This window comes from Pollicipes pollicipes, unplaced genomic scaffold (assembly GCF_011947565.3).
Source record: "Pollicipes pollicipes isolate AB1234 unplaced genomic scaffold, Ppol_2.1 Scaffold_7261;HRSCAF=8764_pilon_pilon_pilon, whole genome shotgun sequence".
NCBI lineage: Eukaryota > Metazoa > Arthropoda > Thecostraca > Pollicipedomorpha > Pollicipedidae > Pollicipes > Pollicipes pollicipes.
The window spans coordinates 3,834,864-3,904,480 of NW_023597054.1; the positions used below are offsets into that span (position 1 = coordinate 3,834,864).

Below are 69,617 nucleotides of genomic sequence, written 5' to 3' on the forward strand. Positions count from 1 at the left end.
CAACTCTACATGTGGGTGATTGTGCCTTGCATTTGTTGCAGGTGTCCAATACATGGAATGCTTGTAGGCCATCAGGTTTGCTTGCCTATTGTCATGCTGAGACTGTATAAACATCTTGTTTGTTCACACTCATTGAGCCAAAGCGCATTTTTACAAACAAAAATGGTCAAAGTTCTCAGTGGCCGAGTTTCACCGTCTGTCACCGACTGGCAGTGGGTCGAGCCGCACGCCGTCACCACCGGAGCCTTAGTGGTAACCCTGCCGTCACCACCGGGCGCCTGAGTGGTGATCCTGCCGTCACCACCCGGAGCCTGAGTGGTGACCCTGCCGTCACCACCGGGCGCCTGAGTGATGACCCTGCTGTCACCAGCGGGAGCCTGAGTGGTGACCCTGCCGTCACCACCGGAGCCTGAGTGATGACCCTGCTGTCACCAGCGGGAGCCTGAGTGGTGACCCTGCCGGCAGGTCCGGTCGAGCTGTCTCGGCCGCCGCCGCCGACGGCCCTCACCATGACGGGCCACTGTCAGCTGGAGCGGCCGGCGGCCGCCTGGCCGGCCGGCGCGCTCGGCGACTTCCCTCACAACGCCTCGGCGCCGGAGACGGCCGCCTGCCTGGCGCGGCTGGGGCGCGCGCTCGGGCGCCGGCTGCACCTGGCGCTGGTGGGCGACTCGCGCAGCCGCGGCCTCTACAGCCACCTGCGCCGGCGCTGGCGGCTGCCCGCCCACACGCAACGGCACCGACTGCCTCACACACTTCGTGTACAAGAACCGCACCGACTGGTGCCACTACCGCGCCAGCTCGCCTCTCGTTGACCTGGTGCGTGCTGGTGGGAGACGTGGACTGGCCGCGCGTGCCGGATGGCTCGGCCGAGACTAAGGACTCCCGGGCGTCTCCGTGTGTCACGTGCCATCGAGGGCAACGTTTACCAGCTCTGGTCCCGTCGACGTCACCCCTGGTGTTCAGTGTGGTCGTTTGTGCCCACGATAGTCTAAAGTACTCTTGCAGGGCTCCAGAGCTCTTCATTCTAGTGATGCCGTTACCGTACTTTCGATCGGAAATCTGGTGCAAATGCCAGTGCATTTCAACAGTAAGTTCCGCTAGCGACTGACTGGCCATTGGTTGGCATATACTCGTCATCCATAGGATAGCCCATTTACCAACGTTTTTCCTTTTTAGTGCGGCGCTCGCGGAAGTGTACGAGATGTTCCATGGCTTCACCGAGACTGTTGGGGGGGGGGGGGGGGGTGAGGTCATACCGAAATACTGCCGACCCCAGTGCGGACCACGCGTCAACGTCGCAGTGGCCGCAACAGTGGTACATTATTCGAGTGAAGAACCAGGGGCAACGCGGGCCGAGGCGCGGGCAGTACCGTGGGCGCTTCACCAGCTCGATGCCGTCGTCAGCTACACTCCGTCCCAACAGCGGCGTGATGGGGTGGAGCATTGTCGCGGTGATGATTCGGCCGCCCGTCTTCCGTGGACGGTTTTTGGTGATGGCCGCCTGGAGATGCTTGCTCGGGGTGGTTACGCACGACTGGCCTGTGGCAGCGGGATCTGGGGCAGCTGGGAGAGCTAATGTCACGTCCCTCGTGTGGTTCCAAGGTATGGCGTGAGTACTGTTGTTCGCAGGGTGCCGCCACGTGACCGTTTAGTGAGGTGGTGTGGCTGCGTGCTTCCGCCGCATCGACGGCCACCTAGTCTCTGGATTTAACAGCGCAAATCAGCGCGTCTACGACAGCAATTCATTCAACAAATTGATCTCCCTCTTGTTGGTAACTTTGTAGGCCTTGCCGCGCCAAATGGAGCCTCTTCTCCTGGTGCTCATGCGCTAGCCGTTTTGGCATCCGCATTGAGGTAATTGTGGGAATGTTTGGGCGTCATGACGTATGCGATCGGCTGTTTGGTCTGTCACGCCGAGATTTTGAGCCACCGACGGGTCGAACGTCTCACCCCGCGGTCTCACATTATCAAAGCCTTTACTGGCGTGATGTGGACGAGGTCAGCCTGCGCTGTCTCCCAGAGCGTGCAAAGTTCCCCGCGCTTGGCACCTTTGACTTGGAAAAGGCGTTATCGTTTTACGCATTGGAAAGCTTTTTGTGAACCTTACATGCCTTCTGCAGCGTCATGCATGTGCTGACCGAACGCTGGTGTTTTCTGGTGTCACTCTCAATCTGCAAAGCAGCACAGAGAAGAAAGCAAAATGTCGGGCAGTGTAAAGTAGACCTCCGGGATGGTGTCGTACTTCACAAACGAAGCAAGACATGATGCTAAAATGTCCTGTGTGTGACGCAAGTGGGTTGAAAAATTAACCGTGTTACGGACTTGGTGTATGACCGCTGTCACAGCTGTGCCGCGCTATGATCCCTGCGCGTTTGACCTGTCCTGAGTGTGAGCAGCGGCGCCAGCTTCGGCCTTGGCTGATCAGCGCTGCTGTCGCCCCGCCACCGGCCTCCTGACCGCCGGCCGTGCGTGTCCGGCAGCGCTTCTTCTGGAGTCGGCTGGCGGACGATGCGCTGCTGGACGTGCTGCGGACGATGCTGACGGAGTGCCGGGCCCGACCGGCCTCCTGTCCCCACGTGCTGGTGCTCAGCCTGGGCACGCACGTGCTCACCACACCCCAGCCGTCGTTCGACGCCTGCCTGCTGGCCGAGGTGGCCGGCATCGAGCGGGTATGCGGCGGCGCTCAGCCACAGAAGGGGGCTGCTCTGGCTGGTCTTTGTAACGCAATGCCTGGCTGCTCTGTCACGCCATCTGTTGTTTTCATTACTGTTTTTCAAGGCAGGCAATGTGCTTTCGAAATCGTTATGTTCTGAACAACATCACTGGCATCCGCAGCTGTTCTTGGCGGGCTCCTGACACGCGTGGCTGTGGGTGTGCCGGAGGAGCAGGCTGGATCGCCGGCATCGGCCGCTGCCGGCCGTGTGACATCCGTGCTGTGGCCACCAGGCGGCGGCCGTGCTGCAGCAGCTGGCGGCCGTGGGCGTGCGCGTCTTCTGGAAGCTCAGCGAGCCGGAGAACTACGAGCACATGATGGACATCGCCTCTTCCGTCAACTTCGCCCACCTCATTTACAACGCGCTCATCACCGACCGGCTGTGAGTGTCGCCGGCCGGCCGGCCGAGCGGCCCAGTGGCGAACAGGGCCGGCTGGGGCCGGTCCGCCTCCGGCGTTCGTCTGACCTGGCGCAACGGTCACGACGGCGGCGGTGCACGTGATGTCGGCTCGAGCTGGAAGCGGTCGGGGCACGGGACTTAGGTGTGAAAAGCGGTCAGTGCATGCACTTGCGTGCGCTTTGTGCACAGCTGCGTGTTCCGTGTTAAGAACAGGAGTTACCTTAATGTGTCCCAGTGTGCACTTTGTCCATGGCTGGCGACGTGGGGTTCGATTTCCACCAGTCGGTCACCACCACCACTTATGTCCCTTGTGCCCTGCCGCAGGGAGCAGGTGGCGCCCTCCGTGCGCCTGTGGTCGTCGGTGCTGCCACCTGTCGCCAACTACATCGTGAGGTGTCGGCTGGACGAGGCGTGGCGCCGGCAACCAAAGGAATCGCCTCTCTGGAATTGCCGCGACCACCTCCACTACGGAGATGTGGTCCAAGACCAGTACAGGAACGTGCTGCAACGCTATTTATGCGCGCAAATGTAACCTTCGGCCAGTATCATGGGGGCCAGTAAGTATGCAGTTGTACGCGGGAGTGTGTGTTTGACGCTTTCGCGAATTGATGATCGCTTTTATCCGGTTCTACGCGAAGGCTTGCCGCGGCCACAGGTCTCGCTCGTCCCCGTACTGTGCTGGGGTGACGAATGTTGTGACGCGGCACCCGCCGCCAGAGCGTCTTGCTCCTGTGGTCTGCTACAGTGCGATACGATGTTAAGGTTATGCTGTCATGCCTGTTATGTCTCCGCGCAGTCAGATGCGCAGCCTAGCACACTGGGCCAGGCTGTTGTGCATGGGTGCGCGTTTCGTGGGACGGAAAGCAGGGAGTACGAATGAGAACAATTTGTAGGTCATTGTTCTGTTAACAGCGTTACATTCGCGAAACATACAAACAGGTCGTTTTCGAGGCTGTACGCCAGACAGAACTGACCGAACCGACCGGCGTAATATCTCTACGCGATCTTTTTTACTGGAGTGTTTCAGCTACTTAACACTGTGGTAAAAATGTTCCAATCATTATTAGTTGTTAACGCTTAAAATATTTTCTTATGAAGCGAGCTATATGTATATATGTTCTACACAGTCGTTATGTGCCATGCGATACGCATGTGCCATGTTTGTTACATCCACTGGGGCCAGCAACGTGCAGGTCGTGGGGCAGAACGCTTCATATCGGTTTCCAAGATGCGGTGGCTGAACGTTCTTCCCGATTGCAATGCGGATTGTGTTGCCGTGTGCCTGATTGCTTGAGCTACGGAAGCCGTCGGCGAACCTCTTTGTTGGCCCTGGTTTATGGGAGGCCAGCGCTGTTTTTGTGTCACGGATAGTTATCTGAGTGTTGATCTCTTCGGCAATGCGTACTTGGTAACTGCTCGTTCCGCCGCAGCGCCGTTGTACCAAACTCATAGTTTTTGTTACTGCGAGTTCCCAGACACCGCTGTTTTATTTTGTCTAGTTGAACGCTTCCATTATCATCTGATCCTATGGGATGTTGGGCGCCTAATTTGGATAGCGTGTTGATATCTGCTCGGGTGACGTCATGTGAACATTGACATGATTTCAGCACGAAGTGAACCGAGAAAAGTTGTTACGGACGTGATTTTTATACAAATTTCATACAATCATGAAAAGTCAAGTTCTCCGGCTGAAGCTGCGTTTAGCTATCCCTGCACCACGTTTTTGGGCACAGGCGTTTAGGTGGCCTTGTGAGGCTGGAGCTTGTGTGACCACCAGCAGGACAGCCGAGCGGTCACGTCCGCTACCTTCACGGTCGTCCGGTACCGGTGGCCGTCCGCCCGCTACCCCAGCTCAGGGCAGACTGGCGCCCGGCGGAGGCGCGGAGAGCCGAGCCGGCCTCCCCTCGTCCGCCGGCGCGCTTGAAGCCCGTCAGGGCGGCCGGTCTCGCGCAACAGGCCTGTCCTCATCGTCCCCGTCCTGGGTCGGCGGGCGCGCGCGATTTTTGCGCGCGCCGACCGGGCCGTCGCGTCCCCGTGGCGCTATCTGCGACGCCGCTGCCAGGCATGCGGCCGGCCCGGCGCCGTGCTGCCGGCGGGCCGGTCGCAGAGCCGGTGCGCCGCGGGCCGAGGACAAGACGCGCTCAGGTCGGCCCGGAGTTTATTGGAGCGCCGCGAGACATCACGACTGTCGCTCGGACCAGCAGAGACGCCAGCGGGCGCCGGCACAGGGATGAGAGACGCGCGCCCCCTTCGCGGCGCACGGAACTTGTGTTCGCGCCGCGCGCGGGCCAAAGGCAGGGGACGGGGCGCGGCGGCGGCAGGGCCCGCGGGCGCCCGAGCACCTGGTTCCCGCGGTTCCCGCGCCGCGGCGCCACTATTCGACCCGGTCGAGTCCCAGGCCCCGGAACAGCTGTGTTCGGGTCAGTGGGTTGCTTGGAAAGATGAAAGGTCACGGTGACGATCCTGTAACCAGTCAGCCTAGGTCAAGACCACTGTACGTGGGATGGAACGCGATTCACTTTAGTCTTCAAAGGGCCGAGGTGGTCAGCGCAACACGGCCAAGAGTCACGTGGACACGTAATACTCGGGCCAACGCATCGCGCAGCGCATAGAAGGTCATAGGCCTGCTGAGCGCGCCAGCCATAGGTCACAGGCCTGCTGAGCGCGCCAGCCATAGGTCACAGGCCTGCTGAGCGCGCCAGCCATAGGTCACAGGCCTGCTGAGCGCGCCAGCCATAGGTCACAGGCCTGCTGAGCGCGCCAGCCAGCCATTCGCGTGCCCAGTTAGGTATGCGGCTTGAATAGTCAGGTTTACGGGTCACACATGAGTAGCGGATGGGATGACTGGACGCGTGAGACAGACATACCGAAAGAGACGGACGCGTCAGGTGCAGGTCCGACGTGCCGGATGAAGGACTGACATACCGAGTAAAGGACTGACATACCGGGTGAAGGACTGACGTACCGGGTGATGGGCAGAACTACCGGATGGAGGGCCGACGTACCGGGTGAAGGACTGACATACCGGGTGAGGGACTAACACACCGGGTGAAGGACTGACGTACCAGGTGAGGGACTGGCATACCGGGTGAAAGGCTGTCGTATCGGGTGAAGGACTGACGTACCGGGTGAAGGATTGGCATACCGAGTGAAGGACTGACGCACCGGGTGAAGGACTGACGTACCGGGTGAAGGACTGACATACCGGGTGAGGGGCTAACACACCGGGTGAGGGACTGACGTACCAGGTGAGGGACTGGCATACCGGGTGAAAGACTGACGTACCGGGTGAAGGACTGACATACCGGGTGAAGGGCCTATGTATCGGGGTAAAGGACTGGCACCGGGTGAAGGATTGACGTACCGGGTGAAGGGCCGACGTACCGGGGGTAAAGGACTGACATACCGGGTGAAGGGTTGACGATTCGGGTGCCGAGTGAGGGGCCGACGTACCGGGTCTACTCGGCGGGCGCCTCGCCCTGTCCCTCGGCGTTCTCTTCCTCCGTCTTGCCGACTATCATCTCAATCAGCGGGTCCAGCTCGATGTTATTCTCCTCGTCGAACTCCATCTCCGCCATGACGTCGTCGACCTCCTTCCCTTTCATCTTGTCGCCAAAGGACATGAGCTGGCCGCGGAACTGCTCTGAATCTATCTTACCGTCGCCCCTGTCGAAGGCCTTGAAAGCCTTAATGATGACCTCGTCTTCGTCAGTGGGCCCTGACTGCCGCTCGGCAAACATGTTGACGAACATGGTGAAGCTGATGGGACCAGGAGCATCGTTAAGCATCTCGTCCAGTTCCTTTTCTGAGATGATCTTGCCGATGATGTCAAATGAGTTTCTGATGTCTGCTTTGTTGAGGATGCCGTCGCGGTCGGCATCCATGATGGCGAAACCCTCCTTGAACTCTGACACTTGCTGCTGAGTAAACGAGGAGAAGACGCTGCTTCCCGCCTTCTTCGAGGACTTCTTGGACTAGAAATGAAGACAGAAGTATTGTCACAGGTCTGGTGCACAATCGTCGCGTATATTCAAATTTGGCTTGTTTGGCACTGAGTCCTAAATTTAAGGCTGATCTTAATGAGACACCCCACATGCTCGTATACGGACATTGCCGCCGAAAGAAACGGCTTTTACGAGCTGCTCACTGCGGTTGTCCTGGATCACACCTTTCTGCGTTGAGTCAATGCAGTGAGGTAGGCACCGGCGTAGGCTACGGTGCAATATTTTGCCCCCAAAATTCATAACCATAGCGGCAATGATCAATATAGCCCTCGCCACTTGGAATCGTAGCGCACAGTGTTTGCAGCTTGCAGTAAATCCGACCACACAGGACTGGTATCCCCAGTCACATCGGGGACCTGCAACGTCATAGCATCAACGATTAAAACTGTCAAGAAAGCCATGAAGTAATTGCCTGCCTCACAAACAAAAATGTACTTTGGTTTTGAATAGGAATAATATTGCACATTCAAACCGGACAGCAAGCCAAAAAACCTCCTGCCCTAAGGAAGAGAGCATGCTTACAGCAAAAGCAGGGCTGTAGTGAGTGGCCGTGCGCGACTCTATTTGCTTTAAGGAAGAGAGCATGCGTTAAAGCAGTGGCATGGCTTCAGTGAGTGGCGCCGTGCGCGACTCTAGCTGCCCTAAGGAATAGAGCATGCCTTACAGCAGTGGCATGGCTTTAGTGAGTGGCGCCGTGCGCGACTCTAGCCCGGCTCGCCAGACAGATGTGCTGGTGGGCGTGGCGAGGCGCGTGCCAGGCGACCCTCGAGTGCCTCACATCGCTGGCGCCGGCTCCATCATAATGGCAGAGCATTGTGCAGTATCGATCACAACCCGGCCGGCCGGCCGTCAGTGTGACGCCTGTGGGCTGAAGCTCCGTCCCCGGCCGGCCTCGGGTGCCGCCCAGGCCAGAGGACGTGAGCAGGCAGCGGTGGACGCACAAAATTAGGAGCACATGTGCGTTTAACTGTCTCAAGGACAGTTTTCCCATGGCCGTCCGTCGAGCACTGGCGCCAGATACATTTCGCCAGCCGCCTCACCACTGAGAAGTGACGGCTGTTGGCGATCCAGCCACCGAGGACGTGTTGAGACTGCAGCAAGTCGCAACAGGAGCCACCGGATGCTGCTCAGACAAATGGTAAGTGACACTTTGGCCATCAGCGGGACGCCTATGTGACGGCTGGGCCGGCCCGGTGGAGACTGGGAGCATCAAGCCGGTTTGTATTTTTCGTTCCCTGTATGTCTGACTCGACACAACGCCACACGTGATCAGTCGAAGCTTATCCGAGAGGTCCAATTCAGCGTCACGAGCTGGAAAATCTTATTCTGACCAAGATCCCCCTTCCATACCAGTAGGTGCTGTCATACGACATAAGCAAGCAGGCAGGGCGCACGCACAAAACAGCCCCCCCCCCCTCCCTCCCGGGGCACGTGTTCGCCCCTTTAGCAAAGTTATGTCATGTGTAAATATCCACGTGGGTTAATATGTTGACAGTCGCAATTCCCGCAGACGCGCACAATTAAGAAGACTGAGGACACGTAATGTCGCTTTACGACACGCCCAAAATGTCGCGCAGCTGCGGCGCGCTATTATCGGTTTTCAACATGATTTTTGTAACCTCTTCTCCGCATTGGCACTGGGAGCTCATGCGCACGCTCCACATTAGGTGTATTCACAAAATTCAACGTTTCAGGCACATTGTCATGAATCATGGTAGCCATGTGCTCGGGGCAGAGTGACTGTGACCGAGCATTTGCGACCATGTACTCGCGACCGAGTACATTACCGACCACTCGTGACCATGTACTCGCGACCGAGTACATTACCGACCACTCGTGACCATGTACTCGCGACCGAGTACATTACCGACCACTCGTGACCATGTACTCGCGACCGAGTACATTACCGACCACTCGTGACCATGTACTCGCGACCGAGTACATCACCGACCACTCGTGACCATGTACTCGCGACCGAGTACATTACTGACCACTCGTGACCATGCACTCGCGACCGAGTACATTACCGACCACTCGTGACCATGTACTCGCGACCGAGTACATTACTGACCACTCATGACCGTGTACTCGCGACCGAGTACATTACCGACCACTCGTGACCATGTACTCGCGACCGAGTACATTACTTAGTACCCGTGGCCAAAACCACGTCTTGATGCGTCGAATTTTGTCAAGGTGGGTAATGCTCTATTAATAACATCGTTTAACCAGGTGTAATGATGGCAGATTATTGTCAGAATGAAACTCGCTACTGATAATTCCGAAAAACCAGAGGCACAAGGTCTGTCTAGCTTTTATCAAATTAAACTTGGTAGGCGTGATTGGTGCGCGCATTTCCCCCCCGAAATCATAAAAATAACATGGTGAAAAGTTATATACATACATATATATATATATATATATATATATATATATATATATATATACGTATAGGTATATACAAAAAAGACTGCATAGGTTCCATGCCATCAATAAATTGACAGTGCCTGTATCTGGGGTTTAGGCTGTAACCATAGCATTTGGATAAGTTCTTTTAGAGAGACTAGGTCGCCATAAAGAAGGAAACACAGCCTGACATTAGGCATGTCACTGACAAAGCTAGCCATGTGGTTTAGAAATGAGCGGGAAGGGGGAGGGGTCAAGCTGTACTGCGCAAATGTCGCATCATATACCTCAAGAGTCATGTTTTTTTCTCGAAGCTTGATGGAGATATTTAACGTGCAAATAAGGCATGCAAAATCAATTTCAGAGAAGGACGGCACTGACGATGTTGACTTAGGCCACTGCCTCTTGCGATGATCTGTGAGCATGCGTGAGCAGCACTACAGCTGATCGAACGCCACGCGTTAAAAAATATATGCGTGCTGATTGTCTATGCCAAATTGTTTTACTCTACTTTGCTGTCGGGTGGACCTCCCTACACGAGACCCTTCTTATTGCTGTAAGAACGAACGTAACGCGAAGCCGATTTCAATACTATAACTAATGTTTGATCTCCAGTGTTACTTAGATGCATGTTTCTCTCTGGCTGTCTTCTGAAAGAAGCGGCAGAAGTCGCCAGCCTTTTCCTCCTCAACGCAGACCCTCCCCGCCTGCTGGCGTCCGTTCGAAACGAACCTCCGGAGTGGTCCCTGTGAGATAATCGTATTCGGCACATACCGAAATATAACTGACCATACGGACCAAAAGCAGGTCAAGGAATATTATGGGTACCCCCCAAAAAAAGAAGAAAAGAAGAAGAAGAAATAAAACATTCGGGGTATGTCCAGAATGTTCCATCGCTGTCTCCACCAGTGAGCTGACGCGTGAAGTGTCTGTCGCAAATGAATCAATTTCATGGGAAGCATCCGAACCTAAATTATTTACGGACACAGGACGCCAGGGATGCTCCGTGGATCGCTGCCAATGGATCGACGGCCCAAGTAGCTTTGGAAAATATTTGAAGCCTCATGACTGTACAGTTCCGTCAATGCTGCTCCCAATGTGCCATGCCATGGTGCCACGTCGCTCCTGTAGGTGCTGCATGTTGGCTCCATTCCGAGAGCATTTGTGCCGAGGCAGCATGTCGGCCCCAGACACCTACAGCGAGCCTGCGTCAGCCCACACCTCCCACCGCTCAAAGCCTGTCAGCCGTCACGGTCGTCGGATGCGCTGTTATTTAGACCCTGAGTCGGTGTAATGAGCCCCAGCTTCAGCCCGGTGAGCAATAATGAGACATCAAGATCGAGCGCGCTGGACAAAAATGGCTCAATGTTCTCGGAAAGAGACAAAAATGGCTCAATGTTCCCGGAAAGAGACAAAAATGGCTCAATGTTCTCAGAAAGGGACACAAATGGCCCACTGTTCTCGGAAGGGGACAAAAATGACTTAATGTTTCAGAAGGGGACAAAAATGGCCCAATGTTCTCGGAAGGAGACACAAGTTGCTCAATGTTCTCAGAATGGGGCACCGGTGAGTGCGCATCCATTTCCACGCTTCCGAAAATCGATACCTGGACGTCGGTCACCAGCGTCACCAGCGGGGCCAAACAAATGTGAAGGATCCTTGGCAGCAGCAAGCCTCGGGGGCTACAGGATAGACAAACTGGGTAGTTTATCATATATCATATCGCATATCATATTACATGTCACACATATCATATATGATATCACAAACAAACTAGATAGACAAACTAGTCCTAAGGACCTCCGGAAACAGACAGAATTATTTGGCAGCCGAAGAGCACAGCAGACCTTTCTCAGATTGTCGCTTGATCATCGAAACAAAGAGTGTGCCACTGGATGGAATAGCCATCGGTCGTTAAATGGCCTCTCCGGATCTTTTTAAGGAGTTGTGAGGGAATGAGAGGGGAACCCGGACAAAATGACCAGCGCCAGATGTAGATCAGCTAGCAGTCACTCGCTTCCGATTTATTTCACAAATTTGTGCCACTTTGTTCCTTGCTTCGGATAAAAGGCGACAGAAAGTTTTACCATGCAACTCGGTCACATGTGGCGTGGCGAGGACGGGGCCAGAATGGGGCCAGAACGCCACTGACACAGCGGGAGTGGGGCCATGCCTGATCAGCGAGGTAAGTGTGGCCCAGTGCTTGGAGACTTCTTCCACGACCTTGCTAGGGGAAATCCCTGGAAGAGTCAATATCGGTATATGATGTAGGACGCCAGGGCGCCTTAACGTTACATCAGACAGTTCTGATGGTGAAACGAGACATCTCTACCCATCTGATCTACTCTAAGGTGGCTCGGTGGATGGATCTACCTATCGGAGGATGGATCTACTCTACCATCTAAGGTGGCTCGCACTCCCGTTGAGTTGTGCCAATCTGACGTTTCAGGCGGTCCGCCCCCGAGAGGCCCGCCCCCAAGACGAAGTCGTTCTGAAGACGGATACATATCTGATGTTTCAGGCGGTCCGCCCCCGAGAGGCCCGCCCCCAAGACGAAGTCGTTCTGAAGACGGTCAGCAAAGACGCAGCGAGCAGAATGGTCGTGATCTTTGAAGACCATGACCCACGACGCCAGGTGTGTTGTTTCTTATTCAACTGAGAGGCTCAAGCCCCCCCCCCCTCCCCTCCCTAACCGGTCCCCAGGTATTTTGGAGAATACGTGCCACAGCCGTGAAGGAGCTATCTGTTGGCGTATTTTGGAGAGTGATCGGATATTTCATTTATCAGCCTCCCCACTCATTTTGGAAAATCATGACCCAGCCAAGACCGCCAGATATATGGCGATATGCCCCACACCTACTCATGACAGTGCCATGTCAGGCCGGTCGCGGTCCGCAAGCACCGTCAGGAGGCGCGGCATGGTGCCACAGCTGGCCACGCACGCGCACTCACCCCTTTCTTGGTGGACGGCATGGCTGCTGTTTTTCTGGAATCCTGGGAACAGGTGCAATGAGGTAAGCTTCAGATGATAATGTTCATGTTTTGGCGAAGACATTTCACAGGGTGGTTTAATTTACTGTAAGACATTCTGCTATCCGCTATCTCACAGATGATATTTCATATGCGTAAAAATCCTTTGATAAAAAACCTCCCGGTACATCTCCACCATCGCAAAGAACTACACCGATGCGAAACAAGTGAGGCAAAATGAAAATAATCAGGTGTGAAAACCGCATAAGAAGACTTGAAAGTAACGTTAGGTTAACAGAACACCTGAAGCTCCGAGGAGCTGCATTGCTTCGATTATCACCGTGGTACTCCGCACTGTTGCATACAAAAGGTCATCTCTACAGTCCTTGCACTGTATCCAGTATAGTTTACATTGCAGGTGGCAGCTAACTCCTGCTCTGTCACATGTTTTGTCAAGAGGCTTGCATGGTCATACACGAATGGATGTTCGATGAACAGCCTCAGCCACACCGGCTAATGATTGATGGCTGCTGGGCGGCACGGTCCGTTCAGTCTGTTCCGATGAACAACCTCAGCCACACCGGCTAATGATTGATGGCTGCTGGGCGGCACGGTCCGTTCAGTCTGTTCCGATGAACAGCCTCAGCCACACCGGTTAATGATTGATGGCTGCTGGGCGGCGCGGTCCGTTCAGTCTGTTCCGATGAACAACCTCAGCCACACCGGCTAATGATTGATGGCTGCTGGGCGGCGCGGTCCGTTCAGTCTGTTCCGATGAACAACCTCAGCCACACCGGCTAATGATTGATGGCTGCTGGGCGGCGCAGTCCGTTCGGAAGCAGAGGCACAGGCACGCCCCGCTCACTACAGTGTCCACCGTAGACCGATATTCCTAACATGACGTGAAGTGTCCGAGTCCAATTATTATGCAAACACAAATGGTTTGATGTTGTTCGCATTTCGCCATTGTTTTGCGATTTGTTGCAAACAACGGGGGGCCTAATTGAACGTTCGGGGAATGGGTCTATGCCCCTCCAGAGGGAAACCAAACCCCATCTACGATGCCAGTCACGAGTGGAGGCTGATAGCCTGTGGCTTGAAATTAAATCACATTGCAGGCTATTGATATGCGTCGAATGAATGTGACAAACTGTTCTCCGCGCATATAGCTAATTAAGAAGCGTAAACGTGCGCTCTTTGATGAAATAGCATGTGATGTGTTTACCAGCCCGACGTCTATACGCCGGTGAGATGTCTGTGCCCAAGTGGCGTCCTTCATCCCGAGTCCGCAGTCTGTTACATTCACACGTCACGTCAAGACAAAACCGGCATGAAGGCCCCTCAAACCGATGTCGTAGCGTGCAGTCTGACACATAACACTAGCTTGGCTCCTGGAACAGCAATGTCCCTCCTCAGAGACGCATAATGTAAAACGAAAGCACCCATGGCTCGGCAGTGGTGTCCTGGACCCCTCATCGCTCCGCCAGCAAGACTCGCTCCTCACGCCGGATCCTCGTGTCCTTGCTCGCCTGCTTGTCACCTCCGCAATGGAGTCGGCCGCCCTCGGTGCTTACGTCTGCGGTGGAGGGAGCCGGACCCGCTGCTGCCCCCACTGCCCCCAGCCACAACTGACGGGCCCACCCAAAGAACAAAGCCATTACCGGTATGCGGGCCGACCCTCATTGAAAGGGCGTTCTTCACCGACCGAGGAATGCCTTATGTTCTGCGGAATACTGGCGCTCTGGCGCGGCGCCAGACGTCTCGGCGCTTCACGGTGTCGCCCGTGGCACGCCGCTTGTCACCATCAATACAGCGCGTGACCATTGGAGCGAGACTCAGGTGCGGCCCGAGCGGCGGTCGCATAGCAGAGGCCACCCGGGCAGCGTCAGCTGCCAGCCGGCGCCGCTGGCACAGCCGCCCACCGACAGCGCTGAAGGATGAACACAGGTACAGCCGCGACGGAAAACGTCCGGCGGCCGCAGCTGAAGCGACACACGCGGCTCGTGTCGGAGGATACCGGGCAGCCGCAGCTGAAGCGACACACGCGGCTCGTGTCGGAGGACACCGGGCAGCCGCAGCTGAAGCGACACACGCGGCTCGTGTCGGAGGACACCGGGCAGCCGCAGCTGAATCGAGACACGTGGTTCGTGCCGGAGGACATCTGACCAACCAAAGAGAGCCCGTTGGGGACGTTATATAGCAGTAAATAGCGAACAGATTGCAGCATAGCGCAAAGAGGCCGTGACAGAGAACCTCTGAATAGTCGCAAAGAGCCCGTGAAGACCCTTGAGTGACCATCAAGAACGCGCGGGGAAGTGCCTCTAGACGATTGCGCAAATCTCGTGAACGAGAAACCGAGAGCGGCCACTCAGAGTTTGTGAAGGAGAGCATCTGATCAGTCTCAGGGACACCATGGAGGAAACCCATGAACGGCCACACAGAGATGAATGATGAAAGCCTCCGGACAGTCACAGAATCTGTGGAGGGGACTCTGAACCATCATACAGAGCCCATGACGGGGAGGCCCTGGACTGGTGCACAGAGTCCGTGATGTAGAACCTCCGAGCAATCACACCACCTGTGGCTGAGCATCCCTGGATGATTGCACGGGGACAGCGGAGGAAGAGGCCAATTGGCCATGACATCCTATGGAAGGAAGCCTCTAAAAGACATTTCTGGGCGGCTACAAAAGGCATGTGTTTGTGGGTGATAACCGAACGGCCACAAATCATCGCATGTGGCGGTGAGAGTAGCGACAGACGATTGCACCTTTACTTTCTTGCATGCAGCCGAGATGCCATGTTACGGAGGGATATAAAAGCCGTGTATGGAGGTCAAAAAGGATCTGCATGTCACACTTCTGGCAAGCATAAACATCTAGTTGACGAGAATGCTTCAAAATGCACCCTCTATCATATTCTTTCACCTAATCTGTTGTAATCTATTGTATTCTTAAAGCAAATTTGGTAGCTTAAGGTTGGTCAGTTTATGAAGTTGATGAGTATCTATTACACAAGAAAGCATGCAGGCTGACGCTTTATAGATAAAAACTGTTCACAGTGACGTGGAGAACACGTCATCACATCAGGAGAACATAACGAGACAGTACCTCCGCATCATGCTATGACGGAACATGACTAGCTATTTGTTCCCAGATGCAAGGTTTGTTTTTTTATTGAGCCTCTATGCAGTGTGTTTCACTTGATATGCTAATTTTAAAAGCGCAAGTAAAGATACTAAAAATAACCCAAGAACGCCCTATCTCGCAATCATTGTTGAAAACTGCCTGCCGTTTAGATTGACGTCTTTCACGCATGCATTGTAGCCTGGAAGCTGGTCATACAGGACTCCGTCGGCACGCAGAGCGGCCGGACACGCCATTTGCAAGACACCAGCAGCCGTGTGGGCTAGACCTTACACCACACCAGCAGCTGTGAGGGTTAGACCTTACACCACACCAGCGGCCGTGTGGGTTAGACCTTACACCACACCAGCAGCCGTGTGGACTAGACCTTACACCACACCGTATATATACATACATATATATATATATATATATATATATATATATATATATATATATATATATATATGTATATGGTTATAAAGTCAAGTCCATGACTGCCGTATTTTCTCCCCGGCATTAATTTTGATTTGTCAGGCTCTCTCCCACCCTGCCCGCCCCCATCGCTCCTCCCTATGCTGGCCATTTTTCATCCTCCCCGTCTCTCCCCTCCCCTCTATTTCATCGCCCATTTATCTAGTCACTTGTCACGGCTCGTGCATCTCGTTCGACACGTGAAATTCTCGTTCATTTCTGCTGTCGCCAGATGCCGCCCCGTCAGCAGTGCGGTCGGAAGTGGACCGCCCCGATAAGAGCCGTCTGGCGACAGCGCGCGGATGTCAGGTGGGGGGGGGGGGGGCGCTGGTCAACGCCCAACAGCGCAGAAACCTTTCCGAAAAGCGGCCAGCACGGTGAAGGCTGGCCTTGACTAGTGTACGGTGATTGCAAGAGGCACTTCTGCTTGGAGGGGGCCTGGAGGATCAAGCTGATTGCTGGAATGCAAAAACAATATGGATTTCGATGTGCACGTCATTTTGTTGCTCCACCTGATTGTCTTTCCTCCAATGTTGCCTGTCGTCAGCAGTGCAATGTGGCGGCATTGTCAAATTAGTCCGCATAAATAGTCGCTTGGCACCATATGATTTATGGAGCCCGTTCGGATGTTATTTTCAACAACACAAAAACAAAATAAAAAAACAGTATGCCAGCAACAGTCCGTGCTGTCAATGATGGTAAATACATGGGCATCGATGTGTACCCACGCGAAAGTTAACTGATTGGTTCTAGTTGGGCTGTAGGAAAATCACACAGTTTATCAGTCGGAGTTGTCTTTTTATTGGTGGCAGTGACTAGAACTCGAGACACAGTGTGCACCTGCAAATGCACCTACAACTAATGCATTTTTGTTTTTTGTTCTCGTACTACAGACATGAAACTGACGCGCATGCAAACCATCACACCCTGTGTCGCGATGTTAACTGTTGCAGGCTACACGATACGTGTCATCGATTTCTCGGAAGTGTTTTAGAAAAAAAGATGACTGTTTCGCGTGTAAAGTTCCCTGCTTTCGATCCCGGGTCCCGTCCCGAATAGGGTTCTTCGCCGCTACCTCCGGCGGCTGGGTGAGGCCCGCGCCGGGAAGCTTGCCTGCCATGTTTGAAACCAGGGCAGAGGAGTAAGGCATAAGGTAAGGGGAGAGGAATGGAGAAGGCAATATATATATATATATATATATATATAAATATATGTGTGTGTGTGTGTGTGTGTGTGTGCATGATTACAACGGTAGATGTTGAGGTCTTGCTAGCATGAGGGAATGAAATCTTAATGTCTTGCTAGCATGAGGGAGTGAAATGTTGAGGTCTTGCTGGCATGAGGGAGTGACATTGGAAAATCAAAACGGAATCAGCTTTGGCCATCGGAGCTGTCATGCACATGCACGGTGGCATGACACTTAACAAGTGTTTACAAAACAAACAAGCTTTTGTTTTATTCGTATGTTTTTCCGCGCTGGTTGCTCCTGCGGGGTCGGTGGGTTGTTTGGCCGCTGGAGCCCCGCGGAAGGTGACCCGGAGGCGCTGGTTGCCTCTTGCAGAGTCGGTGGGTTGTTTGGCCGCTGGAGCCCCGCGGAAGGTGACCCGGAGGCGCTGGTTCCCTCCTGCGGGGTCGGTGGGTTGTTTGGCCGCTGGAGCCCCGCGGAAGGTGACCCACCGGCGCGCTGACGTTGTCGTCGGCCCCGATACGGTTCTCGGATCGCCGCCGGCCGCTGCAGGACGCCCTGCCACCGGCCCACCTGTCCGCCGGCCTATTTCTGCCGGCTATTTCTGCGCGACTGAGGCGTGTGGCGGCGCGACTGAGACGTGAGATGGCGCGATGACTCGCGGCGACCGGCCGGCCCTGCCAACGCCGCTGATCGGTGGCTGGCTGGGACACGAGGGAGTCTAGCAGAGCGGCCTCAAACGCTCCGGTAGGGATGAAAACAGAGCTGCGGACAAACAGGCCGTACATGAAGGGGGTGCTGCATGGGTCAGTGCCCTTCCAATAGCGAATGTGAGCTTCAGGCACCGGGGATAGCGTAGGACGCAATGGTTCCACCGAAAAACACCTTGTTTATCATTTCCTACAACCACACATCAAAACGTTTTCGTTGAGATGGCCGAAGGCAAGAGAACACAAGGAAGGTTTTCGGAGGACCTCCAACATACGGAAGCCCAATGGCGGTTACGCCCGCCTCATTAGATGGTGCGGTCCTCAATAGAATGGTACGGTCCCTTGCATGATCAGCACAGTTTTAGGACAACCGTTTGTTGAGATTACGAAGGGCCTTTGCTTTCTGGCTAGTCGGCGTTGACGGCGACACACGACACACGGCTAACTCTCAATTTTTAGGACGGACTTGTAAAGTAAACAATGTCGGAATCGTGTTGTCCTATGACATGCAACAGTTTTACGGTAGCACCCTGGCAGCCCAAAGAGTCACTCAAATGAATATTTTGTCAAATAAAGAGAACTCAAGGCCTGGGATATTTCATAAGTGATGACCTCGCATCAAAACGCTCGAGTAGGAGCATTTGGTATCAAGCATTTTCGATGGGTGATTTGCACTAGTCAGCAAATCATATATATTATATATATATATATATATATATATATATATATATATATATACATCGCACTGGTTGTCGGTAGCTCGATTATAAACACCGGCCGTGATTTTAAACCTCAATTTGTGTGCTCAACTTGGGCTTTAATATTTGAGTTTGCTGATTGGAAATGCCATTGGAGATCTCTCCCAAAGATGTTTAAATTGAAGGAAAACGCGAGTTGCTTTGGTGTGGAACCTTTATTTTGCGCAATGACAGTGGCACATAGTATTCATGAACCCATGCATGGAATAGAGCCCATGCACGGGCTCAGTGAAAAATGTTGACCGTTAAAGCCGAAACAGCTTTAATCTTGGCTTCCATTGTATTCTTGCCAATATCGTTGCAATAACTTCACGACCGTGAGGTAAACAGTGTCGAAAAGCTCAACAAATAGTTGAAGATCCACAGCATTGATTGGGGCTCTTTTTTTTCCCCGACGGTGGTCTGATGTCTCTTCATCCCCCGTCATATAGTGCTAACGGATATAGGAGACACGCACTTTAAAAAAAAAACAGTAAATTCATGCTTGTTCTGCTTTTGCGCCTCTGGATCCAGACCACTGAGCCGGACTGATGACCTTGCCAACGCCCAAGGTCATCGGTGATACAGACGGTGAGGCTTCGGCGCGTCGGCCTATTCCAGAGTCGGCGGAGCCCGGCTGACAGCCGGTCGCAGCGCGTCCGTGGTGCCATACGGGCAGGGAGGCTGGCACGTCGCCCTGGCCCAGATCGCAGGTCGGGCCGCACCGCCGCGAACCGTCCCGACGCCGGTGCTCGGTCACCTGCGGCCGATTCTGTAAACACCGCCGACTCTCCGTCAACCGGCTGGTGACGTCATGGTTGACACCGGCACTTGCGGGGCTTGGCCGACGGCCAAAACATGATATGAAAAATTACCAACGTGATGTAACCGAAATAGTGGTTCACTGGGTGCTGAATACCAGAATGACAGCCAATTTATATCCCCGGGCCTAAATATCACTCAGCGTCGACGAAACGCCAACTTGCCAACTCGGACAAATCGAGCAGGAACAGATACTTTTTTTGTTAGATCTGTCTAGTCGGGCCAGTCAGATGGGAAATCCCACAGGGTGGTGCTAGGACGAAATTGCTGATAATGCTACAAAATGGAAATAAATCATTTTTTGGGCTATCAGCAAGCAGAATGACGCCAGTAACATATTCATTTGGTAATATAAGCCGTGTAAGTTATCTGACCGGACATTAGATGTCGGTATTCGACAGTTCATCGATGTTGCGTGTCCGTGCAGCATGGTCCAGCAAGGAGCATATTGAATATCGTATGTTTTTCAGTGCATTAGCGAGGAACATTAGTCACATATATAATATAGTAATATTAGCCTTGTTCTTCTGATAAAAAGCCAGGAGAATGGAGATATAGCTGGTTGATATTTTGGCAATATGCCTTCATCGAAACAATAGCAGAAGTGAAACAATAGCAAGATACGTTCTGCTTTTAGTTCGACCTGAGGGCATGTTTGCCCGAAACTGTCAGTCCAACTATATCTCTACTTCTCCCTGGTTTTTCTCCGAGAAATAATGCTAATACCACTGTCTTTAGCATATCAAATGGTTCCATTTTGCTGTGGCGCAGCGGTACCGGATAATAGTTTCTGATGCTGGGTCTAAGGCAAGAGCTACCGCCAGCGTCAGCCCTGGTACATCGTTTTGCTGAGGGTATAATCCTACAAAATCATTAGGCCGTATCCTAATGCGTCAAAGAAACTATACTGTAAGTTAGCCTACCGTCATTCTGAGCAAAGCCTCCGGGAGAAAAAACGGATAAGCTAGCATGGGGATATGTATCACCATGACGTCACCTTCTGAATTGCAATTTATCCGGACTTTACCTGGTGAGAGGCTCGACCGGGTGCTAGGGGTCGGTCGGTCAACTGATCCGTGCGGCTGTTACGCTTTGGCCCGCCCCCAGCCAGGATTCGGCCCTGAGCCGGGTCAGTCTGGACCGGTACGGCCCTGAGCCGGGGTCAGTCTGAGACCGGTGCAGCCCTGAGCCGGGTCAGTCTGAGACCGGTGCAGCCTGAGCCGGGTCAGTCTGAGACCGGTGCAGCCCTGAGCCGGGTCAGTCTGAGACCGGTGCGGCCCTGAGCCGGGTCAGTCTGAGACCGGTACGGCCCTGAGCCGGGTCAGTCTGAGAGCCGGTGCAGCCCTGAGCCGGTGTCAGTCTGAGACCGGTGCAGCCCTGAGCCGGGTCAGTCTGAGACCGGTGCAGCCCTGAGCCGCGTTGGTCTGAGACCGGGTGCGGCCCTGAGCTGGGGTCAGTCTGAGACCGGTGCGGCCTGAGCCCGGTCAGTCTGAGACCGGTGCGGCCCTGAGCCCGGTCAGTCTGAGACCGGTGCGGCCCCTGAGCCGGGTCAGTCTGAGACCGGTGCGGCCCTGAGCCGGGTCAGTCTGAGACAGGTGCGGGCCCTGAGCCGGGTGTCTGAGACCGGTGCGGCCCTGAGCCGGGGTCAGTCTGAGACCGGTGCAGCCCTGAGCCCGGGTCAGTCTGAGACCCAGGTGCAGCCCTGAGCCGGGTCGGTTCTGAGACCGGCGAGGCCCCGAGCCGGGTTCAGTCTGAGACCGGTGCGGCCCTGAGCTGGGTCAGTCTGAGACCGGTGCGGCCCTGAGCCGGGTCAGTCTGAGACCGGTGCGGCCCTGAGCCGGGTCAGTCTGAGACCGGTGCGGCCCTGAGCCGGGTCAGTCTGAGACCGGTGCGGCCCTGAGCTGGGTCAGTCTGAGACCGGTGCGGCCTGAGCCCGGTCAGTCTGAGACCGGCGCCGCCCTGAGCCGGGTCAGTCTGAGACCGGCGCGGCCCTGAGCCAGGTCAGTCTGAGACCGGTGCGGCCCTGAGCCGGGTCAGTCTGAGACCGGCGCCGCCCTGAGCCGGGTCATTCTGCTTTTCAAGCTGCAATGTTCAATGTGAGTAGCCTCGTGCGTTCTTTGTAAACGATTTCCTTGTGACTGTGTGCCTGCCAGTCTATCAGTCTGTTTGTCTGTCAGTCTGTCTGTCAGTCTTTCTATCTTTCTGCCTGTCAGTCTGTCTGCCTGCCCGTCTATCTGTCCGTCTGTCAGTCCGTTTGTTTGTCTGCCTGTCCCATTTAGCGTTGCGTCATGCCCGGGCCGGATGTCGGGTCGCTAGATAGTGAAGCTTAGTAGGCACACGTGCGCACGGGGCAACGCGCAGCGTTGAGCTTCACCCGGAGAAGCTGACGGGCAGCGCGTGGCATGTGCTGCAAGATACAAATTGTCGCGTTGGATGGCCTTGGGCAAATGTGTACAGCGCGAAACAGTCGAGCAGCCATTGGAAACCGTGCCCATATCTGTTAGTGGGATTGGAGCGACAGGCCATTGGCCCACCTCGGCGGAGGATTGACAGGCAACGTTGTGGTGCTCGGCCTGCAGTCACACGTGCCACTGTTCGTGTGCACAGAAGCGGTCAAGATGAATCCGTCCTATTTTGAAATCTTTTCACGTTTCATACCAAATTCGTGCAGCCGAAGGGAGCGGAATTGTAAATCTAAAAGCATCGACCAACGCACCGTCTGCAATTCATGTGGCCAGCATGGGTTTGTGCGACCGGTGCAGTTGTCCCAGAATCGCTGGGCAAGAGGGGAATTTTGGTATTTCGGAAAACGGTGCCGAATGTAACACGCTGCCATCGATACTGTAGGCAGCCCCCCCCCCCTCCCCCCGCCGGCAAAAGTTACATCATCGCATGCACCGGTTCAGAGGCCTGTATTTACCAACAATTTATTGGTCGCTTAGCACTATCCCGTCCAAACATGAGCTTGGGGCACTATTTCCTAAAGTGTTGCTATTTCTCCGTTTTGCCGTCGTTACAATGACGCCAGTTGATCCCTCGGTCACCGCCAGCGAGTGTTTCAAGTAAAACCACCAACATACATGCGTCGTTTGCTGCCGACTGCCGGCAGGAGTCAATCGTCCCGGATTCATTCACTCGCTGGCGGCGAAAAAAGGTGAGCTTCGGTAACGATTGCATGCATCGCTCTGACAAATGATGGAGAAACCACACACCTCGGGCGAGGGAAATCCTGCTAACAGTGAGAAACCACACACCCTCAGGCGAGGGAAATCTTGCTAACAGTGAGAAACCACACACCTCGGGCGAGGGAAATCCTGCTAACAGTGAGAAACCACACACCTCGAGCGAGGGAAATCTTGCTAACAGTTGTGTTACTCAAAAGACTCGTGCCATTGTAATGAGAATACGTATGATCAACTGCATGTCAATTAGTTCGTGTTGAATATAAAATACAAGCCAAGTGCGCAAGGAGCTTTCTGCCCTAGGCCATGCATGGGTTGTAAGCTTTTTCGTCTTTCCTCAAAGCACAGTTCCAAAATGCACACAACCTTACACTCACCTCAACACTGCTGGTCACTGTCTTCGAGAGACATGGTTTAATCACAAACATCCTACGAAAGCGAGAGACTTTGACGTGGTGACAAGCTTAGTTGAGGCAGAATCTGGCTAGAATTAGGGTTATTTGGCACTTTGTTCAGTGGCTTACGCACCCTCTTAATCCATGTCCTGACTCGCCATCATGTCCTGTTTCGGTTTAGACATTCACAGACAAATTTCCTGAGTTGCATGGGGTAAAAGGTTAACCCCACCTGCGACTGTAACATTCATGCATGGATTGAAAACGGAATTTAAATGGAATCTGAAATTAATATCTCACTCCCCTCGTTCTGTTTCATTGATGATATTCTGGGGTATGGAAACATGGCATAGAAAAGCCAACACATGTCCTGAACAGGATAATTCCCACCGAATCCCGCCGTCCGACTGACCATCGACCACACGCATGGGACAGGACGCGTATCGTTTCTTGATACTTTGATCACTGAACACCCTCAGGACGGAACATCACTGAACTTTTAGCTGTCCCCCCATTCAGAGATAGCACGTTTCGGTCCAGCTGTCGTCAGACAAGCCGGCCACTGACAGCAGCCTCGGACGCGTGACCGATTGATTAAAAAGGCGTGAATCTCGTCGTCATCAAGTCCAAATATTTCTTAAAAAACATCCAGAGACGTTCGGGGTGTTCTCCTTCACTTCACCAACTGGTGTATATGCCTCCCATGTGTTAATAAAACGGCCATTATGCGGGCAAGCGGAATAATCAGGAGGGCTAAAGCACGTATCATAGTGGCTTGAGTCAAACCCTCAAACAAGCCCAGGTCTGGCCAGTTTAACAAAGCCGCCCTGACAATCCAACCGTCAACACTGTCATACTTGCGGCTGTGGTCTAGCTGGTAAATTCTGTCAAAAATACGTATTGTACAAAATCACATGAGGCTTTACGAAACGAAAGGGTGAGTCATGTTCTACGTTGGTGAGAGCAAGGGGCCAGTCAAGATTCGTCTCAACGACCATCTTGAAGGCGCCACTTACCTAGGCTTGACACGCCCTCGGGCGGACATGTGTGGAAGTGGCACGGCAGCGCCATAAATTCTGAATTAAACACTGTCTTTCGGACTGAGCTTCTTTTAACAAGCCGAGATTGTGCCGAGACCCCACATCGGTAAGTGGTTTAGATCAGAAATTTAAAGCCAGCACTAAACACAACCACTGGTTCCTAGCCTTTAGTGTCAATCGTTGCGTAAAGCGTACGCGGCGTTTTTTCACCATCACAGCATAATTTTGTGGCGTCCGCTAGCTTTAACTGAATGTCAGCCCTTAGTCATGCTGTTTATCAACGTCCTGGTCGGTTTCATGGCAAAAGGTGTCTTCATGTCATATTTTAAAAAGACGTTTTGATATGCCATGCTATCCCTCGGATGACAGTGACCAGCAATGCTGGGGTGGGTGTAAGGTTACGTGCATTTGAAGCTGTGTTTGGAGAAAAGGGACAACATCTGATAGCCCATAGATGGTTTGAGGCCGAGCGTCCGCTGCATATGTTGGCTTGTTTCTTATGTTTAAAATAAATTCATTGGCATGCAGTTGACCATACGTGCTCTCATTGCAATGTTTTCAGTCAGGCCAGAGATCCTCCGCATGCTTAAGGATTATACAATTAATCTATAATGAGCAGACTCGCAATCGGTAAGCGTTGTGACAGCGTTTATCTCAGGTTCTAGATATCGTCGTCTCCACAGACTTAGGACTGCTTCTTTAAACATAAAAAATAGAGTTCTTCAGAGATCTGCAACAGCCCCTTCCCGCACTTACAAGCATGTAAAGGGGGGGGGGGAGGGAGGGGCGAGGGATGGCCCACCGATTTTCGTCAAGGTTGTTACCAATTTACAGTTTGTTCTTGTCAAAAAAAGCTGGCCCGAAGACGGCGAATTTGATGATGTTTCTCCTGGCCCACACCCCTGCTGGTCAGCACGTCATACCTGGTTCTCTTCAGACGGCTCGGCAGTCAGAGATCGGATCGGCCAGGAAATCCAAGCAGTGATGTGAAACGCATCCAGAAATGCACCCATGAATGCATGAATACATGAAATGCATCCAGAACGCCAACACAGTTCGTCCATACAGCTTAGGATGGTTCGTCCATACAGCTTCAATTCGTCCACACAGCTTGGGAATGGGACTTTCCATGCGCTTACAAGAAGTCCTTAGCGAAGCCAGCCTGCATGTGCTTGTAACGGATTATTGGATAAATGTTATATAGGACTGAAATTAGAAACCACCCTTCAAGAAGTTACAGGGCGTAAATCCGTAGACAAACACATATCATGAAGTGAACTTGGTTCCCGGACCCTCAGATCTACTCCCGGAGCATTTGCATTAGTTGGTGGCCCTTCTAAGTCTTTAACTTTAAGGGAGTACGCAAGCTATCCGTGCTTTCCGCTCATTTCATTTGTTATAATTGTGATTGCGATTGGGATTTTTTTGGTTGAGTCGCCTAGGGTACGACGAAATCAATACCAAACATAAGCAGAGCATCATAATCAGTGGGGCTCATCATAAAGGAACTGGTGATACCTGGTTTTTTGTGCCAGCTGCGCAAAGAGCTATCCTCTAGCGCTGAAAAAATCCGCACTCGCTGGTGCTTCACAGAAAATAACGAAATATGATCATAAACAATATGTTTTTGTTAGAAAGACTTGAAAGAAGAAGGAAGATAAAAAGGGTCTTCTCGCAGTGAAGCGTTTGCCATTCAATTTCATATGAGTGCAATGCGCATGTTGCAACGGAATAATCTCCAATCGGCTCAAGGGTCATGGAAACTAACAAAAAGATGGACAGTGTCAAAGCGGGTAGCTCAATGTTCTGAGCGTATGTGACAGGCATTCATAGAGATGTTGAAGTTGAAAACTAAGATATGTTGGAAATGAATATATGCTTAAGTGAGTTGGGACGGTTCAAGGTAAAAATCGGATCGTGGTAAAAAATGTTGAATTTACTACCGCAAGGCGGCCTGGACGGCGTCCCGCATGGCCTTGGAGTGCTGCGGCACAGTATCTCATTTGGTGTATTGCGGCACAGCGACGCGATGCGGCGGTGCGACAGCGTAAAGAAAGCGGAGTTCGAGAGGACACAAATCCCTTACTCTTTGCTAAGAAGGCAGCGCTTTCGGTAGTTATCGATGTGCTGCAACTGTCGATGTAAAGATGAGTTTAAAACCACAATGGGCCACCGTTCAAGTCCCAAGTCATATTGACCCTGCTGTCCATGTCTTTGAGATGGTAGAATTACCGCATTGGGTATTTGTTATTGTAAATCTTTTCACAACTCTAAAGGGTCTGCGAGCTGTTGTTTTTTTTCAAATTTGACCAGCTTTGAGAGTACCGCAAAAGTGCACTTTGCTGGATTATGAATAGCGCCCGTTTGTTCCTAAATGTTGAGAGTAAAACCTGCAGACAGGTGCTGCAGGCCTGCCTTCTGGCCCACATTTCACGGACCTCCTGTCATCGGAGTCCGAATTCCCAGGCGACTCGTCTGACCGGCAGCGTTCCCGGCATTGTTCGCGGCTGGGAGCGAGGCTGGAGAATTCGCGCACGGTCGGCGGGCCGGCCGGCGAGCCGCTCCGGTCCGCCGGTCACCACTCGTCCGTCCGGACCGTCCGACACGCCAGGCCCTCCAACAATGCCGCACACACGGCTGTCACCGCAGCGAGCGGCCTCAGCGCCGCCCTGGGGTCACCCGGGCCGGAACGGCCGCCGGCAGCTGGACGCTCGCCGGCCCCCCCTCACCATCAAACACGCATGCATACAAGGGCGCGGCGTGTATGACGGACGCGCGCCGTATATGGGCGGCGGGGTCGGTCGGGGCGTGATTGGCGACCGACGCGGCGCCGCCCCGCGCCGGCGAGTCGAGCTGCTGGAGCCGGCCCGGCCTCCGCGCCAGTGGGCTCGGCAGTGTGCTCCGCTCCAGACCTCACTCCGCGCCCGGCATCAGGCATCGCCATGGTAAGTGGCAACCCGGTGCCTGTCCGCCGGTGGTCCGGTGGTGGTCCTCTAGTGGTCCGGTGGTGGTCCTCTGGTGGCTCGGTGGTGGTCCTCTGGTGGCTCGGTGGTGGTCCTCTAGTGGTGGCGTGGCTTTGAAGTGTCGCAGCCCGCTGCAGCCGCCGGGAGAGACGGCGACCCGCGTGTCGCCGTACCGTCTGGGCTCTGACGCCCGGGCAGCCTTCCCACTGCCCAGCCACTGGACATGCAACAGATTTCAGAACAGCCCATAGCCTGTTTTCCAGTGCGATGCTGCGGCGAAGATCCGCCACCCTGAAGATCACCCTGTGAGGCGAACCGATCAGTGGTGTCACGGGGTGGGCACTGATGAGTGGTGGCGCCTGGACGGCACGGCAGTGGCTCAGGAGTACGCCCTCATCAGTGATGTCACGCGGTGGGCACTGATGAGTGGTGGCGCCTGGACGGCACGGCAGTGGCTCAGGGGTACGCCCTCATCAGCGATCTCCCCAGTCCTGCTCTGGTTGTGAGCCTACGAAACTACGACAGGGTAGAGCACTCAGATACATATATGTTTTTTTGGGTATTAGTGTTATTAGGAGGAAGCAACAAGACTGATAAAATTCAACAGTTATATTACATAAAGACATGGCCTGCTATCACAGGTCACCAAATATTTAAAGCTCAATCTGGGAATTTTCTAGTTTTCCTGTTTCCATGCATGGAGCTTTCCCGACAAAGTCCTGAACAACAACGCTGAGCATGCGTAAATATGCTCATGGCAAACCATGCACCCTTAAACGAATTCCAAACCTCCCCATATGCCAGAAGCCGAAACACAACAAACAAATCCAACTTTGTGACATGTTCCCAACGATGAGATACGATGACATCACAACAAATCGACAGAAAAGAGCGAATAAACTGTTCTGGTATGCAACAGTGGACGGACAAGTGTAAAAACCATCACAATGTACCTAGTCCATGACATGAGCTTGCTGTGCCATGACACGGAGATGACTTGGAGCGGAAGCCCCTTTTTTACGTTAATGAGTTTCCTTTTCTGGCTCGGGAGACCACCATTATGAACTAAGATTCCCGTTTTCTGGATAAGAAGACACCCTCTACACGTAAAGAGGCCTTGTTCCAGACCAGGATGTCCCTCTTATGTGTCAGGAGGCAGTTGCTCCCTATCGGGATGACTTTTTAGTATGAGGCCCTCTACCGTGTTTAAAAGCCCACCCTGTCAACTGGAATGATCCATTTCGGGACTAGGAGGCTCATCTGTGCATCAGGTCTTTTTATGGAGCACGAGGCCCTGTCTTAAGATGAGGAAGCTTCTTACTGGATCGGAAACCCCGTGCAGAAATCAGGAAGCCCCCTTCTCGGATCTTTTTTATTGTCGACACTTTTTCACACGGAAATTGGTGCATACAATACAAAATATTAGGAAAAACGTGCCCCACTTCAGTGAAAAAGACAGAATCCAGGAGGCCCCCAAAGAGGAAGCCCTATTTTGCCCAGGGGCCCCTGGAAAAGGTTGCCTCCCAAACTGAAAATGCATGGCGCTGCCCTTGCCTCCATGATCCTGCAAAACGTCATATCAAACGAACTGACACTAGTCAATCAGAGCCATATGATACACCGCTGTGTCTGTGCGACTGTGTTCTTCCCCATCCAATAGTGTGCGTACCAGCTCAACAGCACTCACTTGACTACTCATATTGTGCCTATAAAGCGGCCACCCTCGCGCACAAACGAAACAGCACCATTTAGCCCGCCGTCCTGACGTGACACACGCAGCCGTCCAACACGCCAGCACAGGCAGTTGGCAGAAGGCGACTCTGCGATGGAGCCTACTATCATCAGACACGTGACACACGTGGCCAACGAACAGGGCAACGTTCGCGAAACCGTGCGCTGTGCTGCTACTGGGACCACGGCCGGAGCGAGGGCGGCCATCGCCAGTGGAGCCCTTCTTGAAGTGACAGTCAGACGCCGGGCTGCAGCAGGAGTGAGGGCGGCCATCGCCAGTGAGACCTTGCCAATGGTGTGCATTACCGTAGGCATGCCATGAATGACTGGTAAACTGAGCCTAATAATCAGGAACCCTGCGTACCATTTATGACATGCAACTTCAGATTGGATCAAACCATAAGTATTGACAGCATATCGCTCTTGGAACCATTCTTAACAAAGACAAAACATGTAATATAGCACCACTGCATGCGGTTTTACCTCTAATGATTTTGCGGTGTGAGCATTGCTATGATATCGAAGGATCACGCAACCGAAGGAACACATATTTTCAGAGCCAATACACTCAGCGCGAAATGTAGGACATGCAGCATTGAAGACACGCCCAAGAAGCTTGTTGCTGCTTTTTTGTGGTCGTATATATAAATATATATAAATAAATAAATTTATATATATATATATATGTATATATGGATATATTGATATACGTGGATACATAAATATATATATATATATATATATATATATATATATATATATATATATATATATATATATATATATATGGATATATTGATATACGTGGATACAAATATATAAATATATATATATATATATATATATATATATATATATATATATATATATATATATATATATATATATATATATATATATATATATATATGTATATATAGATACATTGATATACGTGGATACATATATATGTATATGTATATATATACATATATATATATATATATATATATATATATATATATATATATATATATTATGCATCGCATAAATGGTACTGTCTGTTGAACATACAACTGTTGCCGGGCCCCGCTTCGGCATTGTAGCAGAATATTGCATTTGTGCTCAACCCGGAACTGTCATTCATAAACATTAAGGCATTTTCACATACATGAAAATGTTTTAGTTCCTGCACGTCAAGATCCTGATACTAAGTGTGCATCGGTCTAGCTTTTCTGAAAAAGAGGTGTCCTATACCTTTTTAGTTTCGATGCGTAACGCCCATTCACTATCTTATCAAAGCATTTTATGTGTCTTGCTGCCTCCACGACAGAAACTAACTCGGCTTTAACTTCAGTAAACCGAAAGATGATCCGGTTTGCTTGAGACTACAGGCTGGTGGCCAACACTGGCCACTTCAGGGCCGTGAATGAAGGAGAGATGTAAGCGGTGACACAGCGCTGCGGCCATCGTGGGAGACTTCCTCATATCGAGACGACACCCCGCACAGGCAGCCGGCCTCCAGGGCACGTGAGGGCGCTCGGGCGGCGCCTCCTCGGCTCCAGCCGGCCTCCAGGGCACGTGAGGGCGCTCGGGCGGCGCCTCCTCGGCTCCAGCCGGCCTCCAGGGCACGTGAGGGCGCTCGGGCGGCGCCTCCCCGGCTCCAGCCGGCCTCCAGGGCACGTGAGGGCGCTCGGGCGGCGCCTCCTCGGCTCCAGCCGGCCTCCAGGGCACGTGAGGGCGCTCGGGCGGCACCTCCTCGGCTCGAGGCCGACGTTGATCGCCGCCTGCCCCACACGCGCAGGACGAGGCGTGAAGTCAGCATGAGGCGGTGAATGAGGATAAAAGAGTGATTATCTTTAATTTCAGTAGTTAAGTATGTGCCCCAGAAAAGTGCTGAGCCTTACCTCTTTACAGTTGATCAGCCAAGTATTTGTGACGCTCACTGTAGTTCAGTTGATGAAACAGTGAAAACAGGGGTAAGGTGAATTCTGTTAAAATTTGGTTTAAAGGCGTTCAGCTTAGATATAGACTTGGACTTATTAGATATGTGTTGATATACAGCCTTGGATTTCAGAAGGACTTTGAACCATTACGACCTCCCGCGGCTTGAGGTCCAAGGGGATACACCGGGGGAAGGTTGATTGGTTTTGGATGTGAGCTGGCTCACAAATGCTCTGCAAACTTTTAGGACCGGCAGGCTTTTTTGAATTTGCATGGTACGAAACTGCACATTACAACGACATCAGCCAATTTTTGTGGCATGTCCCACCGAATGATAATGGCATCTACCAGCGTGTCCAATGGCTGATACTGCCTCGTCGCGCTGATCTGCTGCGGGCACTCACGAGAGCCGTAACAGCGCTGATCTGCTGTCGACACTCACGAGAGCCGTAGCAGCGCTGATCTGCTGCCGACACTCACGAGAGCCGTAGCAGCGCTGACTTGCTGCCGGCACTCACGAGAGCCGTAGCAGCGCTGATCTGCTGTCGACACTCCCGAGAGCCGTAGCAGCGCTGATCTGCTGCCGGCACTCACGAGAGCCGTAGCAGCGCTGATCTGCTGCCGACACTCACGAGAGCCGTAGCAGCGCTGATCTGCTGCCGACACTCACGAGAGCCGTAGCAGCGCTGATCTGCTGCCGACACTCACGAGAGCCGTAGCAGCGCTGACTTGCTGCCGGCACTCACGAGAGCCGTAGCAGCGCTGATCTGCTGCCGACACTCACGGGAGCCGTAGCAGCGCTGACTTGCTGCCGGCACTCACGAGAGCCGTAGCAGCGCTGATCTGCTGCCGACACTCACGAGAGCCGTAGCAGCGCTGATCTGCTGCCGGCACTCACGAGAGCCGTAGCAGCGTTGATCTGCTGCCGGCACTCACGAGAGCCGTAGCAGCGCTGATCTGTTGCCGGCACTCACGAGGGCCGTAACAATGGGGTGGGCGTATGGGTGGAAATAGGCTATCTCTCGCGTTAGCAGCGTTTGCACTCAGCACGTTTGTAAGCTGTGAGATTACATATCTCGTCGTTGAGAAACTTTGCAGAATATAAATCAACACGGCTATTTTGATCAGCAAATCCGTCAGTTGATATTCCTTATGGTTTCCGGATAGGTGATTGCGTTGTACAATTTGTCGTTTGCATGGTTGCGTGCGGTTACAGGGAATCGACTTCACGTCTTTGTTTGATCCTTGCCTCAGGGAACAAAAATATTCCCCTCTCGGCTTTGTGAATAGTGTTTATGCTTTGGGCTAGAGCAGTTTGCCTTTGGTATACTTTCTTTTGTTTTTCATGCGTCTCCAGCAAGATACCAATGAATGTTTGGGAGGTACCCCAGAAAATTTATACAGCAACACCGGCACGTAAAATGTCAAGTTCAAAATTAGCAAATACTGATAAATGGCATGCGATCACACGGAAAAGTAATTAATGCGTACTGTTTTCTGACACACAAGGTCATCCTCAGCATTCAGTCATGAACGGCGCTGGCTCGGTAACGTACGTGCAATTCCCTCTCATCGTTACAATCGTCATAAATTAACGCGGTCGGGGCGACCTATGCTAGGTTGACTAATTTTGTTACCTTCCAAAAAGAAAGCCGGTGACGGTAACAGCACCCAAGACTCTGCGGCACTGTCTCTGCACTGACCGCAGTGGCGCAACTAAGTTTGCACTGCTGACGTGTGTATGATAGTTCACTTTAGCTGGTTATCAACAGACCATCTGCCATGTCCTTCGGTGGCTGCTTTTGTGCCACTGCTGGCTTATCTCTACATTTCGTCACGTGATGCGAACCCAAAGTACCGGCTAACATGTCCGAATGCATGTTTTCATATCGCTGAATAATGCGAGTTGTGACAAAACCAGAGAAAGCGATGTGAATAGCTAAAAGGTAACGGGAGGTTAATGACGCCCGGCAAACTTAAAACGCGTCAGTCCCTCGTAGCATGCGTAACACAGGGTATCCGGCAGAAAAGTCTGATAAACCATGGCCGTAGCTGGGAAATTATATGGTAAAACGTAGTTTGTTATACCAATGGATGCTGGTAACTGATGCAACATACATGCTTATTTGAAACTTGAGAGTCACAAATGCAACACGGCAGCGTACAGAACTGCACAGAATGGCAGCAAAGTTAACTGGTGTGCAATAGTGCTTGATTTATTGAACTTGGCTTGGCTATCTATTCGTGCGCATATTTCTAAGCGAAATGATGCTCACGAACAGAAGCAGCCATTTCCATTATTGTATTATTGGCATCTGCAGCACAGCTCTGGTAGCCGTATCCTTTCGCATATCCGTAAGTTGTTTGGTGCATTAGCGAGGAATATCATTCGCATAGATAAGACAGCAGTATTAGCCTTATTCTTCGGATAAAAACCGGGAGAATGGAGATATAGTTGGGTTGATATTTCGGCAATATATAATAGCTGTCGATACATATAATAGCTGTATACGACAACAACATGTCGAAACAATAGCTGAAGTCTATTGTTTTAATAGACTTTTACCTCTGCTATTGTTTCAATAAATGCATGTTGTCGAGATATCAACCCAACTATATCTCCACTATACACACACATACACACACACACACACACACACACACACACACACACACACACACACACACACACACACACACACACACACACACACACACCACACACACAGACACAGACACACACACACACACACACACACACACACACATATATATATATATATATATATATATATATATATATATATATATATATATATATATATATATATATATATATATATCTCTCTCTCTCTCTCTCTCTCTCTCTCTCTCTCTCTCTCTCTCTTTCTCCACTATATATATATATATATATATATATATATATATATATATATATATATCTATATCTATATCTATATATATATATGTATATATATATACATATATATATATATATATATATCCTGTTTTTTTTTTGTCCGAGGAATAAGGCTAATACTACTGTCTTATCTTTCGCATATCCATTCACCTTTAGCGAAGATCACGCCACATTCCTGCGATTTTGTAAGAACTTCTATGCAGCAAACAGCTAGTAAAAGCCTGTCAACGCTCAAAGTAAAAAATCCGGCGATAAAGACGGCACTAAGCGAGGGTCAACCCGTCTGTCAGCAGTCCGCCCCTCCCACTTGCCAGGCCGTCCGCCAATGGTACCTGGGGGGGGGGGGGCGGGGCTGCGGGTACCACAGTCGGTCCCCTTGCCCCTCTCAGCCGCCACTCCCGAACTCCGGAGGCAGTAAAATTAGACGAAGCCTGGCCGCCGGCCGGCCGGCTATATTTGGCGTCGGCGTGCCAGCCACGGGACCGAGCTGCCGCCGGCGACGACACGCGATCCCAGCCGGCTGCGATGCGCGCGCAGCCGTCACTCCATCAGCCGACGCTGTCCCACGCTGGCCTCCTCTGAAGAGTCGGCGGCGGCCAAGCTTGGAAAGGCCGGACGGAAGGTGCTCTAAAGGAGGTCTGACGTCCGGATGACCTGTTAACTGACGGAAAAATTTGCTCACTCGCATGCCGTTATGAAAAGGAAATAATGGCCAATGGGATCACGTAGGTCAGTAGGTCACACCTGGGTAAGATTTACAGCGTTGTTCAAAACAACTGTACGCTTCCAACCAGGTAAATAATCTCAAATAAAGAAGAAATTAGTGCGAGCTAAGAACGTGCGCTAATTGCCACTTGTGGGAAGACCAACAATTATTATTTCAGATTATTTATATTGGCCAAAGACAACACGCTGGTGACATTGACATACTGCGGTGATTCTGCTGCCCTGAGTCATCACCAGTCTGCCTTGATGAAGAGTGCTGGCTGGGCTACGGCATAAATCAGCTATTTTCGGCGCCAGTCTTGTGAGCTGCAGCGCTTCCAAGGACTACAACAAGCCTGTCCGTGACAAACAGCGTCACTGGCACTCCAAATCCTGTGTCCCACCCAGCCGCTGCTTGATGCTTAGGCCCATCAGCAGCACAATGGATCTAGCGTGTCTGCTGTGCTGGTGGACTTGCCGGACACTCGAGCTTGCTGCGTATTGACGAGGCTTCAAAAGAGGCTTGATGACAGGTGCCCAACACAGACTCTGTGTCTTCTCCGCAGGCTGACGACAAGGAGAAGAAGAAGAAGAAGAAGAAGAAGGAGACCGAGGAGGCGCCGGCTGCCGAGCCCGCTCCCGCCCCCGCCCCTGAGCCGCCCGCGCCCAAGCCCGCCTCCACCAAACGGGCCAGCGTGAGTATCTGCCGGGAGCTGAGCGGCACCTGGCCGGGCAGACGCGGCCGGGCCAGCTGAGCGGCACCTGGCCTGACAGACGCGGCGGCCGCTGGCGGAAAACACGCCCTACACGTGTAGCCACGACAGCCGATTGGCAAACTGTTCTCTGATGAGATAGAAGGCACGGGAGAAATGTTGTCACCGCTCTGCTGAACTGTCGACTGCGTGCTTTACAGCGAGGTTGCTGCCGGGGCAATGTTTTTCATTAAAAGCGTCTTCCGTCTTCGCAAAACAAGCAATGAGCGAGCTATACCTGACCTTAGTTGCTCCATTCACACTCGCATCTGACGATCACTGCATGCCTCACAGGGCTCGAAGAGATCCAGCAAGAAGGCCGGAAGCAGTGTGTTCTCCTGCTTCTCCCAGCAGCAGGTCAATGAGTTCAAGGAGGGATTCCAGCTGATGGACGCCGACAAAGACGGCATCCTTAACAAGAGCGACATCCGGAGCTCCTTTGACATCATCGGCAGGATCGTCTCCGACAAGGAGGTAGATGAGATGCTGAACGACGCACCCGGCCCCATCAACTTCACCATGCTGCTTTCGATGTTTGCTAGCCGGCAGTCCGGCGAGGCCGACGACGATGACGTCATCGTAAACGCCTTCAAGGCCTTCGACGACGGCGACGGCACCATCAACAGCGACGGCTTCCGGCACTCGTTGATGACGTGGGGCGAAAAGTTCACCGCGCAGGAGGTGGACGAGGCGTTCGAGCAGTTCGACATTGACGACGATGGCAAGATCGACCTGGGCGGCGTGCTCGAGTTGCTGGTCGGTGGCAAGAAGGAGGAGGAGGCCGAGGCAGCCTAGGCCGGTAAGCCGTCGCACTGTGGTGCGTGCAGCGGTCGGTCGGTCCGTCGGTCGGTACAGCGCACGTCAAACCAGCTGAGATGACCCATGTATGCTGATCGATCATCGCACTTGCGTCCGATCGATACTGATGTTGACAGCGCAACCGTGAACGTTCATCTACCGCGAGAAACCGGTACTACATAACTCGGCGCACTGCATAACTCAGGACCCCCTAACGCCATCTGTTTGCTGCTTCAGGTGCACAACATTTCCATTCTTCCGGTGTGACGCCTGGGCGCAACCCTCTGCACTGCACATTCACCCACACCGACCGACCCTCCGAGAGCGGCATGACGCCACCTGTCTGACGTCATCAGACGTCATCTGTCTCGTCCGGCCAATCACCGGGCGGCAGCCCTCCGCCGGCAGCTACAGCTGTATGATTGTGAACAACGCGCGCTTGGATCAAGATTCACAGTGTAAACTTCTCTGTCTGCTCTAAATCGGCATAGAGGGTTACACCCCTTTCGACCGGAGTCCGTTTCGGTCGCGACTGACGTGGTAGTATGGCTTTGTTGATGAACTTGTTAAATTTGTGGTAAAATATACTGTGGATCAGGCACTGGAGCCTTGAATCGGTGCTCAAGGCTCCGTGTCTTATTGAATGTATAATACGGGCCTGTATTATAAATTCAAAAAATAATGCGTGCGTTTCTTTTGCGGTGACATAACTGAAATGTTAGGTTATGAAAAGGATGATACGTACCATCGCAGACCTCCTTCGCAGAAAGCCATGATAGCCAGGTTTTAGGGTTTATTTTGTGATTTGGTCACAATATTTACACACGCTGCACGGGGCGCACAGGTCATGAAACTAGCAACAACGAACAGCAGGCTATACTTCATGGGAATACTTGATCGTCCGCCACTCCAGCAGAGGAGTATGATGGCCACAATTCCATTACTCCATTCACAAAGTATGGTAACAATAAATAGATATGATGGCGTCGCGATGGAAACGAGGAAGTCGTTCGTTCTTCAGCAAGTAAAACGTTGAGCATAGCGTGGCAATCACACATTATTGCATTCGCGCTTTCACCTCATGTCTACATCATTCGCGCAGCATTCACAAACTTCAAACACGCAGCGCCGCTCTGAAATTTGGAATGTCTACCCTAGACGGAATGAACTCTCTCGCGACATCTACTGCTCGATCCAGCGCTCGAGACGCCGGTTCGTTCGGTGCCAAGTTCCTGGCCCTCTCGGGAGCTCACGTCCCTGCTCGCTGTCGCCCAGAGTCGAAGGGCAATGCAGCAGAGCTTAATTTTACTCCGCTGAAACGCGGTCGATCAGAGCTCTCCTGAGCCGGAGGTGCCCTCGCCAGCAGGAGGACGTCAGCGAAGGATGTTTGAAGCTAATTGTAGCTTAGTTGCAGTTCGGCGACGGGCATTTCACTGAAAAAGTCAGGCACTGTAAGTACTGGAAATCAGTCGTGGAACATATATCAAAGCTAGAAGAGCGTTAGGGTCTCGAGTCTTAGGAAGGCCGAGGCAGGTCTAATGCCGTCTTTAATGTTACCTACGGCAAACTAGGTCATTTTAGTAGTTTTTCAAATTAAACTCGTGTAGCCTTTCAAATAAGCTCGCATATCCAAAACTGCTGCGGGGCACAGCAGCCACCAAGCTTATCTTGCAGGGTTTCCGCGCCCTGCATATGAACTGGTTATTACAGATTAACCCAATAATCTCTGAGCATAAGAAGTCACACAACTTTCAATGTTGATAGCACTTCGCTAGGGCCTGACAGCCACCAGCCAGCCGAGGCCGTCTGCGGCGGCAAACGCTGTCAGCGCCACCTATAGTGGCCTACTCACCGCAGTGTCCGAGCCGGTAGGCGTGGCCTTCCGGGCACTTGTGGCAGCAGAGCGACGCCATCGCCTTGTTGCGCTTGCCCTTGCGCTGCCGGATGGGCAGCACCAGCTCAATGTTGTCGTAGTCGATGAGGGTCATGAAGGCGTTGTCCTCGGTGACGGTGCTGAGCGCCTCGCTGACGATGTCGACGAAGCCCTCCTGGTCGGTGATGTTGTAGACGGGCGTGTCGATGGTGAGCACCACGTCCATCAGAGGGCGGCCGTCGTTGTCCAGCTGTCGACAGACGTCGGCTGTTATACAGCCTGCCGTGACATACCGCACGGTTTGTTGACGGCCGGGGCATACCACACTGTGTGTGACAGCTGGGACACGCGCACAAGAGGACAACAACGTACCAACAACGGGGACACGTATACAGCAGGAAAGGCACGTACCAACATTATTTAATGGGTACTGGTGTTTAGTGACTGAGTGATGGTAAGAACCAAGAATTTACGAAAACATTCATAAGCCGCGGTTGGGGTTTAAACGGTCAGTAAACGGCATTAACGATGTGCATCTGACCATGCAAAAATATTTTTCCTCTCCATTTTGTGAGCGAGCGGGCGTCAGTGCCTGTGGCGCGCGCCCTTTCCCTGCCAGGGGAGCTCACCGATGCCTTGGTGGAGAGGTCGGAGACACCGCACTCCTCCGGGTACGGGCAGAAGATGTCGTTGTACTTGTAGACGAGGCCGTCGAACTGGTGCTGTAGCGACTCAATCGACTCCCTCTGGTACGTGATCTTGTACTGCAGGTTCGCAGAGTACACCGGCACGATCTCTGCCCGGAGACAACAACATCCGTTTGGCATGCTGGACTGTTAAGGCAGCTGATTTTACAGACTGACCGCCATGGTAGCTTCAGCGAATTCTTTGGGAATACTGTGGCGTCTTGCGACGACAAAGACGCTGGCATGACAATGAATGCATGAAAACATCATACGTGAGTGACATGTGTGACCACAGATTATCCAGTTCCTAGTGCGCTGACGTACTTCCTGATTCAAGAGACCCTTACCTCGCTACCACTCACACCCCTCACGCTGCACTACAGCAGTCCGCGCCAAATCTCTGCAACACCCCCACCCGTCCGCTGAGGCGCCCTTTGGTCGTAGCGGACCCGGCTGTTGCCCACGGCGCTGCAGGCGCGCCAGGCGACTCACGGTAGCACTCGGGGGCCGTGCTGTCCGGACTCCACTGGCCGCCGGCGCCGCACGAGTACTTCTTAGCCGGCGGGTCGAAGAATCCGTAGCCCTCCTCGCACTGGGCCTGGCACATAGAGCCCTTGCTCCAGAGCACCTGGTTGTTGCAGTCGCCGTTGGCGTTGACCTCGGAGACGCCCCGGCACAGCGTGGTTGTGTGCAGCGGCGCCACGAAGTTGGGGCACGTCTCCACGTCTGGCGGGCACGGACACGTCTTAACGTGTGCAGCGGCGCGCGGCGAGGGAGGTCAGTGTATAGGCGGGAGCGAGGGCGGGCAAACTACCCTCTTGCCACCCGACGGTCTGGGTTGTGATACGGTTCGAGTCACGGCTGATGCATCCTCTACCGTCGCATTTTCACAGAAGGTCAAGGCTTGCAATACATTGAGCCACTTAATGAAACAGTAGTCAGCCTGTTATTTGTAGGAATGATTCAAACTGCTGACAACTTCGAAGCCCTGCACGGACGTGAGTTTCCCATGATGAGGCGCGTGGTCGGGTGACTCAAAGCTCCCCCGCGGGGTGTCGCCCCAGACGCCGACCCTCGCGCCGCCGGTGTAGATGGCGCTGCCCACTCACCGACGGCCTGGTTGACGGTGGCGGCCGGCCCCAGCTGCGAGTCCTCCAGTACAGCGGCCACTGAGAACGTGTAGTCGACGTTGGGCTTGATGCAGTAGTCGCAGACGGCCGGGTTCATGTCGTACGTGCACTGCTGCTCGTCACACTGCGGGGAAGCAGAGACAACGCCGGCTCAGCGCCACGCTCGGCTCGACAATGTGACAACCGTGCTGTCCGGAGCCGGCTCTAGCAGTGTGGGGTCGGCTCCCGGGCAAGCGAAAGCGGCACTGTCACGCCTGCACACTGAGCTTCAGTCGCCCAGCACTTCAAAGGAGCATCATGTCAGGAAAGGGGTAATGGGAGGATGCTGTGTGCAGGCATCATGCATTGAGAGCTGTACTGAAAATAATAGAAATGCAACATGCCAGGAGACACTGGTTAAATAACGTTATCAAGCAAGCATTGCCTGCTTTGAAAGCAAGCATTGTCAATAATTGTTTGATGCAGTGTTTAACCAGCGCGTCCTGGTGCACTGAAAGTTCATTATTTTCAATACGAGAAGTCTCAGTCCCAGCTTATAATTTCGAAAAACCAACGGAGCTCCATGTCTTTCCTGTCGACACCAGGCAGCGCACTTGGGGCTGGCCTGGCTGACCAGCCCGGCCTGCGCTGGGCATCAGTCAGCCGCGTCTGTCAGAGCCGGCCTTCCTAGGGAGCGCCGCGGTCGGCCTGCGCTGGGTATCAGTCAGCCGCGTCTGTCAGAGCCGGCCTTCCTAGGAAGCGCCGCGGTCGGCCTGCGCTGGGCGTCAGCCAGCCGTGGCCGTCAGAGCCGGCCTTCCTAGGGAGCGCCGCGGTCGGCCTGCGCTGGGCGTCAGCCAGCCGCGGCCGTCAGAGTCGTCTTTCCCGGGGAGTGGTCGGTCGGCCTGCCGCCTCACCTTGATCTCGGTGTCGTAGCTGGTGGTTCCGCCGAGAACCACCATGATGTAGGAGCTGAGATCGCCCTCGCAGGCCGGCCGGTCCCACGTGATCCGGATCCATGAGACCAGCTCCGAGACGCGCAGGTTGTTAGGCTTGCTCGCCTCCAAATTGTCGGCTGCAGCAGCACACACGGGTCACACACTTGGCTCACAGCCCAGGTCTGGCCAAATTCCGACCCTTGAGCTCATACAATGACCATCAGGGTCGTTGACTTAGACAATGGCTCATTAGCGAGATAGATGATTAGAAGCAGCAGCAGTCCTATAATCAATACAGGCCACAGTGATTGGTGATCGCAGAAGAGCGAGAAACAACAACGAAACAATTGCAAACACATCACCCGCCGCCAGATATGGTTCAGAATGAATGCAGCCGTCACAGAAAACTCAACCCTCCAACGCTTTTATCAGCATAGCACACCAATCGCATAACAATGAGTCGGTTATAAACCGGAAAAGATCATCTAAATGGTGTCACATTCAAAAGTTTTTTAAACCAAGCGGAGTATCACTTTTTGTTTCGGCCAATGTCATATAAACTGTGCGGTCATCGCCAGAGGCATAGGCTTCACGAGTCTCACGCCGGGCTGCTTGCTGCGCCTTTGAACGGTAGCATACTACGTCTCTCGCTGTTGCCGACGTAACAGTTCCGCATGAAGAATGTTACACAAGCGCCGAGACACTCCACCGCGGCTCCCACACCAGCCGAGGTAATTAACGACGCGTAATTGCCGCCAGTGAAAGTGTTCGTCACTGATATACACTTCGCTACAGCAACAACTCCCACTCTGGGAAAATAGGGCGAGGCGGCAGCTGCTCAGGCCTCGTCATGTCCGCTTCTTCTTCCTGCATGTGAGCCGCTGAGAGAGAGGAAGAGACAGTGGGCGGCCGGCGTCGTCGGTCAGGCGACGGTGCTGCCTCTAGCGGCGGCCAGATCAAGCACGCCGTCATGTCGTACGTCTCGCCGTCTGGCGTACCGCTCTTCTGGCAGATAAAGTACTGCAGCCGGTGATCCCCCGGGAACGCCTGAATCTTGTACGGGAACTGCTCTTTGCCGTCCAGCAACGCCGCCACCGACGCGCCGGCCAGGCTCGGGATGCTGTTCCACTCGTTGATGGTGTTGGAGACGGACCAGTCGCAGAACATGTTGCTCGTGCATCGCTCGCCGTCAGCGTACCGCCAGCGCGACGGCTCGACACAGTCGACGCTGCGAACAGAGTGGTGAGGACGCTCAGGCGAACTCGCGAGCGACGCTACGGTGAGGTGCAGATGCACATGTCAGTGTTCGTACTCTCCGTGCGAACCGAACTACGAACAGATCAACTTTAAACAAATATAGTAGTGGAAACGACGGCAAGCAGGTTTTGACTGCAAAGCCAATCGCCCAATAAAACGGTGAAATCGCGAGTTTCGTGTGTCATTTGCCCCGGTATCGCTTCAAACTGGTCTCCAGAAACAGACCTCAACTGCAACGTGTTCAGTGCGTGGGGCTGTACAGAGTTGGCGAGCTTTATTCAGTTCGCAGCACTTAGCGCCGCTAGAACGATCGCCGATCGGCCGATTTCACAAAGCCGCGCAGCGCCGGTGCGCTGGCGTAATCAGCGCCGGAGGCGGCGCCGCTTCCGCCGCTCGGGTACGGACGTCGTTTCACCGGCGGGTACGGGCGCGCAGGGCTCGCGCCGATCAGGCGGCGCGTCTCCGGTCGCTAACCCAAATGGCGGCACTTTCTCCGGCTGAGCTGCCCGCAGGCCGTCGAGGTGGCCGCCGACGGCACCCGGTCGCTCGTGATCTGATTATCAGGGATTGGGAGGAAAGCCGGGCGACAGATCGGACCCTGCCAGCGCCCGCAGCGGCTGGGGCCCGGGGCGTGCGCTGGTGGGGCGCCGGAGGCGGGCTCGGTGCCTGTTATGGCAGATGGTTCAACCATCATGCAGGCAAGCAGAGAGTTTTCTTTCTTTCAGGGGGTGTCTCATGTTGCTCTCAGAAATTCAAGATTAAAAGTCTGTTGAGTTTCAAATGAGTCTCAAAGTGTAAATTTGCAGACTAAAGGGTCATCAATTCTTGGCTATCGGTATCAATCATAAGCGCATGGCAGCAGCAACCCGCTGCTGTGCGCTGGCTCATTCTGACCTCAACATGTCTCCGGGTCTCAGCATGTCTCACGGACACCGGCGCCAGTGAAAACTCGCTCGACGGCACGTTCCTCCAGCAACGACATGCCAACAAGTGTCCGAGCCCGCGCGACCCACTCCGGCCACCCCGAAAATGGCATATCACCGATTTCATCTGGTGAGAAGCCCATTGACCGCGTTCGTGGCACGCATCTCTGAGGGGCAGCGAGCGACGGGTCGACGCCGGAGTCGACCGCAGGAGGTCGCTCGTCTGTGACCTCCTGCGCAGCTGGGAATGGGACCAGGCGACTTGGCCGCCGCCCGCCTCCGTGAAGGCAAGCCCTTCGCGCGCTTTCGCCGACCTAACGCGCGGAAGCGACGGGCGGTAACCGCACTCTTCCCTCCTGACACGCTGTTACTGGGCCTCTCGCACGTGCGCGCCGCACGGGTCACGCGGCGCGTGCCGCACACGACCGCCGCGCACGGCCCGTGCTGTGCGCGGCCCCGGCCGTGCGTGGCTGGTGTGGGGCGCGTGGTGTGGTACTGCGCCGCGGCCACCTGGGTCACGACCGATCGGGCCGCGTGAGAAAACTGATAACCACTCGCGCACGTAACACCCACAGTAACAGAGCCGCAGAATATTGGGTAATACGCAGTCACGTGGCAGTGAGGGAGGCACGCTTTTTTAACGTAAGATGCAACAATTAACTGGTAAGTGTCATGATGTGAATCTACGTCACGTGTGTTGAACGAAGTGCTGGGTGCTGCTAAGAAATGAACAGAGACTTACCCGCAAAACATGCCAATGAATGCCCTCCGTGTTTGGATGTCTTGCGCTTCTGTAATGCCCTCGCCCAATACCCTAAGATTCTCATACTCTTTTGTCGTCTTCGGAGAAGCCAGCAAGGCTTTTTCCTGGGAACGAAAAACAACTCACTTCAGTCTGCCGTTCTGGGTCAAAAGATGTAGCGTCAGAGAATCGGGGACATACTGACATGCAACCATTAGACTCCGGCTCAGAGGAAACAATGCAGACATTGCTAAACCAGCTCTTGCGTCGCCAGCGCCGCTGCCGGTCGGGTTGCATCAGCCGGATTGTACAAAGGCGCTCTCCAGCGGCACCATAAGCCACCGATGGGTTTCAGCGAGCCGTGCCTTGGAAAGAAAAGAAATGGAACTCACCCTTCTGCAGGCTGCTATTGCCTGGTTATAGTTTAATGGAGAGTCGGCATATGCCAATTTGTAGCATAATTCTCCAAATTTAATATATCCGGGGTCACATTGTCCTGAAAATAATGCAACGGCCGTTAGCAGAGGACACTTGAGTAGATAACAAAACACAACAGGAATCTATATACACTCACGCATTATTTGCTTTGCGCCCCCAATGCTGCAGCAATGGCACTACACGACAAGTTACGTTAACCATGCGACACTTAAGATTGTGTTGCATTGGTTTTGTAATTGGAAATCAAACAACCACTCGTAAATCACCACAACAAATTATTATAAGGAATCAATGTTCATGCAGCTGAAGCAAGAGCGATGCTATTTTGAAGAAATACGTGCATTCTGTTAATGTTTAATTTCTTTGTGCACCATATAGCATGTAGAGGATATGTCATACGCATGACTTCAAAGTAGCTCAGTATCAGCCATATAGTCTTGGTTGCGCCTGTGACGCAAGGTTCGGTACATATGCAGGCTATATGCAAGCGACTGTGAAGAAAAATGTAGAAAGGCGGAGAAAGCGCTGAAATGGCACACAAAGAGTGGACGAGAGCCACCACCAAAACCACCCGGCAGCAGGAGAAGGTTCATATTTTGTCCGCAGCACCACCGCCCGTTGGTCGCTGTTATGGGTCGAAGCGTTAGCTGTGTGTGCCTCCCACGACCACGACAGAGCTGCAGAGGAGCGTCCCGATGTGGGCTGAGGCAGTGAGCCCAATGTGACCACAGAAAGCCGAGGTCCCGCCCGGAGCAGCCCGAGGGGCGGCCCCGCAGCCCGGACTCCCGCACCTCCTCCGCCCGCCGCGCGCGCGCGCCCGTCGTCTCCACTTACGCGTCGTCTCGGTCGGTCGGCTTCAGCGTCTCACACACACAGGGTCGCGTCTCTGTCGGGGGAGCCATGCCGCTACGACGGGCCGACGCCGGCGGCGGCCCTGAAAGGAGGCGACGCGCCACGGCCGCGCCCCACGCTCATGCCCGGTTAGTGCAGAGGTGCGACGGCGGCGCGGCTGGCACGCCCATGCTGGCCGAGCCCTCACCGACGCCCGCCCAGGGCCGTCATCAAATCAACGCCGGAACCCATGCAAGGTGGCCATGGCGGCGATAACCGGCCGCGTGTATAGCATTTTGTATGCACACCGCAAACGGCGTGATGCTTCTGAGATCTGATGCAGATAAATGAATACGAATCTCCGCATCTTTCAAGGAGCTTTTTCTTAAAGCAAGCCTATGAAATCTCACAATGCACGCTCTCTGAATCTCCTAAGAAACTCTCAACTAGTCACTGGTGTAAATAAACATTTCTGTGAATAACTTGAATTCATTTAGTGCTCGAATGCTGGCAATGTATTGGGCACTCACTCTTCTGCAGGCTGGTACGTAGCCTGCAGAAGGGTGAGCTCCATTTCTTTTCAATGCTTGAATTGATGTAACCTATTTCTTTTCTAACAAACGTGCTTTTTTAAAAGTTCTACAACTATCGCAGCACAGACCCGTTTAAATAATCAATGGGCGTACCATCACATCAAAAGCCAGAACGACGAAACACAAGCCCGTATATCCTGACACTAAAAAAGTATAGAAAACTGCGCGCTCGCCTGTCATCAAATTACTTCCACATGCACGGCATAAACAAACAAAGAAACAGTGAAGGCAAACTTCTTCTAACACTGTCAAAATATTAACTTCCAACATTCACCAGCCAAACAATGAAAAAATAGCTCAACTAAGCACGCAAGCAAATGCTAAGAATGCGCGGATGAAAAGGTGCTTTGGCAACGTCACGATTTGATGACAAATACCAAAAACCAACAGACCTAGCGACGGTGGCGCCTACGGCCGCCGGTCGGTACCGACGGCGAGCGCGCCGTGCGCGGTGCAACATAACGGTGATTGTAACAGCAACGTAACTCTTCACTGAGATGCGGGAGCCACGGACCGGGCGTGCGGAAAGAGCGATTCCTTTCAGGTGCTTCCCAACATCGGTGTAACATGTGCATTACCTTTTACTGCCCGTACATGTCACATAAGTTGATGTTGTTCCAGCGAGCACTTGAAAGGAATCGGTCGAGAGAAAGACCTTTCACCGTCACCTCCAAGAATGTTCGCCAAGTTCCCAGTCCAATACTTACACAGCATGCCGAAGGACGTGGTCAAAAGAAAGTCGATGCGCCGTGCCCCGGAAGTGAAAGACGATGGGTTACGTAGAAGTAAGAGAAGTGCTATAGATAACTCGTGTGCATTCCTGCACTATAAGGCCATGTGGTTGTTAGGGTCTTAGTCGGTTGTGCGTGGGGTCTTAGTCGAGGGAAGGCTTGGTCATGGTGAGTTAGAAAGCCATGTTATCGCATATGAACAAATCATAGTTTCATTCAAACACGCTATACTCTATTTCTAGATAGCTATGCAGCCCAAGGTTCAGTCTTGATTTAGACTGAACTGTTTCTTAGAAATGGTGCAATGAGCCCAAGCCCATTGTTTGGCAGAGCACGGCAATGCCACATGACGGAAGTGGGAACAAAGAGTCGTGTTTATGTCGCCTATATGTCACAGGTCAAGGGGTGTGCCCGGCGAGGCTGAGTTCGTCACCACCTTCCCCCGCAGTCGCCCACCGGGAGGCGGTGCGGTTGGGTTTGTCGTCAGCACGCTTTCTAATCCATTCCGGGCGTTGTCCAGAAAATGAAACCGGTCATGGGTCTCCAGCACCTTTGTCCGTCCACGACCAGTCATGCTTTGTCTCGTCACAGCCCGGGAGCCAACCATCTCTCCTCCCCCCCTTCCCACCCCAATGGAATGAGGGGCGTCGTCCTCACAAGGTCTCATATGCCCTTAAGCGGACTCATCCCACCTGTCTGGTCCGGTAAGACATACGGACAGGTGCCCGGCGTTTGACACCGCCGACGTCTGGCAGCTCTCCGTGAAAGCCACGCTGGCAGACCGGAAGCCTTTGCACTTCCTCACGCTGTGCACGAGCAGCGCTGCGTGCAGCTCTCTGTCGGAGCCCGTGAGTGGTACCAATCCCCTCCCCATGCCGTGCTCTGGCCACGACCGGCCACATCTCGTGGCTGGGCGTTCATCCTGGGACCGGGTGGTACCGGCCGCCAAGGCCAGCCGGCCCTGGCGGCCATGGACACAGGTTACATCCTCCCGTGACGCGCTTATCTCACCCTGGCCCGCCGACAGACCGACGGCCGCTGAACGGCTATCGCTCCCTGGCTGCCAGGTTCGGCTAACTGTCTGACCCGCTCAAAATGATTTCCCCGCTGTTGAACACGATTTACAACCTGAAAATCTCGAGTTCACGAAAAATGTCATCAAAGAGTGGAAGGATCAGGATCTTATCATAGGTCAGACGGCGAGATGTCTCGATTGCTACGTCCCGTTTGGGCCTGTATTGAGCATGACTTGTCCCCGGGGGCAGCAGTGCGTCCGTCACACGGAGGAAAATACCGGCCTGGCAACTCGACGCTAGTGCTACCGCAGTGTGAACGATCGCACTCTCCAGCCCAAGATATTTTCGTGTGTTTGCCTGCAGTCTCCCCGGGCATTCCACGCGCCCCGCCAGATCGGCGGCGGCCCAGCCGCTACCCGGCCGTATTTGAACGTTTCCCAGTGATCTGCACGAATATGGCGAGACAGAAATCCTGAGAATCGGAGCATCGGTGATCTAGACTGGGGCTTTCTCCCTGCCTTGCGTGTGCCATATTGTCTGCTGAAATGTCAGGCAACCATTTCCTCTACTACGCACTAAAGAAGACAAGCGCGGTGTACCAAAAAGTATTCTATTTCCACACATGTGTTGACAGTACAGACGCAGTAACACGCCACATTCGCTGCATACGCCTAACGGCTGCATTCACAGGAACCATGTCTGAGGACGGCGAAGGGAGCGGACGTTCACACTCGTACTCACGTGAGCCGCACGGCGGTCCTCCGGTGCCCAGGGAGTTGGCCTGGCCCGACCCCACCTTCCGACCCTGAAACCATGAAAAGCAACAGTACACGGATAGTGGACGGTGTTGGCAATGAACAGGGTATTGCACATGCATCATTGAGGCTTGCAGGGGCGGGAGCGATCCCGGCGACAAACGGCCGCGGCTGGCGCTCCTGCCCCCGAGCAGCATGCGCGGACAACAAGGCGGCGAGCGTGCTTGTGTGCATGAGACACGTGGTGCTGGGATGGGGAGAGAAGAGCGGTCAAGGCAGTCAGACACTGTCCTCCAGGATGGATACAACGCGGTAGGTTCTTAATCGAGATGTCCGTGTTCCTGAGTGCGTGCCCGTGACATTGGGGCCAGGCCTCCCGAGCCGACGCTTCGGCTGCACCTCAAATGTCCTGTATACGGCATTCACATGTTGCTACGGATTGCGATTAGCCACATTTTCAATTGAAACCTCGGGCTGTCATGGGATAATGAATGAAGGCCATCCTCAACTACTTGAGACCCGGGCAGGCATGTCCCCTTCGGCACCGTGTCGACACAGGCCACTGTGTCGCAGTCAGCAACTCTTCTGCCCCCATGTCTGCCCGGCCATGAGCGTTGAGGACGGCACCATCCGGCTAGCAGAGCGACGCGGCGCGCCTGGCATGCAGGGCCGGCGACCTGCCGCAGCGCGGTGTTCTCGGCGGCCAGCGGCGACCGAGCCGGCGCCGCCGATGGGCAGAGCGCCGGAGAAAAACAGTCTGGACAATGTCCGTGCATACTGGATGGGCCGGAAAGTGGGCCGCGCCGGACAGGTTCTGCCGCCGACCTGGCGGGGTCAGGCGGCGGCACGCCGATCCGCTAGCCTACATTCGGCCCGGCCGGCCGTCTGCAGGCCGGCCGGGCGGGTCAGCAGCGCGCGCAGAGCGCGCCACGGCTGCCAACGACGCGGCACGACGCAGACATGAACAGACTGCCACCGGGGCGACCAGACTGCCATCGGCACAGCCAGACTGCCGTCGGCGCGGCCAGACTGCTACCTGGCGCGGTCAGACTGCCACCGGGGCGACCAGACCGCCGCCGGCGCGACCAGACTGCCATCAGCATGGTCAGACTGCCGCCGGCGCGGCCAGACTGCCGTTACACACGGCCAGACCTCCGCTGTCGCTTCTCAGACGGCCGTGGTCGCGTCTGACAGGAGGCGCACCGGCACAGAGGGCACACTTCTGACAGGAGGCGCACCGGCACAGAGGGCACACTTCTGACAGGAGGCGCACCGGCACAGAGGGCACACTTCTGGCAGGAGGCGCACCGGCACAGAGGGCACACTTCTGGCAGGAGGCGCACCGGCACAGAGGGCACACTTCTGACAGGAGGCGCACCGGCACAGAGGGCACACTTCTGGCAGGAGGCGCACCGGCACAGAGGGCACACTTCTGACAGGAGGCGCACCGGCACAGAGGGCACACTTCTGACAGGAGGCGCACCGGCACAGAGGGCACACTTCTGGCAGGAGGCGCACCGGCACAGAGGGCACACTTCTGACAGGAGGTGCACCGGCACAGAGGGCACACCTCGGACCGGACTGGCCTCCGATGACCGGGTGGTGCTCGGTCATGCATGGACTTCGGCCCGGGACCGGTGAGACGTGAGGTGCTTTGCCGGTACGGGTAACGCTGCCATGGCCCATGCTACGCTATCCATCTCTCACTGTCCGCAACGAGGCTGGCTCTTGAAATAGTGTTAGTTACAAATGAGCCATGTCGTGATGCCTCACAAACGGGCTCTCAGCTTGAGACGCGAATATCTGATTTGGCGTTGTCAGACGATGATCACGCGAGCAGCCAAGTGCGGCGAACGGAAAGAGCTTAAAAAACGGAGTTGCTTAAAGCGGCTTTGCGAGCCTGTTATTCTTATCCATTTGTTGGACATGTTGCTGTCATTTATTGCTTTAAGAAAAGAATTGCAAAAGATGTGTGATCCCACGCAGGGCAGTAAAATGACGAGGCGTGTTATGCAGAAGATGTTGCACCGCGGCGCTATGACAAATAGCTTTGAGCTGTAAGGTACAGCCGAAGCACAAGCTGGCCTCACGAGACATTGATGCGTTGGGTTTTCTTTCAATATAAACTGTAGGCAAGGCATGGAACGTACGGCAGCTTGGGTGCAAAGCCAGCCGTGACAGCTATCAATGCGTAACACGTAAATTTTTGCACATGTACTGAAGCAGCACACACTCAACCACCAGGATCAACAGGTATTGTTCACCTTTGGATAAGGAACGAGGACCACGGGTCATGCGGGGACACCAGTGACCGCTGCACACGTGTCTGCAGGCTGCGACAGCAGAGCAACACCTGCTGTAGCAGCCAGCAGACACACACCCTCGCCGCGCCTGGCGCCCGAGCCCGCTGGCAGCCTATGTTGACGGCGGCGGCGGCGGCGGCGGCAGCGGCCCTTACCAGGATGCCCTGCTGCGGGGAGGCCGCAGCCAACGCCAGCGAGACGAGCAGCACCACCAGCCTCATGTTTCTCTGTTCACGGCACGAGCGCGACTGCCTGTCCGTGGCCGACGCGACTGCCCACCTGCGCGCGCTCTCACTGACCCAGAACCGGCGCAGCACCGCCCCCCGTGCCCGGCGGCGCCGGCCGTGGCCGCGCGCCGCCTGGTACAGGACAGGCTCCTCTCCGGGCCCACCGCGGCGGCATTCCTCCCGTGCCGTCTGCGGAGATGCTTTGTGTGACAAGCGTCACGTGACGCCGTGCAGCGAGTCACGCGTGACCACCCCCTCCTGAGCGCTGGCATCCGAACGTCGCACTGGAATAAACAGTGCTTCATAAAGGAATTTGGTTTTGGGGGCCACCAGTGTGATGAACAACTGGACTATCTAAACTTGTCATAATGCAAAACAAAAAAAAGGTAGTCATGCCTTGCATCGGATAGCTTGTAACTATGCCCTTAATTACTGAATTCTTGTGACATATGTTAGTATATTCGAGAACAAGTTTGAGAGAATATATAGCTTCGCGATAAACGAAACGTTCTCCTGAACTAAATGTCACATAAGTGGACCGAAATAGCTGCCCTTCTCTCGCATGAAGCGCATTGCCAGTCATATTAACTGATTTTGTCTTCTGAAACGGCCGTCATGATCATGTCGCGGGAGATGGCAATGTTGTGGCAAATTGCCGTCCTTCTCATAATCCGTAGGCTCTCGAGTTGAATGCAACCACCGCGATGTCTTTATTCCGTCGTCACCAATCATGACACGTAGTCATCATCTGGCATGGGCAGGGGGCATGACCACGACTTCAGCCCTCGTGCGAACGTGGCGATCGCCTGCGTGGCGGTGCACTCCTCGCCCAATAGCGCCCCACGGCCGGCGATCATCCGGGGTCGAGCCGCTCAATATCGTCAGGACATTTGTCCAGCACGACCTGCAACTTGCACGCAAAGCACACATGATGATTACCTTTTATTTACTACTGGCAATCAACGTCGTTTCATAAGTGATCTATTCGCTGTTTGGAAGTTTTCTAAGTGCCGTGCTTTCACTTTGCCGAGTGAAAATGTGCTCACCCGATGCCCTTGGAGATGCATTCCGAAATATGTGATAGCCCAGTGGATTATTCCCAGTTCCCAGCTACAATTGAGCCCAGTTGGTGACCGGTTCTTAATTTGCACTACCACACCACAAATACCTATGCGTCATATGGACTTCCAGTTGACACGTCGCATATCATCCGTCACTGATTTGCGAATCAAAGAGCTCAGATGTCCACGGTGGTGCACACACTGCGCTTTTTATGTTATGTGATAGCGCAAAGCCCCTTGGCGAAGATGACAGCCTGGGAATTCGTTTCCCGTACCTGGCCATGGTTGTTTCTGGCGACCTCGTCTTTTACACGAGTGTGTTGATCATTCTGGGATTCCGACGCAGTGATGCTTTCAGGGCTGTGGGTATAAAGAGATTAGACCATATGAAGGTCGCACGGAGGCCTGGCTATGTAAAGAAGACGCCAGGCTAATGTAATTGCCTTCCAATGTCATCGGCATTCGAAGCCACTGCTTTCTCTGCCAGCGGTTTGCCATCGACTTGACTTCGGCCTCGACGCTAGTGACTTGGCTCGAAGACATGCCTTCGCCTTCGCAAAGACGTGCCCGGGATCTAGTTCCCAGGCTGGAACGCTTTAAACGCTCACTGATTCGGTCATCTCAGAGAGAAGTCACAAAACAGCTAACATCTCCCTGGTTCACGTTGTGTTTGTCGCGCCAGACGGGTGGTATGTGATGGGTTTAGAAGAGGGCCACCGACCAGTACCTGAGCGAACACAATACGTGGCAAAGCGTCGGTAGTTCCCAAGTAGAGCTTTCCGAGAAAACCTTGACCATGCAGCATGTGTGGTGCTAATGCATCATTTCAACTCACAACACGCTGTCACAATACTGGCGCGGTGAGCAGACACCAGACGAAAATGTGATCGATCGAATACTGACTTCGTTTTTATCGATCATTTCTGCAAAGGAAGCAAGCATTTTTGCGACAATTTCAATATTTCAGAGGGCTCACTGCAATTCGCAGAACAGTCGCATTCTCAGCCCTCTGCTGCAGGCTGTACACGGTATGTGTGTTGCGGCCGCGAATCATGCCCACCGTCATCAAAGACGCGGCATTGTCAGACCCAGGTGTGCTTCATGTGCACACACTGCGGCCGGCGGAGGATGGGCGCATTTTTTGCCGAGCGTCGCGCCGACTCTGAATCCCACGGGAAGGCTTACCTTCAAAGACGTTGCGGATGTTGACCAGCGCAGGGCATGGGAGCTGGCGTCCGAGCACCATCTGCTGCAGCTGCAGACGGCCATGGCTGCCGGCCGAGACGCTCCGCGGCGGCGGCTCGCTTCCGCGTTTAAGCGGTCGTATGATAGTCGCTGGTAATCACGCAGGTCTGGCCGAGGTGTGGAGGTGCAGGCCTTGACACTGGGCCAGACGGGTGGGGGAAATGTCATCTTGCTCGTGATGTATAGAGTGGCGTGAGCTGACTCAGTAAAAGACTGCACGGAAAATGACGTCATTGGCCAATTTTACCATAACCCATTCATGATGGCACTGAGAAGGACTCCTTTGTTTAACTAACGCACCTCAAATTGTTAGACGTGCGCTGCGGTCATATTTCGAGGCCTTCAACTTCTCACGTAAGAAACTGATTGAGCATCTCGTAAGTTGGATAATCAATCTCCCTAATGCACCGGCTGCTATGTGGCCAGTGTTTTTCCCCGCGTCAGATGCGCCCGGAGCGCAGCTATGTGAGTGGACGCAATCAGAGCGATCCCCATCGCAGATGGCGTGTCCGACCTTGACCATGGCCTTCACCGGCTGCGCGCTCGTCCGTCGCGTCACCCAGCTGTCCGAATCGGAGCCGACGGCACCGCCCCGGGCCGCAGCGGGCCGTCACACTCCGCCGACCACACCCGACCCCCTCGCGCTGGCGCCGGTGGGTGCGCTGTGGGCGGGGAGGGGGCGCAGCCGGGCCACGGCGGCGGTCACGGCGTTCTGGGGCGCGGCCGGCGGTCGCAAACGAGACGGTGACGTGTCACGTCAGCGCCCAGACTCACGCAAACGTTCAGTAGGCGCACAGCCACAGGCTCCCGAGTCGTCGTCATTATGTGACACATCCGGTGCCGTGGGCTATAATTCGCAACGACGCGTCGCATTGAGGGATGCGTTTGTGGCGGCGCGCAGCTGTTCGTGGTTGCCTGTGTCTCACTGGGCTGGCACGGGGCCGTAACGGCAGGCTGTGCCGGCCGCTGCCCCGCCCGCCGCTACATTTCAGATGTGAAAACGGGGCTAAGCGGCCGCAAAAGGTGGTGAGTATCTCCACATATATGGACAGACGGCTATCCGTTTTACCATGCCCGGAGGCGACAGTCCAGTGGCGGCGGCGGCAGCTCACCCCGCGCCCCACGTAGGTGAGAAATGCTGCACTGAAAATATGGTAAGAATACGCTGTCAAACGAGTGTCAACGACAAGATTGCCTGTGGGTTCACTAAGCGAGTTAGAGCCGGACAGCGCACAGCGCTATGGGAGCTCCGGATAGCGCGCTGCCAACTGAGAATGTGTCCGACTTCGTAGACAAACCGCCAGCTGGCCCCAGGAGAGCGTAAAGACTATCATCAAACATGGTGATTTATTACATCATCTGATGCTGTCAGAACATGAACATCATATACACTCACACTGCGCGGGTCAATATCGTCACTTTTCCGAGAAAGGGGATGATTAAGCTCAGTACAACGTTCCTTGCTATACCCTTGCTATAGAAAGGGAGTCATAACGTTGAGTAGTAGACATGCTAAACACATGGATCTTTTGGTCTCTGGTCTGTTTTCATGAAACATTCACCTCATTGGATATACATATATACGTATAAACGCACACATATATACACACACACATAGATATGTTAAAATATATGTACATGCATATTTACGCCGCGTTCGGAATGCAACACACATATATGTATGTAAATGCATACATACATACACACACACATACACACACACACATATATATATATATATATATATATATATATATATATATATGTGTGTGTATATATTGCATTCCGAAAGCAGCGTATATATACCCCATTGCTGCATTTTCTCGACATTAATTTTGCAGCCATGAAGTCTACGGGAGGCAGCATTTGTGTCCTGCCTTGGGACCACAGATTTATTTGATGTTAGCCAGAATAACAAACAAAAATGGCAAACATGTTAAAGACAGAATATTTTTGTCGATACGGCTTTAGATTTCTATTTTTCGAATGACCGACCTGTACGATACTCAGAGGTACTGGTAAATCGCACTGGTGGTTGATAATGTTGCAATTCCGCAGGGTTTGCCCTAAAAAACGATGGTTTGGCTGAACGTAGCCTATTTTTTGCACACAGGCAGGCCGGATATCACTGATGAGCTTTGCTTAGTAAACAGGCATCACAGCATAACATAAAGAACAGCAAGACAGCCAAGAGGACTCAAGGCCCCTAACCGATAACGGGGACATAGCGCAAACCAATAGACTCTGTGACTCCCAGAAGATCCGAGAAGCTCCAGATCTCCGCGACAAGTCAGATGCATCCTGAAAAGCCAAGAGAACCTGAAGACGGCCAGTGCCATCAGACAGGGAAGCCAAGAGATCCTAAAGACAGCCAGTGCCATCAGACAGGGAAGCCAAGAGACCCTGAAGACGGTTAGTGCTATCAGACGGGGAAGCCAAGAGATCCCGAAGACGGTCAGTGCCATCAGACGGGGAAGCCAAGAGATCCTGAAGACGGCCCGTGCCATCAGACGGGGAAGCCAAGAGATCCTGAAGACGGTCCGTGCCATCAGACGGGGAAGCCAAGAGATCCTGAAGACGGCCCGTGCCATCAGACGGGGAAGTCAAGAGATCCTGAAGACGGTCCGCGCCATCAGACGGGGAAGCCAAGAGATCCTGAAGACGGCCAGTGCCATCCGACGGGGAAGCCAAGAGATCCTGAGGACAGCCAGTGCCATCAGACGGGGAAGCCAAGAGATCCTGAGGACAGCCAGTGCCATCAGACGGGGAAGCCAAGAGATCTTGAAGACGGCGGGTGCCACCAGACGGGCAGCCTGTTGGGAACCCACATCCATGTGCAGTTAGCATTTGTTCATGACGAACATCTAATATTTTACGTCCGACGCGCAAAACTGTTCGGATGAACATCTCCACGGGTAACGTAAAATCTAAGTACGATGCAACACATCACTAATTTTCATGACATCATTCCCGTGATATTGACTTGTTTTTGTCAGATCGTGTTATGAAGGGCTTAAATACAAGCTCATCAAAGTCTGTTCCACTAACTGGTATCAAGAGGGAGTCACACCGCATGCTCGGCGCTTGCGAAATTAGATTTAAGCTTGTCTCGGTTCACTTTAGAGTCCAACCCAACGAGGCAACAAGCTGCAAAACTGATAACCAAGCAAAACGTGTTCAGGATATGCCATCATGATTACCATCAACTCTTCATGTTTTTTTCGAGAATGTATCACGGCCGTTTCAATGTTATATAAGCCAACTGACTATCAGACCCGGCCGTGACCTGATCTGAGGAGGGAGCTATCAGCCCTTGTACAGCCAAAGTAGGCCTAGGTGTTCACATTCCCGTTAATGACTCGCCCCTACGCAGTCTTTGCACGGCATGGCGTTTGACTAGGTCTAAGTAAGGTTTTAAGAACGCGCGAGTATGAGTATTCCACATTGTCTGTTTACTTGCCTACCAAAGCGGAATAGCAATTACAGTGAGCTGGCGTGGTCCGGCACAAACTCAATACCATTAATTCCAGTGAGATGGCGTGGTCCGGCACAAACATAATACCATATTGCAAAATGGTGTTGCAATATTGCAAAAAATGCAAGGAAGGGTGCATTTCTGGAGAACATACAAATGCGATGCACATACTTGCGTGTTTACCTCTCCCACTGCGGTGCACCACAGTGAGACTTAACTGATGTGATGCCCGGTGTGAGCCATTAGCGGCCGCTGTCTGTGTAACGTGAGGAGAGGTTCATTAACTGATGTGATGCCCGGTGTGAGCCATTAGCGGCCGCTGTCTGTGTAACGTGAGGAGAGGTTCAACAGCAGTCAGGACTTCAGGTATGACGGAGCTGGGCGGCTGAAGAGCTGACTGTCCCCTGCCGGATGGGTGGCTGAAGTGCTGACTGTCCCCTGCCGGATGGGTGGCTGAAGTGCTGACTGTCCCCTGCCGGATGGGTGACTGAAGTGCTGACTGTCCCCTGCCGGATGGGTGGCTGAAGTGCTGACTGTCCCCTGCCGGATGGGCGGTTGAAGAGCTGACTGTCCCCTGCCGGATGGGCGGTTGAAGAGCTGACTGTCCCCTGCCGGATGGGTGGCTGAAGTGCTGACTGTCCCCTGCCGGATGGGCGGCTGAAGTGCTGACTGTCCCCTGCCGGATGGGCGGCTGAAGTGCTGACTGTCCCCTGCCGGATGGGCGGCTGAAGAGCTGACTGTCCCCTGCCGGATGGGCGGTTGAAGAGCTGACTGTCCCCTGCCGGATGGGTGGCTGAAGAGCTGACTGTCCCCTGCCGGATGGGTGGCTTAAGTGCTGACTGTCCCCTGCCGGATGGGCGGCTGAAGAGCTGACTGTCCCCTGCCGGATGGGCGGCTGAAGAGCTGACTGTCCCCCGCCGGATGGGTGGCTTAAGGGCTGACTGCTTCCGTGTCAGCTGAGGGGGGGGGGGCTAAAGAGCTGGCTGCTCCCCTGTCGGCTGGACGGCTGAAGAACTGGCTGTTCTCGTGTGAGATGAGGGGGGGAGGCTAAAGAGCTGGCTGCTCCCCTGTCGGCTGGACGGCTGAAGAACTGGCTGTTCTCGTGTGAGATGAGGGGGGGGGGGGAGGCTAAAGAGCTGGCTGCTCCCCTGTCGGCTGGGTGGGCTTAAGAGCTGACTGCTCCCGTGTGAGATGAGGGGGAGAGGCTAAAGAGCTGGCTGCTCCCCTGTCGGCTGGGTGGGCTTAACAGCTGACTGCTCCCGTGTGAGATGAGGGGGAGAGGCTAAAGAGCTGGCTGCTCCCCTGTCGGCTGGGTGGGCTTAAGAGCTGACTGCTCCCGTGTGAGATGAGGGGGAGAGGCTAAAGAGCTGGCTGCTCCCCTGTCGGCTGGGTGGGCTTAAGAGCTGACTGCTCCCGTGTGAGATGAGGGGGGGGGAGGCTAAAGAGCTGGCTGCTCCCCTGTCGGCTGGGTGGGCTTAAGAGCCGACTGCTCCCGTGTGAGCTGAGGGGGGGGAGGCTAAAGAGCTGGCTGTTCCCCTGTCGGCTGGGCGGCTGAAGAGCTGAGGCGTCACGTAACTCTCCCTGACGGGCGCCCTTAATGGCCGCCGGCACGCCGCACCAGAGCTAACGTCACGTCTCCCCCCATTATTCAGCCCTGGTCATCACGCCCGCATTTAGGGTAAGGCCCATTGTGCAACAGTAGCATTAAACTGCCACGCCAGTTTCGCATCGAGTACAGCCTTCACCGCAGGCCCGTGCAGGCGGATCGCCTTCACGCCACATGCATCACACTGGCCGGCGCGGGCGTGGGAGAGCGGCGGAAACGGCACTTCCGCGTCACAGCCCAGCTCTCTGAGAAGCGCGACGCCGACCGGGCATCGGCCGACGCCGTGCTGTTGATGCTGCGCAATTAGTTATCGATTGAGTGCGATAGATTCGTTTTCTCCAGGTGAAGAGTGAGACAAGCTTATATGAAGTGGGATGCCGGCCGTGAAGGGACAGCCGCACCAGTGCGGCGCCGCACGCCGTCACGACATGCCCGCGTCATTACGCTGCTGGCTGATACCATCCGGCCGGCATCCGACCGCTGCAGCCGTCCTTGAGCGCGCCCTCTCCAGAGCCCGCAGTGCTGACTAAAACGCCGACCATGCCCGCCATGTCGGGACGTCCGGCTGCGGACGGCCTCACCTCCCGAGAAGCCCGGGTACGGCGAGCACGCGAGAGACGGCCCCCTCCTCTGACTCAGGGTGGCGCGGCCAATGCCTCATCGGAACGGCCGTCCGCACGGTCAGACACAGCTGGTAGGAGGGCCGTCGGCCGCGCTGCGGAGCCGTCTCCGGTTGAGTGTGACCCTGACGGAGCGAGCGCGGGGGGGGGGGGCGGTCCCCTCCGTCTGACTCAGGGCTCCGTCGTCGGGCCGGCCGCTCGCACGGTCAGGCAGCACCTCCGGGGCGGGGTGTGCAAGGGCCGACGGCCGCGCCTCGGACCCGTCCCCGACCGGGGGTGGCCGTGCAAGGCGCGGAGGTCCCCTGACGGCCTGCCTGACCTCGGCCGACGCCGTGCCGCCCTGGCCCGCGCCACCGGCGCCAGCCGTCCCACCCGTGCCGGCGAGACCGGCGGATCCTCCCAGCAGCTCACCACCAGAGATAAGACTGCCGAGCGCTAGGACAGGATCTGCGGCTGGCGTGTCGCGCCGGCGGAAACGGCGCCTTTCCGCGAGCACAGGCGGCTTGCTGACAGCTCACGCTGTCGCTGTCAGCGTCACCGAGCGCTGCACCGGGCGCTGCAGCGGGGTCGCAACACTTCTGGCGGCCGCCCATACGTGGTCAACGTTCCCCATCCCAACAGGCATTTCCACTGCCGATGCATTTAGTGAAGTAGCGTGATGGTCAAGTGGTACTAAAGGCGCATCTGTATTCGTGATGCGTGCGTTGTGGAAACTAAGAGTATCTATTAGTTACGTGCTCAGGCTGGCGGCGTCGACTGCAAGTATCAAAGAGACTCACAATTGCTCACCAACAAGATCACCTTTGCAACGGCCTCCGCGGGCTGTCCGCGCGGCAGTCGTGAGACCGAGCCTTCAAGGTACACGAGGAAAGCTGCGAACCGTGGCCATTCTTCATTAACTGTATGGAAGATGCGGCACCCCGAATCCCTTGGTCTGCCATTTTGCTTTCAAAATCCTCCAGCACCACAGGGAGTGGCCTACTTCTCTCTTAACGTAATCCTGTGATCCCCGGGATCCGCGCTTTCGAGCCTCATTTATCCCGTGCCGAAACCAGCGCCGGCTCGCAGTGGGTAGACTCGAAGTGGTTTGCGAAGCGGGTAGTTCCGGTGTGCGGTCGTACCGGCTGCTCTGGAGCGCCAAACGCCCGGTCAGCGGCATTCCCGGCCGGCTCGACACGCGCTCGCGACCTGTCCGACGTCGCCGGTAAAAACGCCGCTGACCTGTTCCGGTCGCGCCGCTGAGCGCCACCGGCCCGGAACGAGGGCAGGCGGCGGTCGGCGCGCTCGGCAGAAATGTCCGGCGCGCGTCCACACGTCAGCGGCCGCCGCTCAGACGGACGCAGCAGGGGCGTGAGCTGCACCCCGGGGACGAGGCGCGCATCTGGGGAAGTGGCACACTGTTTGTGCTGAACAAACAAACGGGCCCGGTCACACGCGCCACCGATTTTCGCTGCATCTCTCTCTCTCTCTCTCTCTCTCTCTCTCTCTCTCTCTCTCTCTCTCTCTCTCTCTCTCTCTCTCTCTCTCTCTCTCTCTCTCTCTCTCTCTCTCTCTCTCTCTCTCTCTCTCTCTCTCTCTCTCTCTCTCTCTCTCTCTCTCTCTCTCTCTCTCTCTCTCTCTCCCTCTCTCTCTCTCTCTCTCTCTCTCCCTCTCTCTCTCTCTCTCTCTCTCTCTCTCTCTCTCTCTCTCTCTCTCTCTCTCTCTCTCCATCTCTGTCAGATTTTGGGGCGGAGTGAATCGCTACACGTGCACCGGACAACGTCTCGACCGTTTTCCCGCGACTTCAGCTTGGGATAGGCTAACCAGCATCTTGGGACCAATGGTCGCATATTGGGCAATGCCCAGCGCGCACTTATGCGCAGAACTGGTTCTGCAGCACGGAAAGAGCGATGGCTATCGATAGCTATCGTTGCCAATGACTGGTTTACAGCATGGGCATGAGCTTACAGTGTGAGCTGGGTGGCTTCCGCACCGCCTTCACTAAGCGAAGCAAACCAAACATAGCTGTTGTTATGGTAGGCGCCATGAACTGGTGACTGCAAAGCACAGATGTCTACAGCGAGCTCCCGAATACAGATTGCACGTTCAGTGCATAACGAGAGTACAAATATCGAGTCAGGAGTGAATGCAGAGAGTCAATGCATGAAGTAGCCGATTTGAAATTTTGAACAGCTCACAATGAGTGATAGAACGTCCAGCGTGTATATCCATGGAAGGGCTTTAAACTTACAGTTGTGTGTCCACCAATGCCACGACGAAAGCGGATATAGCATATACCACACATGTTCTAAGAATATGCACAGCGGAAAGTCTTACCGCAGGCAAGAGAGGGGCTTTAAGTTATTGTTTTTTTGCATGATAAATCAGATGCATGCCATAACAGCGCAGAGTTGTGAAGAGCGTGCGTATTTTCCCATTACGGCGAACGACCTGTGACCCAGGTACAATGCCGGAGCCTGTTCATAAGAGGCTAGTCAGTGATGAGGTCAGCTCGCGAGAACAGTCCCACGTCTCAGGGTCAGCAGTAAGTGTAGATGATGGCCGAGTTGGCTCATGCCAGCTGAGGCCCTCCGCAGTTTAATACTCTAGTTCATGCAAGGGCCAGGCGTACGAGCAGAGGGGAATAGCGGCCAAGCGGGCTGGCTGGCTGATGATGACGCAGTAAAACACGGTCAGGCTGATGATGACGCAGTAAAACACGGTCAGGCTGATGATGACGCAGTAAAACACGGTCAGGCTGATGATGACGCAGTAAAACACGGTCATCGTCAGCGTACGACTCACGAGCATCAGGAGTCGGTGCATCACTAACGCATCAAGACAGGCACGGATGAAATGGTCAGGACAGTGATCAAAATGTCCTGATTTGCCTGGAAAGGCCCGAACAGTCACCGAGCCACGTAGCTGGCCGAGGTCAGCGGTGCAATTAATGGTGACATGGCAGGCGAAGTGGCACGGTCCCTGCCGCTGGCGGCCGGCTGTAAATAGACGGAGGGGGCAGCTACGCTCGGTCACACTGCACTTGTTCATAACTGCTGTTATCAATCCAGCTGTAATAAGGTCAGGCTTATTTTGATGCTTAATGGACGAACGGGCGGGCCAATTTGAGCGGCCAGGCACCGTGACCCCAGGTGGCCTTGCATCACCTCCCGCAGCCGAGGTCGCTGCTTGCAAGGCCCCCAGCTGCGCATCGTCCCTGAGAACGCGGGCATCTGGAGCGTTCCGCCGGCCGCGTGCTCGGTGCGGCGGATTCCCGCCGCCCGCCTGTCGGTCCCATCGCCGACGCCCGCCCGTCCCCCAGAACTGGTTCTGCCGGGCACGACCTTGGCGTCAGGCGGTGCCATCGCGTCGCTGGTGGCCGCCCGCTGACCCGGCCCCCGCCAGGTCATCGGTATCCGGTGGGGGCTGGTGGCGGCGGCGGCGGCAGCGGCGGCCGGCGGCGGATGCAGGCGCTGCCAGCTGCCGGCACGGACGGCCAAGGCCAGTTGTCCGGCAGCGCACCCGGAGGACTTTCTCTGTGTGGCTGCAGCCCTAGTCGGTCGCGGTCAGGCGGTGACTAACACGCCGCTGTTTCCCATCGCCAGGCGGCATCGCGCGGATTCCCAGAGCCAGTGCCAGCCGCCGGCCGACGTCAGCTAATCCTGGGCTGACTGGCGAGCGCCGACCCCGCGGTGGGGCTGCTGGTGCAGCACCTTCCCGGCACCCCCAGCGTGCTCCTGGCACCACGCTGTTTCAGGCGAGCTCAGGAGCGGGTCATTTACGTGCCTCATATGCCTTGTAGGGCTGAATATGTTTGCTGCTCAGTGGGTTGGGGCTGCCTCTGAGTCATAGCCACATTCAAGGACTCCTAAATTTGACCGCTTGTTAGCGTTGTCGATCAAAAATGATTGACGTCAGGCTAACTGTCTTTTCCACATCGATGTGATGTGTCACATCGCAAACCCTGTCTTCCGATCGTTCCCAAAATTAGTTACGTAAGACACCGGGACCGTTCGGAATAGAAAACCGTGGGCTTCAAGGCCCGCTGAAGCGCGAAGTGCTTTCCAGCCGGCCGTCGAGCCGCGCTCACCCCTCCCACACGCCTGTGGCCGGCCGGCGGCCTTTCTCCGGTGCTCGCCGCCCGGCCCGTGACAGCATCGGCCGCGTGCGCCCCCGGCGGCCGAGCGGACGCGTCGGCCATTCACCGGACAGGACAGGCGAGAGCGTCGGCAAGGACGGGGCTCGTTTCACCGCCGAGGCAGCTGGCGCAGGCGCCTCGGGCGCGCTGATAGCCGCCCTGACGATCGCAGCGCGCCGCGGCCCATTCTAGCGCACCCCGCGTCATCATGGACCGCCCAGCGCCGGTGTCCGGTGGCATGCGCTGAGATGAGACGACAAATCGAGGGCGGTGGACCGTCCCAGTCCGGCGGCGATGACCGTCCCAGTCCGGCGGCGGTGGACCGTCCCAGTCCGGCGGCGGTGGACCGTCCCAGTCCGGCGGCGGTGGACCGTCCCAGTCCGGCGGCGGTGGACCGTCCCAGTCCGGCGGCGGTGGACCGTCCCAGTCCGGCGGCGGTGGACCGTCCCAGTCCGGCGGCGGTGGACCATCCCAGTCCGGCGGCGGTGGACCGTCCCAGTCCGCGGAGACTACGAAGGACGCGGCGGCACTGTCCGATCTGCAAATCATGGACGGGTACGATCGGCCCGTGTCCATCAGCCGTGACCGGCGCCGCGTCATGGCTGGCACGCCGCGACGGACGGGTGGCTGAACTGACGCTCAAGGACCCGGCAGGCCGGCCCCGGCTCGGCCGTCGGCCGGCCCCGGCTTGGCCGTCGGCCGGCCCCGGCTCGGCCGTCGGCCGGCCCCGGCCAGCCGGCGGCCGAGCCGGGCGCCTGCCGACGCCCAGCTATGGAGCTGGCTATGCTGGAGATTTGTCGAGTGCTTTCACTGTGTCTCGAAAATGGAAATGCTTCCAGATCTTAGCAATTTGTTTCGGATCTGCGCATTAACCGAGCTGGGATTTGTTAGCTTGCAATATGTTCAGACATATCGCATTAACCTGGGCATGAATTCATTCAACAGTATGACAATCATCACGAAACTCAAGCAAATGTGGTTGGAAATGAAGTGGTTTAAAGCAATTTTGCGATCTCTAATGTTCCCTATGAAATCTTGCAAACCTGGTTATTTCAATGGCAATACTCTACAACTCAATCACTTTGAAAATCGACGAACTGGCCGCCAAAAATGGCATTAATTCAACATGCAGTTTTCCGTAATTCGATAAAAAAGACTCAAGCCGAAAAGGACGCATTGCGAGGCGACACTGTCGGGTGTAATGTTGGGTGATGATTGCGTGTATCAGTTGGATGACTATTTTTAAGTATCACGCCCCGAGCATGCCTGTTATGTGGCTTAACGCTGTCAATTGTGCCCGCCTGTCGTGGTGTGAGAAACCTCATACGGTTGAGCGGCAATGGCAGCAGGTTTGAAAGAAGCATGCTAGTTGATAGTTCTATCTAAAAACAGAGTGGCAGTTCCGGAACGTTAGGTTGACGACAAGGCTAGAGAGATGGTATCTTGCTGTCAGTTCGCAGCCAATTTCCTCGGCAAGCGTGAAAGAACATTGCATAACGTGCAAGTTGAATAGAGAATGCATTAACCAGATGAGTTGCCATCCGGCATATTGTCAAAGAGGAAGAGTTTTCCTAATCATTTGCATCATAGCCAACAGTCAGGCCCGCGAACGCGACTGTACCGACACGCCGAGCTGTGGAACACCTCCTCCAGACCTGTAAGCCATACAACCCCGATAATTTCACCACTCGGTCAACCCAAAAAGACAAGCACAAGTCACTGCGCTGGTCTCTCGCGCGGCCCGTTACGGCCCGAATGATGAGTGTAATCGTGCGCGCCGATCGCCGGCGCGCGGCCGCGTGCGTACGGGAGAGTGAGCCGGGAGAGAGTGGCGACGCCGCGGTCCGCGCCTCGGGAGACAAGCGCTCGCTCGTCCGGTCCTCCGCCGCAGCGCAGATTTTCTCCGTCGCCGGCGGCTCGCGCTCCACCTACTGACCCGTATTTTCCCTTTTGACACGCGGGAGTCAGTGGAGTGCGCGGCCGGTGGCCGGTGACCGGTGGGCCAGGTCGGGCCGGTGGCACGCGTCCAGGGCCGCCGCCGGCCGGTCGCCGCTGGCTGGCCACCGGTCAAACACGTGGCGGACCACTCTCCCGACTCTGCGGTCACCGCCGACGAGCCGGCGTCCGGCACTCGGCTCCGCCTCTCCTCTGCCGACGGCCGGCCCCGCTCCGGCGGGGTCAATGAAATGCCGAGGCTTCTCTGGAGAGGGGATGGGATTGAGTACAGAGTGCACGAGGAGAGTCCGCCCAACGCTCCTCGCTCCGTGGGTCAAAAGACGTTCTGCCTGCAGCCATGCTTAAACTCTTTGAACACCGTCGAACGTACATAGCGAATTTTCTTCTTTCGTTCTGGCCGCTGTCCCAGCTGGCCGTGCCGGTCGCCGCTCCTTGTAGACGAGCATTCCGCCCCGGGGCATGCATGGCTCCGGGTCCACACACAGCTTTGGCGAGGGTCGGGGATGGACGCGCGGTGGTCCGGCTGGCCGCCGTTCGTCCATCCCCGGCTTGCCCGACGGCGACAGCGCCGTCGGCTCGGCGCGGCCGCCGGTGCGCCGCCGCTTGCCGCCGCACCGGCACCGATGTGACGTCACCAGCTGCCGCCGGCGACGTGCCGCCAACTCGCCGCGGGCGCTGAGACCGGCCGCACTCCGGGATCGACCGAATTAACGGTATTCGCGGCGAAACACCGGCCGTGCAAGGAAGCTATCGTGTAACCCGTTCTCCGCAGTGCCGGCTGGGCGCAGGCACCGTTACGGTCTTTGCGAATGATTAGCGCGTGCGCGGATTTTAGGTCAGCGCGCGCACCTTCCGCAAAGGCTCATCTGCTGCAGCGGCAGGCCGCGCTCCATACGTGCCACTGGGTACGCCCGGCTGCTGGGTACTGACTATCAATCAGCTGATGCTGTCACATTCCGGGACGTTTGCAGGCGGAGCAACAGGCACGGCCGAGATCCTCCTCAGAGCGTACCACGGCTCCTCCTCCTCCCTCCCTGTCGGAGCCCCAGACAGCCGCCCCCCAGCCCGTCGAGTACCCCACCGCTGGATTAGTACGCTATGTTAAAAACGGCCGTAATCGGCTCGAATAAGGCAATGTTCTGCGGCCAGACCGCGGTTCGCTGGCACCGACCGGCACCGCGCTGGCCCCTGGGACATTCCTGCGGGGGGGGGGGGCGCTGTTCTGGCGAACAGCCAGAACAGGCTCAGCCCCAGCCCCCGGCCAGGCCTGGACTGTACTGACGCAGGAGACAGCTGTGTTTGGACCACCAAGTTGGAATGGTCACTCTTGAACTACTCCTTGGGCTTAGGGCCTGCGAGGCATCTATATTTCGGGGCATGTCCCTGTCTAAGGGCAGCTTAGGCAAAAGTCTACAATGGGGGAGGCAAGCAAGTTTTTCTCAGTTTCCGTCCGTCCAAGGACCTTACACTTCTCTATGGTTGTCAACTTCAGCGCTTTCACATTGGTGTGCCAGGCCCCCCCCCCCCCAATTCCCGGCCGCTTGCATGCGGTGAGGCGACAGAGCTCTGGCAGAAGCAGCGCCAAGTTCCCAGAAGTGGGACCGATCATTTACCGCCGCCTTGTTGGCCCGCTGGGCCGGCATGACGCCAGGCTGCAGTCGACCGGCCGGCGCGGAGCCTCTAACGGTCGGAGCCGGACGCGCCGGTCAGAGAAGGGCGCGCCGCCACCGCTGGCTCATGCGCCGACGGTCGGCTCACGGCAGCCGGACGGCCAGAAACACACTCGGCTCCAGCAGCTGGTGAGCCGGGGCTGGCGGGTAACGCGGCCGGGGCGGGCGGGTAACGCGGCCGGAACGGGCGAGTAACGCGGTCCCACTGTGGCGCAGAAGACCGGCCGAGAGCTCAGGCCAGGGACGTAATCACATATCCTCCGTTGCGGGGCGCCAAGCCAATTTCGCTCTGGTTCAGTCTGCTTGGGCGCTGTCTGATAGGAAGCAAAATACAACATAATCCACTTGGTAAGCAAGCTATTGGGCTTGGGGTACAGCGACCCGATGGCGTTTTTACACAGGGGTCCATGGATTTCACCTGAGCCTTTGACGATTGCATTGCTAGGAATGCTGGTCAAGAATGAGCCTATGTCGGGCGGATTTGTGGCTTCGTTCCATTCACGAGTGAAATCTGCTTGTCTGCTTAAACCCGTGACTGGAATGCTTTCAGGAGCGCGGATCATCCGTCCGTTTCCGGGACAGGTGAAAACGCGAGCTGTCCGGTGCCCGCAGGGCAACAACAAGCTCCGCTTCAAAAAACGCGAGATGTCTGGTGCCCGCAGGGCAACAACAAGCTCCGCTTCAAAAAACGCGAGATGTCTGGTGCCCGCAGGGCAACAACAAGCTCCGCTTCAAAAGACGCGAGATGTCTGATGCCCGCAGGGCAACAACAAGCTCCGCTTCAAAAAACGCGAGATGTCCGGTGCCCGCAGGGCAACAACAAGCTCCGCTTCAAAAAACGCGAGATGTCTGGTGCCCGCAGGGCAACAACAAGCTCCGCTTCAAAAAACGCGAGCTGTCCGGTGCCCGCAGGGCAACAAGCTCCGCTTTAAAAAAATCCGACCTGTCCGGTGCCCGCAGGGCAACAACAAGCCCCGCTTCAAGCTGCCTCTGGCAGTAACCGTGACAAGTGACTGCGGTGCATTGCATCGAGCGCGTGATCTGGCGACACTGTCCATGTTTATACTCCCATGTCCACGACAGAGCTTCGGCTGCCAGGAGGGCCGGGCGTCTCCGTATGTGCCATGGGCATTCATGTTTGCATACGTCCCTTCAAAGCTCTAGCGTGCCGTCGAAGCTCTAGCTCGCCGCCAGCCTTGTAAAGGTTTACGACTGCTAGGATTCCACGGGAGCAGCTCTACTGCGAGGGTCCTCCGACAGGAGCAGCTCTGCTACGAGGATCCCTCCGGCAGGAGCAGCTCTACTGCGAGGATCCCTCCGGCAGGAGGAGCTCTGCTACGAGGATCCCTCCGGCAGGAGGAGCTCTGCTACGAGGATCCCTCCGGCAGGAGGAGCTCTGCTACGAGGATCCCTCCGGCAGGAGCAGCTCTACTGCGAGGATCCCTCCGGCAGGAGGAGCTCTGCTACGAGGATCCCTCCGGCAGGAGCAGCTCTACTGCGAGGACCTTCCAGACAGAGCACTTCTACTGAGAGAATGCCTCAGACGGGAGCAGCTCCCCCGCGGGGATCTTCCAGACGGGAGCACTTCTACTGAGAAAATGCGTCAGACAGGAGCAGCTCCCCTGCGGGGATCCTTCCGACTGCCCGATGCGGAAGGTCAGACCTCAGGCATCGAAATATTCGCGGGCAACACCTCTGAACAGATGCTGTCAGGATAGGCATTTCAGTGATATTCCAGTAGGACGCACTCCTGAAGCAGAGACCCTGGCAATGGTGCTGGATGGAGATTTAAGTGAGGAGGTCCCAACATGCAAATATCTGGGGAGGGGATCCTGACAGGACGAAAGTCTGAATCACAGAACCTCGACATGGTGGTCATTGAATGGGAATCTCGATGGACATCTGATTATGGGTGGACGGACATCAGAATAATGTTATCCTGACAGAAAAGATACCTGATCAGGGGATACTGAGAAGTCGTACGTTGAAATAAAAGAATCCCAGCTAGCATACAGATGGGGCGGGGTGTGTGAATGCTGGCGGGACGACACCCGGGCGTGAGGAGCGCGGCAGGACAGCTCACGCCGACGCCGACCGCGACCCGACGACCTCTGACTACGGCACGCCGCCGGGTCGGGCGGCGACCGGCCGGCTTCCCACAGGAGCGGCCGGCCCCGGCTGGCCGGAGTGGGCCGCTGACACACATCCGGCGCCGCCAGCCGATCTCTCCGGCCGTGGAGGTCCGCCGCCGCCACCGCCGCCGGCGCCGGTGAGACAATCGCACCCGGCCGCCGCGCCGGCGGTCCGCGGCCGCCGCCACCGGCCGGCCCCTGGTGGCGGCCGGAGCAGAGCGGCGCGCCGGTCGGGTGACCCCCGCTCCCAGCGCCGCTCGGTGGGACGCCCCGGCAGACGGAGGAGCGCGCTCCGGACGGACCGACCCGCCGTGACGCTGCGGCCGGGCCAATCAAGGTCAACAGCCGACCGGCCGTCACGCCGCTTGCCGCTGCCAGCTGCAGTGATTACAGCCATCGGCTGTTGGGCGACGGGGGTGTCGCAATATATGCAAATTGTTGACAAAGCTCTGTTGCACTTTGTACTGAACGCTCTGTGGTGGCTTCAGAGTTTGGTCTTCCACTCGATCCACGGTCTGTGGTGGCTTCAGAGTTTGGTCTTCCACCCGATCCACGGTCTGTTATGGCTTCAGAGTTTGGTCTTCTACTCGATCCACGGTCTGTGGTGGCTTCAGAGTTAAGTCTTCCACCCGATCCACGGTCTGTTATGGCTTCAGAGTTTGGTCTTTCACTCGACCCACGGTCGGCAAAATCCCCCATACCTCAGTCATCAGCTGAGTGCGTTGGCTGAACCTACTGAGGCTCTCCTTTGATCCTGTAATTAGCATGCCCTCACCCCGATTCCAAAAAGCACATTCTTTCAGATCCACATGGCTCATCGATAAAACTTGCGCAGTCGAGGCTTCGCAATGAAAAGAGTGAAGCACGCACCCAACCTGATCAGCCAGATGTTTGCCGCAGTCACGCTACATGTGTAATAGGCAAGAGCGGAGCCTCAGGTGCACGTCAGCTGTTCAGAACATGGCAGGTGTGGCCGGTGGGGCAATGAAGTCAATGGAGCTTGGTTGGCGAGTGTCACTGAAGAGTGTTGCTTCATCTAATCTAGTGCCGTTGACATGATCCTGCTACCTTTACTTCTCAGATATGGACTCGATGAAAGTTATGGGGCCGAGCTGTTCTGTCAACCAGTTGGGAGATCGCACCGGGTTGTTAGCCCGATACCTGTTGATGAAGCAAGCCAGTCCACGGCTTGAACTATTGACTTGACCGTGTGACCTGGCGTATGCTGCTGGGCAGTCCGTGGGAACACCTTTAGCGGGCCCCGCCTCCTGCCACGTGACAATGGCTCCTCACGAACGAAACACGCTGGACTTCTGTTCACCGTCTGGTTGACACCTGGCAGAAGAACCGGTATCAGTCAC

The 69,617-nt window shown here is 54.9% G+C and overlaps 4 protein-coding genes across 9 annotated transcripts; 2 read left to right on the top strand and 2 right to left on the bottom strand.

Annotated features, from left to right (window-relative positions):
• Positions 1-732: 732 nt before the first annotated feature.
• Positions 733-3,698, top strand: LOC119112936 (uncharacterized). The gene is made up of 4 exons (XM_037237237.1): positions 733-816; positions 2,481-2,669; positions 2,947-3,095; positions 3,438-3,698. Exons 2-4 carry the CDS (start codon positions 2,535-2,537, stop codon positions 3,643-3,645), a joined length of 492 nt encoding a protein of 163 aa, XP_037093132.1. The 5' UTR covers positions 733-816; positions 2,481-2,534; the 3' UTR covers positions 3,646-3,698.
• A 1,556-nt stretch (positions 3,699-5,254) lies between these two features.
• Positions 5,255-14,107, bottom strand: LOC119112940 (myosin regulatory light chain 2-like). Of its 2 annotated transcripts, none has more exons than XM_037237245.1 (4): positions 14,068-14,107; positions 12,476-12,517; positions 6,567-7,087; positions 5,255-5,576 (listed from the first exon to the last, which is right to left on the bottom strand). In XM_037237245.1, exons 2-3 carry the CDS (start codon positions 12,494-12,496, stop codon positions 6,572-6,574), a joined length of 537 nt encoding a protein of 178 aa, XP_037093140.1. In that variant the 5' UTR covers positions 12,497-12,517; positions 14,068-14,107; the 3' UTR covers positions 5,255-5,576; positions 6,567-6,571. The 2 variants fall into 2 exon arrangements, with proteins under 2 accessions (XP_037093140.1, XP_037093141.1); XM_037237246.1 differs by lacking the exon at positions 14,068-14,107 and adding an exon at positions 13,998-14,016.
• On the top strand, positions 8,223-36,637 carry LOC119112939 (myosin regulatory light chain 2). 2 transcript variants are annotated; one of them, XM_037237242.1, is made up of 4 exons: positions 8,223-8,255; positions 34,972-35,100; positions 35,452-35,956; positions 36,193-36,637. In XM_037237242.1, exons 1-3 carry the CDS (start codon positions 8,238-8,240, stop codon positions 35,950-35,952), a joined length of 648 nt encoding a protein of 215 aa, XP_037093137.1. In that variant the 5' UTR covers positions 8,223-8,237; the 3' UTR covers positions 35,953-35,956; positions 36,193-36,637. The 2 variants fall into 2 exon arrangements, with proteins under 2 accessions (XP_037093137.1, XP_037093139.1); XM_037237244.1 differs by lacking the exon at positions 8,223-8,255 and adding an exon at positions 27,079-27,108.
• A 96-nt stretch (positions 36,638-36,733) lies between these two features.
• LOC119112937 (uncharacterized) lies at positions 36,734-50,429 on the bottom strand. Of its 4 annotated transcripts, none has more exons than XM_037237238.1 (11): positions 50,303-50,429; positions 47,831-47,894; positions 43,873-43,976; positions 43,481-43,605; positions 41,557-41,786; positions 40,538-40,695; positions 39,624-39,768; positions 39,007-39,240; positions 38,458-38,624; positions 37,808-38,078; positions 36,734-37,388 (listed from the first exon to the last, which is right to left on the bottom strand). In XM_037237238.1, the coding sequence occupies exons 1-11, from the start codon at positions 50,366-50,368 to the stop codon at positions 37,360-37,362; spliced, it is 1,593 nt and encodes a 530-aa protein (XP_037093133.1). In that variant the 5' UTR covers positions 50,369-50,429; the 3' UTR covers positions 36,734-37,359. The 4 variants fall into 4 exon arrangements, with proteins under 4 accessions (XP_037093133.1, XP_037093134.1, XP_037093135.1 ...); XM_037237239.1 differs by having other exon boundaries at positions 47,831-47,885; positions 50,303-50,408; XM_037237240.1 differs by lacking the exons at positions 41,557-41,786; positions 43,481-43,605; positions 43,873-43,976.
• Between the last annotated feature and the right edge of the window lie 19,188 nt (positions 50,430-69,617).

What these genes read in the sequence shown, in the direction of transcription:
- LOC119112936 (XM_037237237.1), top strand. Translation starts at nt 2,535, where the DNA reads ATGCTGACGGAGTGCCGGGCCCGACCGGCCTCCTGTCCCCACGTGCTG. An exon ending in AGGTGGCCGGCATCGAGCGG is followed by an intron (nt 2,670 to 2,946) that starts GTATGCGGCGGC and finishes TGTGGCCACCAG; the next exon opens with GCGGCGGCCGTGCTGCAGCA. An exon ending in GCGCTCATCACCGACCGGCT is followed by an intron (nt 3,096 to 3,437) that starts GTGAGTGTCGCC and finishes GCCCTGCCGCAG; the next exon opens with GGAGCAGGTGGCGCCCTCCG.
- LOC119112939 (XM_037237242.1), top strand. An exon ending in CCTCCACCAAACGGGCCAGC is followed by an intron (nt 35,101 to 35,451) that starts GTGAGTATCTGC and finishes CATGCCTCACAG; the next exon opens with GGCTCGAAGAGATCCAGCAA.
- LOC119112940 (XM_037237245.1), bottom strand. Translation starts at nt 12,496, where the DNA reads ATGCCGTCCACCAAGAAAGGG. An exon ending in TGCCGTCCACCAAGAAAGGG is followed by an intron (nt 7,088 to 12,475) that starts GTGAGTGCGCGT and finishes CTTCATTTCTAG; the next exon opens with TCCAAGAAGTCCTCGAAGAA.
- LOC119112937 (XM_037237238.1), bottom strand. Translation starts at nt 50,368, where the DNA reads ATGAGGCTGGTGGTGCTGCTCGTCTCGCTGGCGTTGGCTGCGGCCTCC. An exon ending in GCTACGACACCGAGATCAAG is followed by an intron (nt 39,769 to 40,537) that starts GTGAGGCGGCAG and finishes GCTTCCCCGCAG; the next exon opens with TGTGACGAGCAGCAGTGCAC. An exon ending in CACCGTCAACCAGGCCGTCG is followed by an intron (nt 39,241 to 39,623) that starts GTGAGTGGGCAG and finishes CGTGCCCGCCAG; the next exon opens with ACGTGGAGACGTGCCCCAAC.